Source organism: Pan troglodytes, chromosome 21 (genome assembly GCF_028858775.2).
Source record: "Pan troglodytes isolate AG18354 chromosome 21, NHGRI_mPanTro3-v2.0_pri, whole genome shotgun sequence".
NCBI lineage: Eukaryota > Metazoa > Chordata > Mammalia > Primates > Hominidae > Pan > Pan troglodytes.
The window spans coordinates 68951880-69021294 of record NC_072419.2 but is presented as its reverse complement, the minus strand read 5'-3'; the positions used below and the strand labels follow the sequence as shown (position 1 = coordinate 69021294).

Genomic DNA, 69415 nt, shown 5'->3' with positions numbered 1-69415 from the left:
GCCTCCCGTGAGGAGAGAAGTGGCCAGGACTTTCTCAGGGAAAGGAGAACCGTTTGCTGCACCATCGGTCAGTTTCTCTTCCCCTCAGTGACACTTAAGGCAAACCCCAGAAAGGGCAGGTCATGTTTGGACATTAAAGTACACGCAGGCCAGTTAAAAACTTGAGCACCACAACTGATTCCAAAAGCCTCACTGCACAGACGTAATGCACAGCTGCAGTCCACGGCCCCACTCCACACCCCAACCCACACCCCACCCCACACCCACTCCACACCCCACCCACACCCCACCCACACCCCACCCCACACCCACTCCACACCCCACCCACACCCCACCCCCCACCCCACACCCACTCCACACCCTACCCCACCCCCCACCCCACACCCACTCCACACCCCACCCACAGCCCACCCCACACCCACTCCACACCCCACCCCACCCCCCACCCCACACCCCGCACCCACTCCACACTCACTCCACATCCTCACTCCACAGCTGTACCGCACAGCCTCACTGCATGTATTCGTCTGTTTTCACACTGCCACAAACACCTGCCTGAGGCTGGATAATGGGTAAGGGAAAGTGGTTTAATAGACACGGTTCCGCGTGACTGGGGGGCCTCAGGTAATTTACAATCATGGCGGAAGGCAAATGGACGCGAGGACGCGCCTCACAAGGCCGCAGCAAGGGGACGTGCTGAATGAAGGGGGAGGAGTTCCTTATCAAACCCCCAGATCTTGTGAGAAAATCATGAGAACAGCATGGGGGTGACCGCCCCCGGGATCCAGTCACCTCCACCTGGTCTCTCACTTGGCACATGGGGATTGTGGGGATTGTAATTCAAGATAAGATTTGGGTGGGGACACAAAACCTAACCATGTCACTCCACAGCCCCACTGCACAGCCCCACTGCACGGGTGCACTCCACAGGCACACTGCACAGCCCCACTGCACGGGCACACTCCACAGCCTCACTGCACGGGCACACTCCACAGCCCCACTGCATGGGTGCACTCCACAGCCCCATTGCACAGGTGCACTCCACAGCCCCACTGCATGGGTGCACTCCACAGCCTCACTCCACAGCCCCACTGCATGAGTGCACTCCACAGCCTCACTCCACAGGCACACCACATGGGTGCACTCCACAGCCTCACTCCACAGGCACACTGCATGGGTGCACTCCACAGCCCCACTGCAGGGGTGCACTCCACAGCCTCACTCCACAGGCACACTGCATGGGTGCACTCCACAGCCCCACTGCCCGGGGGCACTCCACAGCCCCATTGCACAGCCCCACTGCACAGGCGCACTCCACAGCCCCACTGCATGGGTGCACACTCCACAGCCCCATTGCACGGCCCCACTGCACGGGTGCACTCCACAGCCCCACTGCACAGCCCCACTGCACAGGCGCACTCTACAGCCTCACCTGCACCATCCATGTAAGAGGCGCTGGAAGCCAGTGCTTCCCCTCAAACGATTGCCGGGTGAGATGCTGCAGCATCGTTAGATGACATGTTCCAATGTGTAGTCTTTTGACAGACAGGCGGGTGGAGGCCTGCCGTAAGCACAGGCCAGTGTGCGTTGCTGCAACGACATGTTGCCAAATGTTGGGGTTACCGTATTTATAAGTGTGCGTGTTGCTCCATTTGCACATTGCCTCATTTGTGTACTTGTGTGTTCCCAAGTGTTCCTGTTGTCCTCTTTGTGTTGCCCCACGTAGACGTTGCTGCATCCGCACGTGGCCCCGTTTGTGTGTGTGTGTGTTGCTGCGTGTGTGTGTCTAGAGAATGCAATGACAACTGAGAGTGGCCATCTCCCTCAGAATCGCTTTCCGAATGCTGACCTCCCAAGCCACCCTCTCCTCGCCCAGCCGCAGGATAGACTGTGGCCCTCCCGCTCTGGACAAGCCTTGATGGGAGCAAATGCTGCCCATCCGGAGCCTCCTGGGGGCCCTGGAGGACGCTGTCCCCGCCTCACAGCTGGTGCAGAGAGGTGGGGGTTTGACCCAGGGATTCAAGGCCCTTCTGACCAGGGCCTTGGGCAGGGAACGTGGCCCCTCCAAGTCTCAGTGCCTGGAATATGATATGGTGAAGACCATGCTGGCTGCCTTGCCAGGTGGACGAGGGAAGATTAACCAGGCAATAGGGTGGTCTGGTAAACGTGTGTGGGACGGACTTACAAGGTGATAGGCACATGTGTGGCTCTGGGAAAGTGAATCTGCAGCTTAACCAAAAGCTTCCAGAAATTCAGCATGGAAAACGGACATTTTCTATCAAAGGAAACGCCTTGAGAGGCCACTCCTTATTTCTCTGATTTTGCCGTTGCTCAAGGAGGCCCTGGAATGCCCGCAGCTTCACAGCAGGAAGAGAGCACGGTCCACGTTGCCCACAGGTTCCTGCTCAAATCCAGAGTGAGCCTGCAGGACAGCCGGAAAGCCCTCCCAAGGTGCCTCAGCCTGGAGCTCACCCAGGACGCAGAGCAGGTGCAGGTGCAGGTGCAGACGGCAGACGGACGCATCAGGGGCCTGGTGTGAATAACGCCCCGCTTGAGAAGCTCAGGACTGGATCCTACTGTTGATTTCTATGGGAATGCCCCATCCCTCCCGGCCCTGGGGCTTGGTGCCAGCACCACACTTCACCACTGCATCTGATGCCAGGCAGAGGTGCTTCTCTGCTGTGGAGGACTTGTGATCGAATTGGCCCACCCAGATCATCCAGGATCAGCTTCTGCCATGTTGTGATATAAGAATAAATACGCATTTAAATGGTCTCTGACATGGAGCGACGATAGCCCTTGTAGTTTCTTGACCAATAGGGGTGCTAGGAGAATCTTTTGTTCTGATACTTGGTCTTTGGCCCCAGTTCCTAACAATGAACTCCTATAGCCTTTGCGATTTCCCGAGGAATAGCTGCGTCCACCCAGGGCTTCTCAATCCCTTGGAATTTCTGGGGTGATAGGAGCATTTTTCGAGCTGATGTGGTGGCTCTGGGGGGCTCCTGGACAGCTTCAGGATGGGGGCTGGTGGCCACAGGAACCAACCACATGATTAGAAGGTTCTGCCCCAACTTCTGATCTTCGGGAAAGAAAAAGGGGTTGAAGGTTGAGTTGATCACCGATGGTCAATGACGTAGTCGATCATGCCTGTGTGTTGAAGCCTCCATGAGTCCCAAGAAGGACTCAATGCAGATGAGCTTTGGGGTTGGAGGACACGTCTGCCTGCCAGGAGGGCGGCCCCAACTGCAGAGGGACAGAGGCTCCTGCACCCGGGGCCTCCCGGACCTCCCCCAGGTATCCACCTGCTGGTCATCTGTGTCCCCTGCAATGTCCTTCATAATAAACCGGTGAGCCTGTGTCCCTACGTCCTGGGTGCTGCTGCAGCAAATCACTCCAGCCTGGGGAGGGGCTCATGGGACCTGGTTTATAGCTGTGTGGACAGAAGCCCCTGAGGCTTGCAGTTGACTTTGGAAGTGGGGGCAGCCCTCTGGGACTCAGCCCTCACTCTATGGGGTCTGACGCCATCTCTAGGTGGACAGTGTCAGAATTGAATTGAAGGACACCAGCTGGCATCTGCTGGAGAACTGCTTGATGTTGGGAAAAAATCACCACTCTCCGGGTTGGGAGTGCTGTGTCCAGTGCTGTGAGGGTAGGAAGAACAATTTGTTTTTTTCCCATATCTTCTCAGACCTTCCCACCTTGAGGTCTGTACCTTGATCAAACTTGCACTTTACAGGATCAAGGACTGGGGCAGGGACATCTTGAGCCTAGCTCCAGCCAGGACCTTCGGGGACTGTCCTGAGAGCTGCCTTGCTCAACCCAGAGCACAGTGGAGATCAGCCAGGTGCTGCAGCCCCAGGGCAGAGCGTGCTGCAGGACCACCCGGTCCCTGGAGGTGGGACAGCTTCTGAGCTGCACCTTGCTCCCTGGGGGCCTGGCTGAGGTGTGGCTGCGTCCGGCACTTAACCCTGGGACTTCATCTCGGCCTTGGGGACACTTACCCGAGGGGCTGCTTCTGGGGAACCGGAGCTGAGACGGTGGCTCCTGGGGAGCCTGCCAGGAGGCATTCACTGGCAGGAACACCCCCAGTCCTTCAGGGAACAATGAGATGAGGAGATAGAAGAGCCCACAGATTTTAAGGGACTCTTGGCCAAGGGGGGGCCAGATGCAGACACGTTCCACATATTCAGGCCGACGGGAGGGGTGTCTCGGGCAGCACAGGCTGGCATTCGGCCAGAGTGGGCATAGCAGCGGCTTCCCCTGCGACTGCTGTTGGTAGGCTGCGTGGTTTAAGACAACGGGAACTTATTCTCACTGTCACCAGCCACAGGGTATGGAGGAAGCCACTACCTTCTCCAGGGGCTCCACATGCAGCAGGTGTCAGCCCGAGCGGCTCTCGCCCCTGCTCACGGGCATCCCTGAGGGTACCTGGGGGGTGACTCCTCCAGGACTAGGGACAGTGTGGACCCCCTTTTGGTCACAGTCCTGGGAAGCCTGGGGCGGGGCCTGTGGGATTCCTGTGCCTCCGGCCATGCGCTTCTGCAGGGACCCAAAAACGTTGGCACAGGAGGGCACCGGCTGGTTGGAATCTCTTTTAGCAACCAGCATGGCTCTGCAATCTGGTTTTTAAAAATATCATTGGAGGGAAAAAAGGAGCATTAAATTAAGGAAAACGTGTTCTGGTAGAAATGAGCAGTTAGAATACAGACCCGCCCTGCAAACCCACAGGACCTGCCGAAATCACACCTTCTCTCTCATGTTCATAAATGACACATGCTCGGCCTGTGCACGCACACATGGGCATGGGGCTGGAGTCTGGTGCATGCCGCATGCCTGCATTGCTCTGAATCCTGTTACACGCATCGCCCCTGTTGATACCCACCCTGTTCCTGCCCGCCCAGCCTCCCTCCCTCCCTCTCCCTCTAAACACACACACACACACACACACACACACACACACAAGTCATACATGATATATTAAATATATGCCCATATGTAATGGGTTTGATGGCTAAGAGAGAAGACCTGTTGACCTGTTATTTTATTTTTCTTTAAAAAAGGGCTGAGGCTGCCGGATATCGCCAAATGAAGAATCTTGCTGTCCACATCCTGAGCAGCCCTCACATCCCAGAGTCTGGCTCTGTAATCCTTTCCAAATGCCACTTCTGTTTCACAAGCATGTCCTCCGGAGGGGAATCTGGTGCCTCTTTGTTGGCCGTCACAGCCGGCCAGGCAGCCCTGCTCTGCAGTGGGCAGCTGGCACCCAGGCATAGGAGGGGCCTTGTGGTGGTTTAGCTTCCCAGACTCACGGGGGCCCCGCCCCAGCCCTGCACCTTCTGCGGGGTCACAGAGAGCCCATCCCTCATGGTCTGGGGGATGGGCTGGCCCTCCCCCAGCAACCAGAAGCCCCATTCCCGAGGCCCCAGGGGTGGGTCTTGGGATGGGGGCATCAGCCAGTGTGGAACCCAGAGCCCTTTCGCTGGGCTTGCTGGGAAGGGCGGCCCCACTCACCGGTTGCCGAGTGGGTTCCTGGTGGCCGTGGGCAGAGCTGGGGATGGAAGAGGCACAGAGCTCTGGGGGTGTCGCTCTAGCCCCTGAGTCCTGCCCTGCGCCCTGCCTTTCCTCAAGCTGGTTTGACTTGGATTTTGTCACCTGCAGCTACACATCGTGAGGGTGGGCACTGGGACCCAGGTGGCCAGCGGGGCCCTCCAGACGCCCCCCGGGGGTCTCTCGCCAGTGGCTCCTGAGCCTCTTACTCCGCAAGTGAAGGCAGGAAATGGCGGGTCCAGCCCACGGTTTCATTTTCTGTAACCAGTTGGAAAATTCTAACAGTGTCATGCATGAATAGGTTCTTGTCTTCTCTGGAAATTGCAAGGCTTGATAATAAAGACATTAGTTCCTGAGATGCTTCGGTCTGAGAAGAGCTGACTGGAGATAATTTGCTGCTTCCTGTGACAGCTAATGATGAGCTTCATCACAGCAGCATGTCGCTGCCACAGACGGATTTGTCTACACAGCCCAGTCACTTCAGAAAACATGTTTGGGCCGAGGCAGGTGGCTCACGCCTGTAATCCAGCACTTTCGGAGGCCGAGCTGGTGGGATCATGAGGTCAGGAGATCGAGACCATCCTGACTAACACGGTGAAACCCTGTCTCTACTAAAAATATGAAAAATTAGCCGGGCGTGGTGGCGGGCGCCTGTAGTCCCAGCTGCTTGGGAGGTTGAGGTAGGAGAATGGCGTGAACCCGGGAGGCAGCGGTTGCAGTGAGCCGAGATTATGCCACTGCACTCCAGCCTGGGCAACAGAGTGAGACTCTGTCTCCAAAAAAAAAAAAAAAAGAAAACATGTTTGAGGAAATGTAATCCTAGGGCCTTAGTATTACTTCTTTTAAAACATTCCGGGGCTGTGGTCCAGCTGGTTTCTACTCTGAATGCTCCTGAACAGCCCTGTGTTTGGTTCCTTCCCCGGCCTGGGGTCTGCAGAGGCTGCGCTGAAGTCCTGGGGACTCTGTCATTCCCGGCGGGGTGTACTGGAGACCCCCAGGGGCCATCCCAGAGCTGGGGAGCTTCTCCTTTAACAGAAGCGCCGAGGGCAGCCCCCTGAGACCACTCCTCTCCACTGTCAATCGGCCAACGGATCACTGGGGAATTCTTGACTTTGCCACATAATATTAGAACTATAATTTGGGGAAGACTGCGCGCGGGCAGGTGGGTGAGATGTGGGGGCTGACAGTGGAAGCTGTGACGGCAGGCCCGGGAGGGCGGGTTCATGATCCAACCTCATTCTGTTTACCATGTTCGACATTTCCCACAAAGTTAACACAACAAAGTCAATAAAACAAAACAAATGAAAGCGCGTTTATTGAATTGCGGTTCTCTGCCTGGAATAGGATGAACTGTCAGGCCCCGAATTGGAAGCCAGTAGGGTGTTTCCTTTCCATTATTAAAGAATAAATCTCAGAATGCGTCCATGAAAGTATCTCGCTGCAGAGTATGGAAATGTTAATTTCCTTTCGCAGTTTCTCTCCTGGTAAAATGAATGGCAAATCTGAGATAATAGTGAGTAATAGCAGAGCCAGGGCTCTGGCCTGCAGCTGGGTGGAGGGGGGGCATGGAGTGAGAGCATGCAGCTCCCTCCTGTTCTGTGGCTGGGATTCCCGGGGCTCCTGCAGAGCCTTCCTTGGCTGCGGGGTCAGAGCCTATGGTGACCTTGTGCAGGTGACACCTTCTGTTGAGCTCCGTCCTCCCCTGGAAAACTGTCAACCCCACTCCCCTGGAGTATCAAAGGACTTGATGAGACGTCGGACACCCAGAGGTTGTCTGTCTCCCTGTGGGCCCCTGAGACAGAAGGGAGACTGGGGTCAGGGGCAGGAGGTTGACTGGGAGGACACACAGGAAGCACCGCTGGAGCAGAGAGGTGGCCGACGTGAGGGAGGGGGCCAGGACCATCGCGGGCACCCGAGGCACCGTGCAGCTGGGGAATCCACGGCAGACAGGCGCACTCGCCAGGCAAGGGGGCTGGGGTCGTTCACCTGCTGCGCAGGCGCAAAGCAGGCACAGAGGCCAGGGAAGCCCATGTGAACAGGAGTGCAGGCGCTGGCTGCAGGTGTCGACTCAGACCCTGGGGGTGAGGGTGGGGACGCGGGTCCCCCGCATCTGCTCCACCCCTTCCATGATTATTTCTGCAGGTCGGGGTTCCCTCAGGCCCACCCCCTTCCTCGGCCCCAGACATTCCTGGGTGCCCCGTCCCACACATGGAGTGGGGTGAGGATGATGTGGATCCCCCTGCCAGGAACACAAGGAATCGGGGAGCTTGGCAGGATCCCTACGGCTCTGCCTCAGCCCCCGCAAGTTATTTAAGGCACGGCGGTCGCCTTCCGGAGGGTCTGGGGGTCTAAGATGACCAGGGCGTCTTTGGAAAGGGGCGGTCCCCAGGAGGGGCTCAATGCGGGGTGGAGACGGCTGCTCAGGTGAGTGCTGTGCTGGGCACCTGGCTCGCTGGGCCCTGCTGGGGCTGGGGTCCCCTCTGCCGCGTCCCCCGTAGGGACCTGCTGCTCATCCAGCCTGGGAGGCCATGGGCCAGCACCTGAGGAGGCTGAGCATCTGTCCGTCTGTCCGTTCGGGCAGCTGGTATCCTCATTGCCTAGGGTGATGTCTGCGAGCCCCGGCTTCTGCACGAGCACCGGTGTGATGGAGGAAGGACTGATGGAGAGAGGGAGCCACTCTGCCCAAGGGACAGGCCTGCGAGGCACGGGGGCACAGCCGGGGACAGGCCTGCGAGGCACGGGGCACAGCCGGGGACAGGCCTGCGAGGCACGGGGCACAGCCGGGGACAGGCCTGCGAGGCACGGGGCACAGCCGGGGACAGGCCTGCGAGGCACGGGGCACAGCCGGGGACAGGCCTGCGAGGCACGGGGCACAGCCGGGGACAGGCCTGCGAGGCACGGGGCACAGCCGGGGACAGGCCTGCGAGGCACGGGGCACAGCCGGGGACAGGCCTGCGAGGCGCGGGGCACAGCCGGGGACAGGCCTGCGAGGCGCGGGGCACAGCCGGGGACAGGCCTGCGAGGCGCGGGGCACAGCCGGGGACAGGCCTGCGAGGCGCGGGGCACAGCCGGGGACAGGCCTGCGAGGCGCGGGGCACAGCCGGGGACAGGCCTGCGAGGCGCGGGGCACAGCCGGGGACAGGCCTGCGAGGCGCGGGGCACAGCCGGGGACAGGCCTGCGAGGCGCGGGGCACAGCCGGGGACAGGCCTGCGAGGCGCGGGGCACAGCCGGGGACAGGCCTGCGAGGCGCGGGGCACAGCTGGCCACGTGCAGGCCAGGGAAAAATGGGATGAGGGTTTGGAGATGAGGGCCTGACTTGATTCCTCAGAGACCGTCCATTTATGGGAAAGAATGGGCGCCTCCGGCCACCTGCTGGCTCCAGGACTAACCACAGGAGGAAATGTCAGAGGAAATTAACTGTGCTCGAGCTTTTGTGATGAGCCTGATTTTCCAGCTTCTAGAAAGCTGTGCTTCCATGCTGAGGCTTGTACTCGTTCGGTTTATCTGGAAGAATTAAAGGGCTTCTCGGAAAATGTTAATATCTCCTTCCCACCAGCCTGGCCACCCCCGCTTCCCCCAGGCCCTGAAAGTTAGGTCTCCCCTGTGTTTGGTGCTTCTGACATTGCAGAGGGACTCCTTCCTCCTGGCAGCTCTGCCTTCCAGCCCAGAAAGCCATTGCTGGACACAACCCAAGTCAGGGGACCGGGTTTGCTGGAGCGGGTGGCAGGGGGCATGCATCCCCCACCCCGGCCATCTGCTGGCTCTGGAGCCCTGCTCTCACCCAGTTGGTGTCTCCTGGGCCCTGCGTCCATTCCATTTTGCCTTCAAAAGCCTGAGCTGCTGCTCTTACTCACTCAAGAGAGCCTCCAGTGTCCAATGTGAGCCCCAAACCCCGAGAAAATATAGGCAGAATTGTGTTTGCTGTGTGCACACAGACTGAGCTTTTGCTTAAGAACCTGGTGGGGCTACAGGTGAGCGGGGTTGGGGTGAGCAGGGTCAGGGGTGAGTGGGGTCATTGGTGCACGGGCAGGGTTGCACAGGGCTGGGGGGGTGCATGGGTAAGTCCTAGCACTGAGTGGTGTAGGGGGCAGCCTCCCTCCCAAAGGGGCCTCGTAGGGGGCCGCGGGCAGGACCTGGGTGAGGTGTCCTCGTAGGGACCCCAGGGATCCTCCTTGCCCTCTGGGATGGGCTATCTCTGCTGCTCAGTGGACGCCCAGCTTCTGGGGCTTGCATATGGGGTGGTGTGTGAGTCAGCCCCTTCTATGTATGTGTGCACATGTGTGTGTGTGTAGGTCTCTTATGCTGCTGAGAGCCTGGAAGGCAATGAAGCTGGAGGTGCTGGGACCTGGAAAGCAATGAAACTGGTGGTGCTGGGACCTGGAAAGCAATGAAGCTGGTGGTGCTGGGACCTGGAAAGCAATGAAGCTGGTGGGGGTGGGTAAGGCCCGGGGGTGGCTGCAGCGCGGCACCAGTGCCTGGTAGGGCGTGGCCGGGAGGTAAGTGGGGATCCCCTGGGGTACCTATTCCTGCACTCCCATGTGCTCAGGGATACCCCTGAGGCTAGGAAGGCAGGTTGGGCCATGGCTGCCCTGGAGGCTGTGCTAGGCTGGCAGCCTATTGGCCACGCTGACGACATGGGACCCGCGGCCCCAGCAGAGGTACAGGGAAGCCGGTGTCGTCCTTCCGTGTCCAGGAGCGGCCCCCCACAGCCCATGCACCCCGAGGTGTGGCTTAGGCCCAGCCCTGCCCTTGGGGCGCAGAGTCTGGCTGGAGAGGCCCACCCAGAGCGGGGGATGGCAGGGGCCTCCCGAGGGACCTCCCCTTCTCTGGCTCAGAGGCTCTGCCCCGTGCGCTGCCTCCTGGTGTGGCCCTTGCCGGGCTCATTGTGTGGGTGCCAAGTGCTCCTCAGATGGTTAGTGGAAGGGCGTGTCTCTGCATCCCGCCCGGATGACGCACCTGCCCTGCCCTGGACGCCACTGCGTGGTTTCTTCCGCCTCCTTGGCCTGCTGGCTCCTCCCCGGGCCTCGGCTCAGATGGCTCTTCCTCCACATGCCCTTGGCCTTCAGTGTAGACGCCCCAGGGTGGCCACTGTGTCTCCCGTGGCTGTGTGGCGTCTGGTCTTCATGGACCTTTGGAACAACGTGGGGCCGGGATTAGGAAGCTGCTGCCACTTGCCTTCAGAGGCCCCCACTCCTGTTTGGGGGTGCCCTTTCCATCGCTCCTGTTTGGGGGTGCCCTACCCATCGTGCCTCTTTGGGGGTGCCCTTTCCCATTGCTCCTGTTTGGGGGTGCCCTTCCCATTGTGCCTGTTTGGGGGTGCCCTTCCTATTGTGCCTGTTTGGGGGTGCCGTTCCCATCGTGCCTGTTTGGGGGTGCCCTTTCCCATTGCTCCTGTTTGGGGGTGCCTTTCCCATTGCTCCTGTTTGGGGGTGCCCTTCCCATCATTCCTGTTTGGGGGTGCCCTTCCCATTGCTCCTGTTTGGGGGTGCCCTACCCATCGTGCCTGTTCGGGGGCACCCTTTTCATCTGCCTGCAATGGGCGCCCTGGCCAGCCACCCCTTCTCTGTGGCGCTGGGCACTCTGATACTCTCTTCCTCTCTCTGCACCGTCCAAACCTGCCCTTGGTAAAATAGCTGATATACTAATTCAGACTAAAGGGCCAACCACGGCTAAGGCTTAGTGTACTCTCCTTTTCTTTTCACCTTATAATAAAATATTTTTAAAAGAAAGAAAACAAAACCAAGATCTGACTCTGGAATGGTGTTCAGCTGGCAGGGAAGGTGTCTGGGGTCAGAGGGCCCTCGGGGGCTCAGAAACAGCAGCAGGGCCTGCTCTTTAGGCAGCTGCCGGCCCCTCCCCTCTTCCCCACTCCTGGCGCCAGTGTCTTCTCACTCTGTCCCCGGCCCTTGGTGGAGCGGAGTTGCATTCATCCTGAAGCTTTAGGACGTGACACTCAGTCACAACTGTGACATCAGAAGAGCTGCGAGCTCCACGCCGCTCTGCGGTTGACTGTTGTCCTCAGTAAACAGGGAAGTGCCTGTCACTTCTCAGCTGGGGGGAGGAAGGCTCGTTTCCACCCAGTGCTTGGAGATAATGTCCTTATGAATAGCTATTTAGACACCACCTGCCATCCTGTACCAGGAGCTCCGCACTGGGGCGGGAGCTACACGGAGACACTCAGCTCATTATTCTGAGCCGTCTCCATGGGCGGCTGCACTCCCCAGGTACAGAGATTGCCTTGCTCAGATGGGAAGTGGCCGCGATAAACAGGAATGGACGCCGGGGCTCTCGGAGTCCAGAAGCCCCCCAGTCCCCGGAGGGTACCTTCTCCACACTGTCTTCCTAATTCAGCGGCTCTCATCATGGTATGTTCTGTCATCAGAGATGGGAGTGGCCAGGGAGGACTTGCTCAGCCATGGATCCACACGGAGGCTGTGGGGGCGCCTGGCTACCCGTTTACCAGCCCTGGGTCTACAGCTTGGAGGAGGACGGAGGGCTTCCTGGAGGAAGAAGCCGGGAAGCAGCTCTGCAGGTTTCACACCCCTTGCAAGGGCAGAATTCTTAGGAGGGCAGAACCCTTTATTTCCTTAGAACAGGCGCATCTGCACACTTATTATAAGATCTTAATTCTAATATGAGCATGCCCTGCTGGGTTTCCCAGGTAGAGAATCCACCCCCTCCACTTCCGTTGTTTCGTCCACCTCTTTCGTGCCCTGGGCATCGGAAGCAAATGCATTCTCTCCCAGGAGAACACAGGCAGTCCACCCTCTAGAGAAAGCCTGCTCTGGAAGACGTTGTCAGAAAGCCGAGACTCCACATCCATCATGGCCTTGGTGAAAATCCAATTCAAGGAGAACTATGTGTAAGGCTCAGATGGGGCTTACAGCCTTCTAAATTCATTCTCTTCTTCCTTCAGAAAAAAACAACCAACAAAGCAAGAAAACAGCCCGCTTGGTCAGGCCACAGCAGAGTGGAAGGGAGCGGGTGCAGTTGCCCCACGAACCCACCCTTGGGCACCGACCAGCTGGGGAAGGTGTCGGGGGGCAGCCAGGGCAGCCAGGACCCAGCCCCGACCCAGCCCCCACTCCCCACCACCTCCCTCCTCCCTGCCCCCACACCCTGCTGCCACCCTCCCCTGCCCGCCTGCTTCACTGCACCCAAGGCCTGCCCGTGCCTCCCCACCACCCCCCTCCTCCCTGCCCCCATACTCTGCTCCCACCCTCCCCTGCCTGCCTGCTTCACTGCACCCAAGGCCTGCCCATGCCTCCCCATAGCCCCCCTCCTCCTGCCCCCACACCCTGCTGCCACCCTCCCCTGCCTGCCTGCTTCACTGCACCCAAGGCCTGCCCATGCCTCCCCATAGCCCCCCTCCTCCTGCCCCCACACTCTGCTCCCACCCTCCCCTGCCCGCCTGCTTCACTGCACCCAAGGCCTGCCCGTGCCTCCCCACCACCCCCCTCCTCGGCAGCTGAGTGCCCTGCTCTGACCGTGTGTGTTTTATGACCCTGGCTGGTCACACGTGCCCCAACCTCCATGCACTCCATGCACTGTGGCCTCACCCCAGACCCTTGGCCCCTGCTAATCCGCCCCATTACTGGTCTCTCTGAGGTGCTGCAGGAGCCCCTGGCGCGGCTGCCTGTGCATGCTTTGGCCGGGCCTTTCTGGGGAAAGTGGAGAGTAGACAGTGCTGCCATTCTCGCGGCTCTCGTTGCCCAGCTGGTGTGGTCGGGTCGTTGCTGCAGACTAAACTCACCACGGCCATGGGGTGGGAGGTGGAGCACGGGCTAATGAGGTCTTAATGAGCGACTTCCAGGTGTGGGGATTGCTGGGGTGAGGGCTGCCCTGATGAGTTATGGGGACCCCTGATCGCCCTGGCGGGAATGAGTGTGTCCAGGGCAGTGGGGGGGTTTGCTTGCACACTCAGGAAACTTGAGGGAGGGAGTGGGGGGATGAATGAGCAGGTGTCAGTGGCCTAAACTTAAATGACAGCCCAGTCCCTGGGATGCCAGGGAAAGACCCTCCCTAGGGACTGAACTGGTGCCAGGGTGGCCGGCCCTGTGCTGACAAGCAGTCTCCCCTGTGATTGTGGTGGGGGCATTGGACAAATCTAACCCCAGTGGATAGATGTTCTGGGGAGACCGGAGGCTCCCAGAAGAGGCAGCGTAGCCTGGTGGGGGTTGGCTGACGAGCTCTGAGGCCATCACAGGCCAATCAGCTCCTTGTGCCTCGGTTTCCTCACCTGTCAGGCAAAGGTGCTGATGGTTTTAGTGATTTAACAAACACATGTACTGCACTTCCTATAATCCAGGCACCCCAGCTCATCACCCCAGTGAAACTGAGACTGTGGTATCAGCCCCATTTCAGAGGGGAGAAACTGAGGCACAGAAAGGTTAAGTAGAACACCCAGGACCCCTGGGGCTGCCACACGCCCCTGGACTTCCCACTGCTGTTGGGGGATGAGTGTGTGTGGGAAGCGCGTGGTCACGTGAGATCTTTGCGTGAGCGTGTGTGGGAAGCGCGTGGTCACGTGAGATCTTTGCGTGAGCGTGTGTGGGAAGCGCGTGGTCACGTGAGATCTTTGCGTGAACGTGTGTGGGAAGTGCGTGGTCACGTGAGATCTTTGTGTGTGTGGGAAGCGTGTGGTCACATGAGATCTTTGTGTGAGCGTGTGTGGGAAGCGTGTGGTCACGTGAGATCTTTGCGTGTGTGGGAAGCGTGTGGTCACGTGAGATCTTTGCGTGTGTGGGAAGCGTGTGGTCACGTGAGATCTTTGTGTGAGCGTGTGTGGGAAGCGTGTGGTCATGTGAGACCTTTGCATGTGTGGGAAGCGCGTGGCCACGTGATCTTGCTTCCGGTGCAGCGTTGCATCACTTACTGATGGAGAGAGTTTTGAGAAAGTCGGTGTCTGGTTGCGAACACCGCAGAGTGCACTCACACAAACCCAGACGGTGCTGCCCACGACACCCCGAGGCCACATGGTGTCGCCCGTTGCTCCGAGGCTACAAACCCACACTGTGTGTTGCCGTGCTGAATACAAGAGGCAACTGTAACGCAACAGTGAGCATTTGTGTCTCTAAACACACCTGAACCTAGAAAAGGTGCAGCAACAATAGGTCTCATATTGTACGGGACCCTGTGGTATTACAGGTTCATCACTGGCCTGAACATTGTTCCAGGGTACGTGACTGTATTCTTGCAGTCCTCACTGTCGCCGTCAACCTCAACATCAACTATTCCCGCAGCTTCCGTCCCGCCAAGCGCCCATGGAGCTGCCCCTGGAGCAGGTGCCCCCACCGAGAGTGATGGAAAAGCCCGTCCTCGCCACCTCCAGGCATGGCCAGCAGCGAGCGGCCGGCTCTGCAGGAGAAGTGCTGGGTCTGAGCTCCGTCACGGCCGCTCCCGAGAGCCCGAGGTCCAAGCCCAACACGACTTGGAATAAATGATCAAGTTATGAATTAAACACAAGAGAAATGTAATTACCACAGGAGCCAGCTGAGAATAAAATGGATTACGCACATCACAGTCATTAAATGGTGATCACATGCGCCTTTCTAATGTGCTGCCGATTAAAATCAATCTAAGTGCAAATTATGGTTCTGAGTAATCGCTCCCTACGGTTCATCTTCTGTGTTCCCCAAAGAGCTGACACTGAGAGGAAGCACCAGGGCGCCCTCACAGCCTGCGCAGCTTCAGGGTCCATCCACGGCCTCGAGCCTCCAGCTCAGCACAGAAAGAGACCACTGTGTGGCCCCGGACTGGCGAGGATGCTGGCCGTCCTCGTGCTGTGGCCAGCTGTATCCCCAGAGCTCTGCACAGGTGCAGCGGTTAACCCTCGCCATGCCCTATGATGGGGGTCCCTGTATGGGCCCCATGCACAGATGGGGACACTAAGTCGGGGGTGACATGATCCACACAAGTTCAGACGACTTGGAAGGTGCACAGCCAGGATTCGACCCCCACTTCAGGATGGGCTAGGAGCCCCCATTCACCGGGACACTGCATGACAACTCTGTGTGTGTGTGTGTGTGTGTGTGTGTGTGTGAGGTCACATGGTCACATGCACACACATGCTGCTATCTGATAGGATGATGCCTGGACTTTGGCAGGTGCCCCAGATTTCTGCAGACTCATGGAATGTCCCACCATCCCCCTGAGTGGAGAGACTCAGTCCCCTCCGTGGTCTCCATGCTCATCTGTCCCCTCAGCGGTCACCATGCTCATCTGTCCCCTCTGTGGTCTCCACACTCATGTGTCCAAATGCATGGGCATTTGGGGAAAGTGCCATCTGCCATAGTCGACTCTGTGGCCCCGGCAATTCACAATTCTCCCTCATGCAAAATAAATTCACCTTCTGCCCTGGCTGCCCTATGGTCTCTTTCCGTGGTGACATCAAACTCTGACTCAAGCCCAGAGTCTTGTCCCGCAAGCCAGGTCCAGGTGTGGACAAGGTGCTACAGGCGTACGGCTCCCAGGTGCACCCCCTTCTCCATCTGAAGAGCTGTGAACTGAAGAGTTATCTGCCCCTGACAAGCTAACACCAGTAGTGGGACAGACAGACCACACCGTCGGCTCCCCTTTCAAAGAGCAGGGAGGGAGAGGCACGCAGCAGTCTCCCGGGCATGCGGTCCTGAAATCTGGGTGAGTGAAGTTACGGGGCCAGGCTGAGGGCTCAGTCCTAGCTCAGGGGATGGCTCTCCAGGGCCGCACTGCCGTCTGAGCTCTCAGTTCCATCCTCTGGGTCAACCTCCCTTTTCCATAAAATTAGTTCATCCTTGTAGCTGAAAAGTTTTTGCAAACTACCAAAACTCACCCAAGAAGCAACAGATAAAGTGAATAGTCCTGTATTTATTAAAGAAATGGATTTTTTTTTCAATGAGACCTTCTGAAAAAGAAATCTCCGGGCCTAGATGTCTTCATTGGTGAATTCTAAGTAACATCGATTTATGCAATCTCTTCTAACAAATACACAAAGGGATGGGGGCACTGCAACTACCACACAACCTGGTGATTTTACCCAGAGAGATAAGCTCTTGTTCACACAAAGCCCGTACATGGATATTCGAGCACAGTCAATACAAGAACCTGCACAGAAGATAAAACAGCACACGGATTAACACACACACACACGAGTGTGTACACACGGCTTAACACACACACACGAGTGTGTACACACGGCTTAATAAACACGCACACACACGAGTGTGTACACACAGCTTAACACACACACACGAGTGTGTACACACGGCTTAACACACACACGAGTGTGTACACACGGCTTAATACACACACGAGTGTGTACACATGGCTTAATAAACACTCACACAAGTGACACGGCTTAATACACACGCACACGAGTGAGTATAAGCAGAACCATGGAATCAGAATAAGGTTGATGGGCTGGCTGTTTGTGATATCAAAGTACAGTTTTGTAGAATGTTACCATTGGGGGAGACTGGGCAAAGTGTGCAAGGGATCTCTTTGTATTGTTTATTTCTCACAGGTGCATAGAAGTCTAACATTATTTCAGCTTAAAGAAAAGAAGGCCAGGAAGGGTGGCTCATGCCTGTAATCCCAGCACTTTGGGAGGCCAAGGGATCAGTTGAGCCCAGGAGTTACAGACCAGCCTGGGCAACAAAATTTACACAAATTATCTGGGCGTGGTGACTTGTGCCTATAGTCCCAGCTACTCAGGATGCTGAAATGGGAGGATCAGCTGAGCCCTGAGCCTGGGGAGGTTGAGCCTACAGTGAGGCGTGTTCATGCCACCGTGATCCAGCCCAGGTGACAGAGTGAGACCCTGTCTGGAAAAACACAAAGAGGATGAGACATTTCCCAAGTTATTTTATGAAGCCAGCATTACCCATATACCAGAACCAGATAAAGACAGTACAAGAAAATAAAACGAGAGACCAATATCTTTCATGAACGTAGACACAAAAACCCTTAACAGAACACCAGCAAATTGAATCCAGCAACATTTGAAAGCATAGCCCATGATCAAGTGTATCCCAGGGGGTGGGGGGCAGGCTTAACATTCTGAAAGCGACCAGTGCAATCTACCACATCAACACTGAAGAAGATCTACTGTAGGATTGTGTCAACAGACTCAGAAACGGCCATCAAAGCTCAACACCCATTATGGTTAAAAAAAACAAAAACAAACCGTCAGCAAACTAGAAATAGAAGGGGAACCACTTTAACAGATAAAGGGCTTCTATTAAAAAAATACATGCAGCTAACGTCACACTTCACATTGAGAGGCATTGAGAGGTGGACTGTTTTCTCCTAAGGCGAGGAACAGGTAAAGGATGCCTTCTCTCACCGTTCCCATTTGACATTGTACTGGAGGTTCCAGCCAGTGCAATAAGGCAAGAAAAAGAAATGAAAGGAATATAGGTCGGAGAGGGAGAAGAAATAAAAACTCTCCCTCTTCACAGATGACATGGTTGTTTATGTAGAAATCCCATGGCATCTGCACAAAAGTGGGCCTAGCAGGTTTCATGACACAGCGTCAGCACACGGGACCCAACCGTCATCTCTATACACCAGCAGAGGGCACTGGGAAATGAAATTTCAAATACAGCAGCAGTTTCTACGAACGTTAAACTCGATCATTATAAAAACACTGTGGGTCCTATGGCTTTTCCTCGGGTTCACCCCATCAGCCCAAATCTCGATCTACAAATCTTGTCAAGACGAGCTCTCCTCTCCTGGGGGATTCCTGGGGGTAGCCCTGGAACAACTCCCCAAAGATTCTTAGAAACTCTGTGTTTCGTGTAGAGGGTCTTTAAGGTATACCCTCAAGATCCACTGCAGACCTTTCCTTTATTCGAGAGAGTCTATGAATAATCACCTGAAACTTTTCTGACGTTTTAACAGAGGAGTTTTGAGCCACACTCTTGACTCCCTCCTTAGACCCTCTGCTGCTGCTGTGGCCTGGGCCTGACGTCCTTTCATTAATTTAAGAATCCTTTACCACCTGGAGAATCTTGGAATGAGAAACAGTGTTTTTGATTTTATTTTTTAAGCTATTGTGCAGTAAAACTGGCTTGTAAAAAGTGATTCCATAAACTAGGCATGGTGGCTCACATCTGTAATCCCAGCAATTTGGGAGGCCAATGCAGGAGGATCGCTTGAACTCAGGAGTTCGAAACCAGCCTGGGCAACATAGCAAGATACCCTATCTACAAAAAATACAAAAATTAGCTGGGCGTGGTGGTATGTGCCTGTACTTCCAGCTACCTGGGAGGCTGAGGTGGGAGGATCACTTGAGACCAGGAGGTCAAGGCTGCAGTCAGCCATGATTGTACCACTGCACTCCAAGCTGGGTGGCTGAGCGAGAACGTGTATCAGAAAAAAAAAAAGGAATTTGATGAGTTTTGACACATGTATGGATTTGTGGAACCACGTCCACCATCAGGACACAGATAGCTTCGTGACCCAGAACCACGTCCACCGTCAGGACACAGATAGCTTCGTGACCCAGAGCAGCTCTGCCATGCTACTTTTTTGTTGTTTGTTTGTCTGAGACAGAGTCTTGCTCTGTCGCCCAGGCTGGAGTGCAGTGGTGTGATCTCGGCTTGCTGCAGCCTTTGCCTCCCAGCTTCAAGCGATTCTCCTGCCTCAGCCTCTGCAGTAGCTGGGATTACAGGCATGCCCCACCACGCCCTGCTAATTTTTGTATTTTCAGTACAGATAGGGTTTCATCATGAGGCCATCCTGACCTCAAGTGATCTGCCTGCCTCGGCCTCCCAAAGTGCTGGCATTATAGGCGCGAGCCACCTTGCCCAGCCCCATGCTACTTTTAAAAGCCACAGTTTCCTCTCCACCCCATCCCCTGGCAACGGCTTGTCTCCTCTCCATCCCTGCAGCTTTGCCTTTTGGAAGCTGTTGTGTAAGTGAAACCACACACTACTAACCTCTGGGGTCTGGTTCTTTTGCTCAGCGTGGTGCCTCCCAGGTTCGTCCCTGTTGCATATTAACAGTGCCCCCCTCTCACGGCTGAGTCTATTGTGTGGCTGTACGGCTACTTATCCTTTCACTTCCTAGAGGACATTTGGGTGGTTTCCAATTTTGTTGATGATTGTGAAAATTCGCTTGAACCCGGGAGTAAAGAGGCTGCAGTGAGCTGAGGTTGCACCACTGCACTCCAGCCTGGGTGACAGAGCAAGACCCAGTCTCAAAAAAAAAAAAAAAAAAAAAAAAGAATAGCGCTATAAGAAACATTTGTGTACAAGATTTTGTGTAAACATAATTTTGCCTTTCTCTAGGAGTGGAATTTCTGTGTTATAAGAAGGTTCAGGTCTAACTTTATAGTAACTGTCGAGCTGGGTTCCCGAGCGGCCGTATTGTTCTCCACATCTACCGGCGACGGGTGAGTGTTCCAGCTACCAGAGTCCTCATCAGCACTTGGCATTGTCAACAGCTTTCTTTTAAATTCTGTTAAGTCCTGACTTCTTCAATTTTATCTAAATTTTGCTTGAAAACTAAAGTTAAACAAAACCCTCTCTTCTCCTTCTTATGCACAGCTGCAATAAAGCCTGCTGGCGTTTCTGCCTGGAGTCGCCGCTCGCCCAGGGCATCGGCACGTTTTCTGCCTCTGTGTCCCTGCAGGCCACAGCGCTGCATAACCTACTGTTCCTGTCTTCTGAGGTTTTCCCTTCCTCCAGCTTCCATCAACCTTTGCCTCACTTTCTTTCAAGCCTTTACTGACAGCAGAGGCCCTCAGGCTGAAAACAGCATCGTTACTTCTTTCCTTCCCAAATCTGCAGGTGTGGCTAGGTGGGAAGGGCTGATTCCCTCCCCTACAGGTGAAGTGGGGACAGAGAGCCCAGCTGGGGACTGGAGCACCCAAGACGGCACCCCCATCACGGCGGACTTGGCCTGGCTGACAGCTGGTGCCAGAGCGGGGGCTCCCGTGGCCTGGGCTTCCTCACAGCGTGGCGCTGGGTTCCCAAGTTGAGCGTGCCCAGAAGGCACTGCCAGTAGAAGCTGTGTCACCTCTGCCACGAGGCACTCCCAATCGCCTGCCAGGCTCAAAGAGAGGGTGCACAGACCCCACCTCCAGCAGAGGAAATGGGACATATTGTGGCCGTTGTGGGAAAATATCTGCCTCAGTGGGTTGGAGTGCAGGTCTCTACGTCCCCTTCCTGCCTCCTGCCATCCTCTGCTCAGTGGGTTGGAGTGTAGGTCTCAAGCCCCCTTCCTGCCTCCTGCCACCCTAAGGAAGTGAGCAGGGAGGGAGATTGTGGTACATCTGAACATGGGGCCCACACATGCTCTCCTGGCAGAGCTGCAGTTATGGAACAGACACCAGAAAGTTATGGAACAGACACAGATCCCCCAACAGATCTCCATGGTCTACAGGAGTGAAAGCACAGGGCAGGCAGTCAGCGATGAATGCATGGATGGATGTATTTAATAATAGCTTTACTGAGATATAAGTCACATCCCCAAATATTCACCCTTTAAAGTGTACAATTCGGTTTTTTAAGCATGTTCACAGAGTTGTGCAACCATCACCGTTATCTAACTCCAGAACATTTCATCACTGCACCAAAACGCCCTGCACCCATGACAGTCGCTCCCGCCTCACCTTCCCCCAGCCCCTGGCACCACTAGTCCATTTTCTGTCTCTACAGATTTGTCCATTCTGGACATTTCTTATAAAAGAATCACAAAACACGTGGCCTTTTGTGTCTGGCTTGTTTCACTGAGCATGTTTCAAGGTCCATGCGCACCTGCACACCATAGCGCAGGGCTTCATTCTTTCTGACTGACGGCCAAGCAAGACCCACTGTGTGGACAGCCCATGTTGATTTACCTACTCATCAGCCAGTTGACATTCGGGCTGGTGCACTTTTTGACTATTATGAGCAATGTTGCCGTGAACATTTGTATGCATGTCTTTATGTGGACATATGTCTTCATTTCTCTTGGGTAGATACTAGGTGTGGAATTGCTGGGTCATCTGCTAATTCCATGGTTAACGTTTTGATGAACCGCAAAACTGTTTTCCAAAGCGGCTGTGCCATTTTACCGTTTTACATTCCCACCCATAGTGTGTGAGGATTCCAAGTTCTCCACGACGTGTCGTTTTCTGGTTTTGTTTGTTTGTCGCTTTTGTTTTTGATACGGTCAGCGCTGTGGCTTTGGTGTGCACTTCCCTGAGTGGGAAAATCTTGAGCATCTTCTCCTGGGCTCGTTGGCCTTTTCTATGTCTTTTGTGATGAAATAAAAGTCAAATCCTTTGCCCATTTTTAAATTGGATCATCCTTTCATTGTTGGGTTGTAGGAATTCTTCTTATTATTATTTTGAGAAAGAGTCTCACTCTGCCACCCAGGCCAGAGTGCAGTGGCACATTCATGGCTCACGACAGCCTTGACCTCCCAGGCTCAGGTCATCCTCCCACCTCAGCCTCCCAAGTAGCTGGGACTACAGGTGCACGCCACCATGCCCGGCTAATGTTTTGTATTTTTTTTTACAGAGACAGGGTTTCGCTATGTTGCCCAGTTTGGTCTCAAGCTCCTGGGCTCAAGGGATCTGCTTGCCTCAGCCTCCCGAAGTGCTGGGATTATAGGCGTGCGCTGGCGTGCCGGCCGAATTCAGTGATAATTTTTAAAGGCACAGAGGAATAAGAGGAACTGGTCCAACAACCAGAACATTTGACGTTTCCAGCTGCTCCTGGCGTCTGACTCTTGAAGAACATTTAGTGCACAGCACACAGGAGGCCCCCGCAGCCCTCATCCCGGCAGCCGTGGAAAATCTCTCGAGGGAAAACCAAGTGGGCTTGGAGGACTCCTGCCTGCCTCTCCCTCTCCCAGGATGCATGTCTTTCTCCTCCCCACAGGCAGCCGGGCCCTGTGGCCGGCACCTTCCCGGCTAATCCCAGGGGCTCCTCCCAGGACGTGGGAGGACAGGGGCTGGCTTTGGGAGGCATCCAGGACCCAGGCCAGCATGCAGCCGAGGGCGTATCCAGGGCCCATGTGCCCGCCAGGCTGGGTGCGCCCGTGATCCTGGAGAAGGGGGGGCCTGTGTGGGCATCTGCAGATGCCTTCTGGCCTCTGTGGCAGGGCCAGGAGCCACACGCTCCCTGCACTGAGTCACACAGAGGCTGGGTCATCAGGCCTGGGGGGCTGGGGCCGGGACCAGGCTGCAACCAGACTCCTTCCTCTCTGCCCCTGTGTCCCAACTGTCCCTGTCAGCCATCTGCTCCTGTCTCCTCCCTGGGCCTGAGTCAGAGCCAGGCGGATTGTCAATGGGGAAGGCAAGGGGAGCTTAGATCGAGGCGAGGGCAGCAGAGCTCAAGAGCTGCAGAGACCCCGCAGCTCTTGGGAGCTGCCTGAGGGGTGGCAGAGCCCGAGTGGGTGGCCAGCAGCCCGGGCTGCCCACCGGAGGGGCCCTCCTGGACCTGGGAAGGGAATCTGGGCTTGGGGGCCTCATCCATCACGCACCGCGAAGTCTCACTGCCGGCAGGGAGATGGATGCCTTGCAATGCCGATGAGCAGCCCAGCATACACCCAGTCGCTTTGGGGGCCACTCCCTGGAATACCTGCCCTCCATCCTGGGCGGGAGCCTCCACTGTGTGCCCTGTGCGAACATGCTGGTCCTCTTCCTTCCCTCTCTCTGTCCTCGCTGCAGCTCGGGGCGTTTCTCTTCCTTCCTGGCATCCAGGGTGGGGGCAGGGCATGGAGCGGGACAGCCCTTGGAGCCCCCAGACCGGAGTCGAAACTCTACGGCCTCCATCAGCTCGGCGGCCATCACAGAACCATAGCTTGGCGGCTCAAACAACAGACTTGCCTTACCCACATTCTGGAGTCCCGAAGCCCACGAGCAAGGCTGGGCTCCCAGGGAGGTTCCTTTCCTTGGTCTGCAGACAGCTGTCTTCTAGTCGTGTCAGCACATAGAGGAGAGAGGAGCTTGGTCTCTTCCTCTCTTACAGGGCTACGAATCCCATCGGGGGGCCACCCTCACCCCCTCATCTCACCCTAGTCACCTCCCGGAGGTCCCAGCTCTTAACACCATCACACTGGGTGCTGGGGCTTCGACCTACGAACTGGGGGATGCTGTCAGTCCACAGCCCCTGCCTCTGCCCATTTGTCACTGTGAGACATCGGGGAACACACAGGGCCGCTCAGACCCTTGGAATCATCATCTGTGAGTCAGAGACCATCCCGACCACTGGCAGCGAAGAGGGTGCACCACCCTTGGTGGCCAGACCGCGTGTGCCGCCTCCCTCCCATCCCTTCTCCACCCAGTGTCCCTGGGCTCTTCCCCCCTTTCCCTGATGTGAGGACGCAGCCTCTTCCACCTGCTCAGTCCTGAGGTCCCCGGGTTCCATCTGGATCTGCCCGGCCTTCCCGGATGAGCTCCCCTGACCAATCTCAGCTCAGCCCGCAGGCTGACAGCTCCCATGAGTCTCCCCGAGGGCCCTGGGGACACCTCCACACGGATGCTCAGTGCCACACGCCTCTGACAGGTGCGGCCAGCTGTGCCCCAACACCCACACTCCGGCACCAGAACGCCTCCTTCAGCTGGGAGCACGGCTGGTTCCTGCCTCGCCCACCACTCACTGGGACCACGGGACGTAGCTCTGAGCAGAGGGCTTGAGGGCAGGCGTCCGCTGAAATGGTCTCGTGGGACTCTAGGAGGAGATGGCTGGCGCCTTCCACCCTGATTCCCTCCTGCCCCAGCCCAGTGGCCAGGTGCCAGCCACTGCCATAGACGAGCCTGGGGGGTGAGGTCCATGCCCATGGAGAACAGGTGAGCGGCAAAGGACTGGCCCTTGTTTTGTGCTGTTGCCCAATGTGTTGGTTAGCTATGGCTGCAGAACAAACTGCCCCAGAATTTAGTGACTTTTCGCAGCACACATTGACTATGTCAAAGCCTTTGTAGGTCCAGAATTCAGGCACCACGGAGCTGGGTCTCTGACGTGTCTGCAGTCCAGGTGCTACAGGGTGTCGTCCCCTCTTGGCTGGCTCACGTGGCCCTTGGCAGGATTCCAGTCCTCAAAGGCCGGGGCTGAGCATCCGGTTTCTTGCCGACCGTAGGCAGGGGCCAGTTCCTGGCCATGTGGGGTTCCCGCCAGGGCAGCCCTTGAGAAGAGTGGCGAGAAGATGGGCTGGGCAGTGTCGTGGTCTCTAATAACCCGGTCAGGGATGTGGCATCTGCCCTGTTCTAAGTCCTGCTTGTTGGAAGTGTGTCCCAGTGACACCCGGAGGAGGCAGGTCACTGGAAGCCGGCACTGCCCAGCATGCCCGAGCCTCATCCTGACCCCAGCTCCACCCACCTCTGATGACTCCTGATGAACATGGCAAAGGTGGGACCTGGTGAGGCTCCTCGTCCTCCCCACTCCCTTCTGAGTGGCGATCCACTTCCCTGGCTCCCCAGAGCCCCTGTACTCCCTCTAGGGTCTGTTCCTGCACTCCCTTCTGTCACCTCCCTCGGGAAGTTTCTCCCTGCACCCCCTGCTCCCCATCATTTCCCAACTTGGCCCTCTGTGCCCCCCCCATGCCTCTCCCTGGCTCAGCAGTCACAGCAGTGAGCTCCACACAAGCGTCCTGGTGAGCCCAGGTCCCCTCTCCTTATGGCTGTGTTTTATCTCCTTACTTAGCAAATCAAAATGTCACCAGCACCGGATTGCACCCTAATTTGGGGGGGGATCTTGACCGACGCATTGGGTTTTGAGAACTCCTGGCAGCCGCTGCAGACTGTGAGCACCGGAGGGCGAGGGTGGCGTCCATCCTCAGTGCTGGGGACCACCCGTGGGTTCTGATCTGACCCACCTGAAACTAAGTCCTCAGAGAGGCCCTGGGGCTGCAGGGCTCAGCGAGTGGGAAGGGTTTGGCCATAAGGAGCTCCGGATGGCAGGGGTCTGTGGGACCTGCACCCACCCTTATGACCCCGTGCATAATCATCTCCTAAAGGCCCTGCCTCCAAACACAGCCATCCTGGGGCCGGGGCTTCAACATATGGCTCTGGGGGACGCAAGGCAGTTGATACCAGCTGTTCACCCCATGAATAACGAGGGAAATGTAATGCAAGATGAGGAACAATTTTACTGTGACACGTTTATATAAGAACATATGTACACTCATGTATGTATATTTGTATGTGCAGTCAGCCCTCCGTACCCTCCAGTTCCATCTCCCACAAAAACTGCATTTTCCATCCAAGGTGGGATGAATCCTCAGGTGGGGAGCCTGTGGATAAGGAGGGCCGACTTTTCATATCCGCGGATTCCACAGGGCTGACTACAGGACTTGGGCCAAGGATGGCGAGACCACCAAACTCTGCAAACTCATAGAAATAAAGCACGCGGTATGGGGACGCAGGCTTAAATAACAAAATATATTTCGATATGCACAGTTTTAACTGAGGACACACAAGCCTTCCTCGGGCTGCAGGCCCGCTCCCTCCCAGTGGGATTCACAGCCCCTGCAGAGTTTGTCCTCACGCACACCACACACAATCGGGTATAAAACGCATTCTATAAACACGTTCTGATGCAAACTGTGTGTCCATAAATATATATTTATGCAAGTTCCTCCCACCCACTGCAGGGCCGTACAGCTCTGGGGACAGGAGGTCACAGCGGACTTTAAACCACAGGTTAAGTAGAAGGTTGCAGGTCAAATAGAAGTTCCCATGTGATTGCATCACCCAACGGCACTGTTCTGTCATCAGGAAATGCTGAGTGCCCGCCGTGGCCGGGTGGGCGTGGGCGGTGGTCAGACGCTGCTCTGGAGCTGGCTATCTGTGGCACTGTCAGGGGCCGAGGACTGGCTGGGCAGACAAGTTTCCAGGCCATCTGAAGACTCCGACAGGGGCTTGTATAAGAAGCAGGCTATGGCAAAGAAGAGGACGCCCAGCACCTGGGGAGAGAGGAGCCCGCTGGACCTCGTGGGGAGCTCGGCCAGAGCCTTTGGATACTGGTGGGCCTGTCCCAGTCCTGTCCCTGCCCCAGCCTGCAGCACCCTCACCAGGTCCACGGAAACCCATCCTGCTCTGAGAGGGTATCTTTCCCATATAACCGGTTTGTAGAGCAGACGCCAATATTGTTAAAGAGGGAATGAAACACACCCTTTGACTAAAAACAGAGGCACAGGACTGGGGGGCTTGTCATGGGTTGAACAGTGCCAGACACCAGTGAATGGGACCTTTTTTGGAAATAGGGTCTTTGCAGATGTAATTAAGGATTTGAGATGAGATCATCCTGGATCTAAGGTGGGCCCCAAATCCAATGACTGGTGTCCTCATGAGAGAAAGGAGAGGAAGACTTGAGGCAGGGACAGAGGGAAAGGCCACATGCAGCCGCAGAGAGCCGGAGCGGCGGAAGGAGCCCGCCCTGCCCCCACCTTGATTCTGACTTCTGGCGTCAGATCTGTAAGCGAATCTGGTTCTGCTATGTTAGGCCACCCCGCTTGCGGTCCTTTGTCGTGGCGGCCACAGGAACCTCACACAGAGCCAGTCGCCGGTCACCACCACAGCCGGGGTTCAAGCCCCGGTGCCACCATCATGGGCAGTTCTTAACCTTCAGGGTCTTGGTTTCTTTGTCAACAATGAGGGGCTGCACCGACTTTGTAGGGCAAGAGGACGATGTGGCAGGAATCCCACGTGGGCCCCAAAGGCGGTGAGGTCCAAGCACGGATGCTGCCGCAACGCCCACGCAGAGTACATGTGCACCACTATGATTTCCACGCTGGGCGTGGGCCAGAAACACCCACTGTGCCTCCTGGAGTGTCAGCCTGGCTGATGGCCCTGAGCCTGCATTCAGGGAGTGAGGCTGTTTTGACTCGGTGCAGGACAAAGTGGAATGCGAGGGTGTTTATAAGGAGACACTGTGTGCTCCCCTGCTACAATTAACATGGACGCATGCGCTGCTGAGGCCAACTCTGACCCTCTGGATACGGCTCCCGCTGGCTGTGCTGAGCCCAGGGGATGGCTGCGTGTGGAGGGCTCTCAGCCTGCTGCTCCCAGCTAAGGGATGCATCCAACACAGCAAGGAGAGAGTCGGGGGACGGCTCCCTGGGAACGTACAGCAGCCCCCTCATCCGCAGACACTGAGACCCCTGTGGACGCGTGAGTCTAAGGGTGGTACTGAGCCCAGCCAAGGAACTACACCTTCTCGCTGAAGGAGGCGCCTCCGGCTTCCCATTGGCAGAGCTGAACGGTGGCGTGAGTGCTCCGGTGCTTTGGGGCCATGATTAGGTAAATAAGAGTGGCTTGAACATGGCACTGTGATACGGTGATGGGGGATGTGGGAACCACACCGGCTGCTAAGTGATTAACAGGTGGTGGCATGGATAGCCTGGACACGCTGGACAAAGGTTATGTCTTATGAAGTCAAATGGTCAATTTCCTGATGCTCATGTGCCTTTGGGCCTCCCCAAACACCACCACTCCCTGAGCAGAGACGCGCCTAACAGAGAGTCAACCGTTATTTTATGCCAAAGCGAAAGGCGTATCACAGAGGGCTTGGGCCTTAGTATCCAATATCTCCAAAGCTCCCTGCAGAATAATTTCTGACCTTGCCTTCTTCCAAAGTTGGACAAAGGGAGAATCCGAGTCCTGGGCAGGACAGATCAAGATCTCACCAGACTGTGCAGAACGGCGCGTGCTTTAAAAGTTATGAACTGTTTGCTTCTGGAATTTCCTATTTAATACATTCAGACTGTGGTTGACCTCGGGTAACTGAAACTGTGGAAAGTGAAACCTCAGATGAGGGGGAAACCGAGGTATATGTCTCCTTAAACCACTGCTTCTCTCCAGAGCCACACAAGGCCCTGCTCAGACTCGCCTCTTTTCTGCTAATCCGAGGGGAGGTGAACCAGCTGGGCTCCTTCCCTTTCTCTAACCTCCCTCCTGGAAAGCCTGAGGCCACGGGTTCCTGCAGGATGAACTTTCCTGGGTCCGTCACCCAAGGAAGAGCAACAAGATCCTCTGAACAGCTGGCCCTGGGACCGCATTTTATTTAGAAGGCTTTGTGCTTTATCGTCTAATGGGGGCAAATTCCAAACACAAATACTGCGTTTCCTCCCAGGTAGCATACGCCAAGAGTCACAACAGAAAGTTTCTGTTAGCTTGAAAAATGAGGGCCAGACTAAGAGATCCAATGGAATCCAAGGCGCACTGGTCACAGAGAGGCTGCAACCTGCCCGCCGGCCCCCCAGACTGAGGCCCGGAGTGGACCAGCTAGTCAAGCCGCTCTAACAGGAGCAGCCGCTTCTTATTTCTGCAAAGCTTTTAGTTAACGGGCACCCCGGGTACGTGCAAGACCACACTGTGGAAGGGCAGCCCCAGGAGGTGGGAGAGGGAGCAGGGCCCGGGCCTGGGCTTTGCTGGAGCTGTTGGGGGCCTGGACAGTGAACCCCAGGAGGAGGCCCTGCAGCCCGCCTGCCTCTCCCCACAACCAACTCATGAGGAATGTGGGAAGGGCCTTCTAGAAACCGGCTGCAGGAACATCTGTGATGTACTAGGCTGTGGTCCAAGCTGCTGGAAGATCGCAGCGTATCCAGAGCCCCCAGCCACCCTCAGAGCAGACCCTCTGTCCCCTCCCTGGGCCTGCTTACCTTGTACAGGAGCCCCATGATGAGTATGTAGCGGCTCATGGCCGAATTCTGGTACACCAAGCAGGAGCCCTGCTGGCCACACTGGTCCTGCCACAGCAGACAGGCCTTGTCGATCACCCAGCCGAAGGCGATGGGCCCCGGGATGCCCCCTGCGGAGAGAAGCCCACTCAGCACCCACACTCCTGGTGGGCAGGGGCTAGGCAGGGGGCAGGCAGCCAAGAGGCCTGGAATGATGGGCTCTGGGAAGGTGATACTGGCCGTTGGAGTTCTCAGGGGGTGCAAAGAGGGCTTAAACGTTCCTTTCTTTGGGCATTCGGCATTGGGGCTGCCAGTTTCCCATGATCTCCCAGGGAAAGCCTTTGGGCAAATAAATGACGATGGGCCCCTCTAGTGGACAGTTAGGGAATGGACCCCTTCCCAGGCGGGAACAGCCTCCAGCTGGGAAGCACATCCCTTGGTGGTTAGACACTTGCCCATGCCCTTGTGCAGTGAGCACACTGTGCAACTGACCATGGCTTCCTCACACTGCACAGTACCTAGTATTCTAACTACAATCCACTGGATTCCCAGGGCAAAGGACCTCTGAGGGTCACGGACACATCTGCAATAGAAAACCACAGCGTCAGCACCCACAGAAGTGGGGTTGCATGCCAAGTCACCCCCCAGGCCAGTGGCCTCCTGGACCAGCCCCCAGCCACATCATCACCCCCCCCCTAAGTGGGAAGCCCCTCGTCAGAGATCAGAGACAGTGAGGTCTCTCCTGCCACCAGTGACAGACAGGCCCGCTTAGACCTGGGTGTTTCCTGGAGTGCTCCTGTCTCAGGATCTGCAGAGCTCCGCCTCAGGGTGCTGCAAGGAAAGCTCTGGACAAGCGCACACCCGACCCCGGCTTACCGTAGAGTTGCCGTTAGTGCAGGAATGCTGCTGAGGAATGTAAAGAAAATTACAACGAATATGAAAACCAGAAGGAGGGGCTTTCTCTGACAAGTTGAAGTGCATTTCCCTGCAGTGGCATGGCCAAAACCAGAGGAAAGATTCTGAGGGACACAGCTACAGTCTCGGTACACCTGGGAAGCCCAACAATAGCTCCGATTACAAGGGGAAGGCACGGGGGCCCCTTCCCAGGGTCCAGGGAAGGACAGGGGTGGTAGGCAGCGGCCCCACTCACCTTCTGGCCGTCCACATTCGTCTCCGTGGCTGCAGGGCACCCTGCATGGCACAGTGAGAAGTACATGAGGCCGTCCGAGCCGCACACAGGGCTGTAGTGTTCTGGCTGGCAGCTGCAGGCAGCGTTGCAGGGAGCCGTTAGGTTCAGGTGGCCTTCGGGCAGGAGGCTGCAGAGGGGGGACAAGCGAGTGGTAGGGTCCAGGCCAGAGCCATGCTGGCACCCAGCAGGCACAGGGTCAGCCATGGGGCTCGTCCCCATGCAGCCTACATTTCGGGTCCACAAACTTGCCAAGCTTGCACCGCCCCCAGCACGCTGGGCACTCACGCTGGGCACTGCCTTCTGGTGATAGAATGGTTTTTCCTTTTCACGCAAGGAAGGCACACCCATGCCCCCCAGCACCGTCCGCCTGATGCACAGCCCCTTTCCCTAGTTCGTTTGTTTTTGGACAGGCAACACATTCATATGGATCAAATGCAAACATTAGGAAAGAAAGAGCGCCAAGTACACAAAGGCAGCCTCGTGGCCCCGGCCCCACCCCAGTCCTCGGTTCTCCAGCCACAGGCCGGCTGTGCGTTTGCAGGGGTCGTCTGCACGTACACACCCCTCGGCAGTCACAAACATCTGCACTTCTCACTTGAATCAGAGCACACTGCACCCATTGTCCAACTCCTTCCTTTTTCCCACTTCACAGCATGTCTTGGCAGTAGCCCAGGATGAGCTTCCTCCATTCCTTCGTGGGCAGGGCCTCTGTTGTGAGGACAGCGTAGTGACCCCGTCCACCCTGATGACTCTTAGGTTGTTTCCGATAATGCCACAACGGCCGCCTTGTGCTTCTCTGCCTTGCACGGCACCTGCAGGTGCACTCCCGGGGCCTGCAGGGCAGGGCCGAGGTGCAGGCTACCTGTGTGTATTTTGGATATTCCCTAATTGCCACCTGACCAGCAGGTCCCCCTCCCACTCCCAGCACATGGCAACGCCAGGAGCACATCCTGGGACACTTTTTATGTCACCAAGAGACCAGCCTCAAGGACCCCGAACACTAGGGCTGTTGTTCCATTTGACACAGCTACAGAGCACAAGGCTGAGGCCCAGAGAGGCATATGACTGCCCGGGGGCACAGCCGGGACCCAAGCGCAGGCACTGCTGGGGGCTGGCATGGTGCCCTTTTACGTGGATGCTGCCAGGTGCCCCGCTGAGCGAGTGTTGCCCTTGCCGCTGTCCTGTGACGTAGCCCTTTTCAAAACCGCCTCTCCCAAGCGCTGCGCCACTCCTCCTCCATGCCCAGGGACCATGGGTGCTCGGGGCCCCGACGCGTACCCAGGTGCCATCTGGCCCTCACCTCCCGCCGTAGCTGGCTGTGACGCCCGCCATGGGCACACTGGGGCAGTGCAGGGAGAAGACGAGGATGCCCAGCAGGCTGACAACGGTGCAGAACAGGCAGAACTTGATGACCGCGGAGCCCCGGAGCCTGAGCTTGTTCACAAAGAAGCCGCCCAGGAAGGTGCCGCCACCACCCGCTGGCACCACCAGGTACCCTGGGGAGAGGGAGGGATTAAGCCAGGGACTCAGGCAGGGGGCCGTGGTGGGAGAGGGTGGCGGATCAGCCGGGTCCACTTTACAGGTGGGGAAACTGAGGCATAGAGGGATCAATTCCTGCCTGCATGGCAGCACTCAACACCACACCTGAGCGCTTAGCTGCTGCGCTGATACAGCCCTAGGAGGGACCTCTGTCCAGAGCCTGCAGCCGGGATGCCTCAGAGGCCGGGCGGGGGCGGGGGCGGGGCAGGGCAGGGGGCAGGTGGCAGGTGGCAGGGGGCAGGGCAGGGGGCAGGGGGCAGGGCAGGGGGAGGAGGAGAGCCCAGAGTGCTCCAAGGTCAGCAGCCCCTGCCCCAGTGGGAAGCCAATGACTCCTCCAGTAACCCCCCTCCAGGGCAGCCACACCCCTCCTCCCCCAGGGGCCTCTGCCAAGTCCCTGCAGGCTGTGACAAGGACATTTGTCGAAGCCTGAGTGGCCACCATCAGTACAAAATTGGGATCAGCTGGCATCTGGCTTCTAGGCTGACAAGTGAGGAGGGCACAGGTGAGGGGACAGGTGGAGAGGGGACAGGTTTGTGGGGACAGGTGGGGAGGGGACAGGTTTGTGGGGACAGGTGGAGAGGGGACAGGTTTGTGGGGACAGGTGGGGAGGGAACAGGTTTGGGGGGACAGGTGGGGAGGGGACAGGTTTGTGGGGACAGGTGGAGAGGGGACAGGTTTGGGGGGACAAGTGGGGAGGGGACAGGTTTGTGGGGACAGGTGGAGAGGCTCTCCAAGGGGCAGTAGAGCTGACCTCTGGGGGGCTGAGTGTGGGCGTGTGGGCGTGTGGGCGTGTGGGAGTGTGGGCGTGTGGGCGTGTGGGAGTGTGGGAGTGTGAGAGTGTGGGCTTGTGGGAGTGTGGGCGTATGGGAGTGTGGGCGTGTGGGCGTGTGGGCGTGTGGGCATGTGGGCTTGTGGGAGTGTGGGAGTGTGAGAGTGTGAGTGTGGGCTTGTGGGAGTGTGGGCGTGTGGGCGTGTGGGCGTGTGGGAGTGTGGGCTTGTGAGTTCAGCCCAGAGGGGCCAGGCCTGGATGGGCCTGTGGGGGAGGGAGGGGAGCCCTCATCTGACGCCCTCTTCCTGTCCAGATAGTGGACCCTGGAAGGGTAGAGCACGGTAGATTGGCGGTGGTGGCCCACATGCCTGGCACCTCTGCCATGGCCCAGGGTACCCTGTGAACGCTGGCAGGAGGAGGAGCTCTGAGGAGGAGTCCCCACTTTCTGCAGACCTGCCCAGCCTGGGAAGGCCAGCCTGCCTCTGGCACCGAGAAACCCCCAGCTGCACTGTTCCAGGAGGTCCTGAGGCACCAGTGCCTGGCTCATGGAACAGCCAGGTCCAAACCCTTCCTGCACCAAGTCACAGAAGCCAAGACTAGGTGGCTAAGGGGTGGAGCCCACCGTGGACCCTTCCACCTACGGAGCATGTCCCACAAAGAGGGCGGGACCACCACTCTTCCGGCCTGTGGACAGTCGCTCAGCTCCCGTGGTGCTCTCCACACCTGCTCTGGCAGCGGGGGTGGGAGGGCACTCACTGCCATGTGCCCTGTCTGGGTCTTTCTAGAAGATGCCCTTGAAGACTCTGTTTCTGAGAACTGACATAAAAGCAGAGGACCCCCAAGATTCAGAGTTTTCTCACCAAACAAGGTGGCAGCTTCTGAGGCACTCAGGCTGAACTGGGACTCCAAGAACTTGGGGCTGAACGTGGACATGCCGGTGATGAGTGTGGCCTCGGTGGCCCCAGCCAGGCAGAGCAGGATGAACGTGGGGTTCTTCAGCAGGAGCCAGATGGAGCTGGGCAGAGGTCAGGGTGTGGAGAAGAGACTGAGGGTCAGAGTGGTGGGCAGAGGTCGGGGTGTGGAGAAGAGACTGAGGGTCAGAGTGGGCCAGACCCAGGGTGCGAGGAACCTGCTGTTCCTGAGGCTGTCACCTCCCTGCTCTGAGCACAAAGGCCCCTGTTCTGACAGGGAGTAGAGTGGGGTGCAGAGAGGTGGGGGACACCCACACTTATTCCAGAGAAACCCAGGTGGCGCCAGGCTGAGCCTATGCCTGTGGCCCACTTGTCCTGAAAGCTGCAGTCCCTGATTAGGGAAAAACCTTATCAGTGCCTTGGCCAGAGCTTCAGCTCAGGTGGGGAGAGACCCCAAGTGACCCAGGACCCTGTTGCATCACTGGCCAGCAGCAGGGCCTGAAAAAGGGAACTGGCTGGGGCAGGCAGAGGCCACCAAGTCCAGGACCGGACAGGCCCCTGGATAGGGGAATGGAATCACGGGAATGGGGACTGTGGCCAGTCCCCAACCGCCAGCCCCTGGGAGAAGTGGGGCAGGAAGCCGCTGGGATTCGAACCCTCCGTCCAAGAAGCCCCTGGGTAGATGGACCTGGCTGGCTTGGTTTGCACTTGGGGGGCCAGTGGCCCTGGGGGTGGTGAGGCCTCAACTGGGGCGAGTCCTTGGTGCATGGGCCTGGAGCCCTGGGGGGAACTGTGGGAACTCTGAGCCCTGTCTGGCCCTGAGGGCTCAGCCTCAGCCTCAGCCTCCACATCTGCCTGTTGCGGTCCTGGCTGTGGGGTCTCAGGATAAGGACATAGCCCCCTGGAAGCTGGGAAGGCCCCACATCAGGCCTTGCAGTTTCTAACCCGGGAGGTGGCCGACAGCAGTGCGTCAGGGCTGCCTGTCCCTGCACACGAGGCCCTGGGGGGTGAATGGAGGCTCTCCCTGTTTTTGTTAGCATTGGAGGCCTGAGCAGGGCTAACGCCCAACCGCTGCTTAAGTGCATGAGATGCTGAGATGGAAAACGTGTCGCATGGCGTAAACCACACGAAGCCCTCCCAGCCAGTGCAGTGAGCGAGGCAGACAGAAGGGGAACCGCCTCTGCGAAGAGAGGCTCGGCTCTCTCTGGGGTACACAGATCACCCAGACTGGGCAAAGCTCACATTCATCCCAGCTCACAGCTACCTGCATCCTGTTCACAGCACGCTCCTGTGCGTGACCCTTCTCCCCCACTGAGTGGGGGGCTCTCGGCCTCAGGTGGGGGTGTTTGCAGACGCAGCTATTGTCCTGTCCCTGGAACTCATAACATAGACCAGGGGCAGAGAATGTTCCTGAAGCCCTAGGTCATGGCGCAATAGCCTCTCACATCAGCCCACAGTAATGCAAATTTTCGCAATAAATGACATGTCCATGTCGCCTCTGCTCACACCGCAGTGTCGCTGACTTGAACCCCTGCGTCTGCAGCTTAGTGACATCCTGTAAACCTACACTTTCCAGCCTCTCGCCAGAGCAGAGTGTCGGCCTCACATCACCCCCACCTGCAGGAGGGCGGCTCTTTCCTCTCGGCCACACCTAGAGCCTGGTTCCGATGAACGCAACTCTGAACGCCTGGAACATTCAAATGCTCTTGTTTGAGGTGGCGGCCAAATGTAAATGGATTCTGAAGAATTAGGAACAGACAGTGCAGCCCTAGTTAGCCTCTGAGCCCCAACAGGCCCATAGGTGCCTTGCAGAGCTGATGTTGGCGTCAGAAACTCCACTCCAGCCTCACAGGCACTCTGCCTGCTTGGAGGTGTTCGCTGGTTCGCTCAGACTGACCTCAGCAGCCATGAACATGGGTTCTTTCTGTTCCCTTCCCTGATTAAAATGGGAGAGCCCAGTTCTTTCAAAATTTATTTCCTGACTTGAGGATTGAAAAGCCTCTTCTTTCTGGTTAACTACTTGGGTCCCACGTCTTGAAAAAGGCAAGACGATGGAGGACAAAGGAGACCCCAGCCCATGCCCTCCCTTCCCCAGCCAGTTCTGGTGTGTGGGGGGACAGACCTGGGGTGGGCACCCTGGGGGGGTCCTGGCGTGTGGGGGGATGGGGCTGGGGTGGGCACCCTGGGGGGGTCCTGGCGTGTGGGGGGATGGGGCTGGGGTGGGCACCCTGGGGGGGTTCTGGCGTGTGGGGGGACGGGGCTGGGGTGGGCACCCTGGGGGGGTTCTGGCGTGTGGGGGGACGGGGCTGGGGTGGGCACCCTGGGGGGGTTCTGGCGTGTGGGGGGATGGGGCTGGGGTGGGCACCCTGGGGGAGTCCCTCCCTGGGGCTTTTCCCAGACCTGCCCAGGCTCTGGGGTGTGTGGCTGCGTTAGGAGGCCATGACTCTCTGAAATGCTATGCAAACTTCATTTCTTAATCACTGATTGCTCGGCTGAAATTCTCGTGTTGAATTTGCCCAGAGAATTAGTCATGACTTTAATAAAGGGAACATGTCCCACGATTTATTTCTTCCCAGCAACTGGTTTAGGGAACTAACCTTGGACATAAACCTCCTTATCACCTGATGAACTGAAAGAGCCCCAGGGTTCCTAGGTCCACACTGGGGGCTCACAGCCACGCTGGGAACAGGGCGCCTGACCCTCAGCTCTAAGCCGCTCTGCTGCTGGGTGGAGGAGAGAGGGTGAGCCAGTGCCTACACGATGTTCCCAACTCCTGGTGAACGTGGCCCCGGGTCAGCTCGGCCCATGGGGTCACCCTCCTTAGCAGGCAGCTCCCAGCTCCTTTGTGGGGGCGTCTATCAGGGCCCTAATGAGGCCTCTCTTTCCCATCTTCATCCAGCCTTGCTCCTCTCTGCCGTGGACAGCTCGGGGCTTTCTGAGGGGCCACCTTTGGCCCTGATGCCTTCCCTCCTGTCCTGGTTGAGGGCAGGCAGCAGGGACTCACCCATTGCCCACACCCTCCACCCACTATGGCCAGTGAGACACGGCCATTTGTGAGCTCAGGGACCTGCTGCTACAAGGGCACACGAGTTTCCCCGTGCTGGGGCCTCAGAGGCTGAGGACTTGGGTGGTGGCCACCCTGAGGGCCACCTGTGCCCAGCCCTGGGGAGAGCCCCCCAGGGAAGGCATGATCCCCAGGAGACCCCACTGGCTCAGGGCCCCAGGTTCACCCTAGCAGTGCAGCAAGACAGCAAAGCAAGGCCGGACCACACTCAGCAGAAAGGGAAGGCAGCCAAGGCAGACGGCAAAGCAAGCAACCTCCCCGGAGGGTGAGCGGGACACGCCGGGTAGAAGGGGGAGGTCCTCAGAGACTCTGAGGGAGGGAGGGAGACGGGGGGGCAGCATCCCAGGGCCCGGGGGTTACGGCACAGGTGACGCCTGATGAAAGGGAATTAGAGTGTGGGGGGTCATGGTGAGGGAAGGGTCTCAAGTCAAATGCAGCTTCCCTGGGGACCCCGGGACACACAGGCCACGGGGAGACTTGCTGGTGTGGAAGGGATTTGCTCCGTGGCCACTGGGAGCCAGGCGCAGCCCACAGGAGTCTCCACACTGTATGAGTGAAGTGATGGCTCCCTGGGTGCGGGCCGAGGCCCCGGCCCCACTCTGGGACTCTCCCACGGCTCTGCAGCCCCTGGCCCAGGAGGCTCTATCTGTTGCTCCTTAATCTCTTGGCCCAGGGTCACGACAGAGGTTAGGGGCTGCGTCCCCATCATGATCCCGGAGGGGTCTCACCGACTCCCCCAAGATGGGGGCCATTAAAGGGTCTGAGGACACTAGGAACCCTCCCGACCCCGGTCCTTACAGAGGCAGGTCTCTGATGGTTTTCCCAAAGTCCGGGTTGCTCGCCTCCCCACGGCTGCTGTCCTTCAACTGGTGCATTTCCGCCGCTCTCATGACCGCGTAGCGCTGGGAGCCTGGAAGGGCACAGAGTGAGCTGGGGCTGGGGGCTCCCGGAGGTGGACTTCTCCGAGAGAGGCTCTGCCCCCACTCCTCTGCCCCTCCCCGGTCTGGGAACGTCATTGTCTGACATCCCTGCAGCCCTCACAGCCCCGGGGAGGCGGCACTGGAACAGAAACCACGTGAGAATGCAGCACAAGCCGGGTTTGGAGGTGTGGGAGAGCTGGGGCCCGAAGTGGGGCTGGGGGAAGGAGGGGATGGAGGCCCTGCCCTGATTGGGACAAGCCTGTTCCGTGGCCTGAGGGGGAGAAGCCGCTGGGGCAGAGGGGAGGCCTCAGGACAGGATGGACACACAACCTGCCTTGTGCCACAGCCAGGAGGCGTCTCTCCACCCAGATGGGAAGAACACTGAGAATGAGGGTGTGCCACAGACTTGATCATGGTGGGGAAAAAGACAGCAGAGGAAACGGGGTGCCCCCTTCGCGAAGACTAAGGGACAGTCTTCCAATGTGAAGGCTGGGCTGGGGAAGGGAAACCCACCTGGCAGCTGCCGAGGGTAACCAAGGATGGGAACGGCGGTGAAGATGGCAGCGGCCCCAGAGCCCAGGAAGCCGACCCACCAGGCGCCGACCCACAGTGGGCTCTCGGTGGTCAGCTCCGTCCTGTGGAAGAGGCAGTGGCACCTGAGTCAGCGTGCAGCCCACCTGTGCCCTCCATGGCACACACACTGTGGGCTGCTGGCCCCTCCTCCGGGCAGACCTCCAGGGTCTGTCTGCACGCTGGTCAACACAGGCCCCTGGTGCTGCTGGCCACAGGTCCTGTCCCTTCCTTGCAGACTAAAGCAAACACCACCTTGGCTTAGCTGTCCCCCAAGACAGATGGCTCCATGCCTTGGCCCACACTCCAGGGCTGGAGATGCCACCTGTGGCCTGGTCCTGAGACCACGGTGGGGTTGGGCGCTAAGAGGAGCAGCCTCTCCAGGCAACAGCAGGAGGAGGCATCCCTCCCCACAGTGCAGAGGGTGACAGACGGGGTTCCCAGGGACGCCAGAGGGCTCAGCTGGAGCTCACTGAGAGCTCCCCACGAAGGGACTGTTGTGCACGTGGCAATTTGCACATAAGTGCTTTCAAACGAAAAGGCGAGTGGAAAAGAACCATGGGCTGAGGCAGCCGTGGAGTGGTAGAAGCCCATCCAAGCTCTGGGCATCCAGGGACGCGTCTTCACAGTGAGGACAAGCTCTGGGCTTTCGGGGATGCGTCTTCACAGTGAGGCGGTGGCGGGAGGGCAAAAGGCCAGCAAAGGCCGGGAGCAGAGCCGCAGAGACAGACAGAGGACACAGGGAGCGCCAACATCCTGCAAGGCTGCAGCCAGGGGGCACCTGCTTGCTCCAGCGCAGAAATGCTGCGGCCACCTCCGGGGGCTAGACCCCGCTCTGCCTCCCCACTTTGTGCAAAGTGGGCCCAGATCCCGGAGCCAGAAGGGGCACAGAGACTGAGAGAAGCATCCAGACCCGGGACACGAGCTCCAGCCTACCTCCAGGCTCTGCCCAGAACGCACACACTTGACCCCACATTATCAATCCGAGGCCAGAGGGGCTTTTGTAAGAGGTCAGAGTGCTAGAGACCTCCAGGAGAGGCGCCATCTGCAGAAAGAGTCCCAAGGTGCAGCGGTGCCCAGGCCGAGTAACAGAGGACCTTGGAAACTTCACAAGTGCAGGATGGGCAAGGGATGAATGGGGGGCCCAAACCCACAGAGCACTGGCAGTCAGCAAGGACATGTCTCCTCTGCCTCCCCATCTCCATCTGTCTCTGTCTCTCTCTGCCTGTCGCTGTCTTCTGTCCCTCTGTATCTCTATCTCCATCTGTCTCTGTGTCTTGGTCTGTCTCTACGTGTCTTTCCCTCTGTCTCTCTCTGCCTCTCCCTCCACCCCTCCTTGCTTTCTCCTGCTTACATTTACAGAAACTAGGGTCACACACACAAGATACAAAGAAAGGAAAAGAAACAGAAGAATCTCAGTTTCATTAGGGAACTAGTGGCCAGGGCTCGCTGGGCTTTGCAAGCGCTTAGGCCTCGGGCACTGCCTGCCTGCCCTGCCCCCTGCGCTGGGGCCGACTCCCAAGGCCCCTACAGATCCTCCGAGTCCTCCAGAGCCAAGCCCAGCCTTGACTCCCTCCAGCCCGGGGGGTGCCCAGCACCTGCGCCGCGCCCGGCCTGACTCAGAGTGGGCCCTGCTGACTCTGAACCCCCTTCCAGAGACACGTGGGCCTCTCCAGCGCAGGCAGCTGGGTGCGCGGCCACTCACCGTCGGCCCATTTCCGTGTAGATGTTCAGCAGGGCACCTCCGATCAGGTAGCCGGCAGCGGGGCCCAGGATGGCCGCGGTGTAGAAGATGGCTGCGAGAGAGGCAGAGGCGTCAGGGCCGCTGTGCACCACCGAGGGGCTGCGGAGGGCCACGTGGGGCCCCGTGCCTGAGAGAAGCCCCGCACCCGCCGTTCTGCATCTCCAGCCCACTCCCCTCATGGGCCTCTTTAAGTTAGACGAGTCTGTGCAGTTGCCACTGGGCCTGATATGGGTCAGCATCAACCTTTAAAAATCCCCCTCAAAGCCAAGCGCACTGTCTTTCCCTTACGAAAGGGCAAAGGCCCTCGAAGCCCCGTTTGCAGGGCGTCTAAGTAGCCGCACAGACGGACACTGGCAGGAATTAGGGGCCCAGGGTGGGGAAAGGGACCAGAGAGGCCTGAGCCCCTCCGCCCAGCCACGCTCACTCTCCCACAGGCCGGGATTTGGAAGGCTCAGTGTGGTGGGATGTCCCCTCGCTGGAGTGAGGTGATCTCAACGCCCGCCTGGGTTCTTGGGACGAGCACTGCCAGGTGACTGGGATGAGCAGAGCTCAAGGAGGACATGAGGAGGCTGAGGTCACTGCAGAGTCCAGCTGGGGCCAGCTGCTCCCCGTGACCATCCTACGATGCCCTTCCCAGGAGAGCCAAGCCAGGCAGGGGGACGCCGAGAAGTGGGGTCAGGCGGGTCGTGCACTGGGTCAACTCGGCCATGTCGTACGGGCCATGGGGCTTCCCTACATCTCAACAAACAGGAGCAGGAAGCCAGTGAGGGGCCCAGGGCTGCCCCAGGGCAGTGAGCTCAGCTGCCTGGCATGGAGTTATAACATAGATCTTTACTCTTAGGTAGCTGTGAAGCAGCCATGAGCTGCTTCATGTTATTTTTCCCCTTAAAGTTCTGACTCTCCAGATTTGCTCGGTCTTTTCCGCACCCCTATGTGGCTGCCGGAGCAGACACAGTGCTTACGGGCAGACATGGGTGTGGTCTCAGGGCTCTGTCCCTCCACCTCTATGTGGCTGATGGAGCCAACATGGTGCTTTCAGGGAAACATGGGTGTGGCCTTGGGGCTCTGTCCCTCGTCACTTATCCCACATCAAACTCCTTCCCAGGCAAGTGCCAGGTTCCCAGCCGGAGCATGAGGTCTGCCGCCATTGGACCTGGTGCCACCCAGCGCCTAGTGACTCTGTGCCCCTTGGTCCTGGCAAGGTGGGCTGGACACCATGCAGGGGTTGCACTGAGGCTCCCGGGCACAGCGGCCTGGAGCCCTGAGCAGGGTCCACATGAGAAAGCCGGAGTCCCTTACGTCAGCTTTGGGCCTCAGGCCGGACCCCCCTCCCCTGCCACCTCTTGCAGCAGCCCCAGGGCCATGCAGACAAGGGGTACACGAAGGCAGGGGGCGGGGCTGGCTCCGGCCAGTTACCCTCACTCCTGCAACACTGCCCTCAGCCACCCCTGCTAGTGCTTACCCCGCCAGCCCCACTCACCAATGTAGACGGGCGAGCAGCTGGACTTGACGTTCTCATCCAGGTAGGTGACGCCCAGCGTGTAGAGGGGTGTGGCACCCACGCCATGCAGGAACTGGCCCAGCATGAAGACCAGCTGGTAGCGGGACAGGCCCGAGGTGCTGTCCGCACACGCCGCGCTGGGGTTGGCAGGGCACGTCCTGACACCCGCGTCCAACTCCACCTCATAGCGGCCAGCCGTGAAGTGGGGCAGTGCGAACACCAGCGACCCCATGCCCATGAGCAGCACGCCCCAGCCCAGCCAGCGCGGCTTGTGCCCTGAGCCCCCGAAGTAGCTGACGAAGGTGAGGCAGAGGCAGGCGGCGATGTCGTAGGAGCTGGCGATGAGCCCGCTCTGGTAGCTGTGCAGGTCATAGCGGCGCTCCAGGGAGGTGATGACTGTGTTGATGAAGCCATTCACAGTCATCCCCTGCAGGAATGCGGCCGCACACAGGAAGAACAGGATGCCCTTGGGCGTGTTGAGGACCTGCAGGCACGGGGGTGCGAAGGCCCACCAGCCGCACGCCACGCTCTGCCCGGCCGAGACGTACCGCACCTCATGGGTCCCCCGGGCGCCACTCTTCTCGGCCCAGAGCTGGCAGAGGGGCTGTTTGCTGGTGTCCAGGGGGCTATGGGCAGCGGAGCGGAGGGAGCCGGGGCTCAGGGGTGTGCCCGGGGATGCCCTCCTGCTGGGCGGGGTGTGATCAAGCCCGTTTTCCATGGCTGAGTTGGGGCTGGGGAAGGTGAGCGGCTTGTCCCCCAGCTGATGCAGGGGCATCTCCGTGCCTCCGCCTGGTGACCTCGAGGCTTCAGCCACGCAGTGGGAGTGGCCTCAGCGGGAGTGGCCAAGTGGTATCCGAGGGGCTGGTGTGTCCTGTGAGAAGAATGTCTGGTTAGCAAGCTCACGTCTCTCCACGGGTACAGCACATCCAGGAGGGAACATTCCAGCACACCCATCATGGGGGTGGCTCAAAGCTCTGCCTGCCTTGTCTCAAGAGCCTCCCAAATCCAGGGTGGCGTCTGGCCAGGCCCACACTCAGGCACTGTGTCTCCCAGCCACAGCTCCGCTGCGGAAAGGTCGGGGGCTGTGCCCAGCTTGCTCACAGGGACTCAATTCCTGCCCTTTTTAGAACTGTTGGAAGGAGAAGCTGCCGCTTCAGCGGTGTGACGTCAGGGCTGTGACGAGGGCAAGGCCTACTGAGATGGGGCCACGCGGTGGAGAGTGGAGCTGAGACGCAGAGGCCGAGTCAGACACTGGGGTCCCAGGTCACCCCGCCCTGTACCCCGCCCTGCCCCCGCTCGCTGTGTCAGCCATGTCCCCTGCCATTTGCAGCCAAGTGGCCCTGATGGACTCCACAGGGGTCTACCACATTGGTCCTGGAGCCTGACCTTGTTCTTCCTTAAATTCACACTCTGGCAGCTTTCTGTACCCTTTGGCGTGAGAAAGGAGCTCCTCTCCGTGCAGAGTTTGGGAGGTGCAGGAATGAGCTGGAAGCAGCCTCCTGGGCCACGTGAGCCCCCAGCACTGGAGACACCCCTGGCCGCCAAGCTCTGGCTGCTGCTGGGTCAGCCTGTGGCTAACAGGAGTTGCAGTCGGCAGCCATGTGGACCAGTTACCAGGAAGACGTGCCCACGTGCCATCTTCCTTCTGAACCCTGCGCTGCCCCTACCCCACTGCCCTCACCAGCCCTGTTCCCCACCATCCCGAGGCTCCACAGGGCACCTCCTCACTCCCCACACCAATTCCTGGAGCAACAGCTCCCCCCTACTGCCCAAGGCCTTCTGGGGAACCCAGGTGGCTGTAGCCTCTCTGCATCATAAGGGCTTTCCCCGTCAGAAATAAACCGGCGAATAAACAGGGCTGCCATGATGTGGAACACCTGTGCTGCTCCCGCCCTGAGAGGGTCCTTCCCCGGGCTGCTGCAATACAGAACACCTGTGCTGCCCCCACCCTGGGAGGGTCTTTCCAGGGGCTGCTGCGATACAGAACACCTGTGCTGCCCCCACACTGAGAGGGTCCTTCCCGGGGCTGCTGTGATACAGAACACCTGTGCTGCCCCCACACTGAGAGGGTCCTTCCCGGGGCTGCCGTGATACAGAACACCTGTGCTGCCCCCACCCTGGGAGGGTCCTTCCCGGGGCTGCTGTGATACAGAACACCTGTGCTGCCCCCACCCTGGGAGGGTCCTTCCCGGGGCTGCTGTGATACAGAACACCTGTGCTGCCCCCACCCTGAAAGGGTCCTTCTCGGGGCTGCTGTGATACAGAACACCTGTGCTGCCCCCACCCTGAGAGGGTCCTTCCCGGGGCTGCTGTGATACAGAACACCTGTGCTGCCCCCACCCTGGGAGGGTCCTTCCCGGGGCTGCTGTGATACAGAACACCTGTGCTGCCCCCACCCTGGGAGGGTCCTTCCCGGGGCTGCTGTGATACAGAACACCTGTGCTGCCCCCGCCCTGAGAGGGTCTTTCCAGGGGCTGCTGTGATACAGAACACCTGTGCTGCCCCCACCCTGGGAGGGTCCTTCTCGGGGCTGCAGTGATACAGAACACCTGTGCTGCCCCCACCCTGGGAGGGTCTTTTCAGGGGCTGCTGTGATACAGAACACCTGTGCTGCCCCCACCCTGGGAGGGTCTTTCCAGGGGCTGCTGTAATACAGAACACCTGTGCTGCCCCCACCCTGGGAGGGTCCTTCTCGGGGCTGCTGTGATACAGAACACCTGTGCTGCCCCCACCCTGGGAGGGTCTTTCCAGGGGCTGCTGTAATACAGAACACCTGTGCTGCCCCCCTTCCCGGGGCTGCTGTGATACAGAACACCTGTGCTGCCCCCACCTTGGAGGGTCTTTTCAGGGGCTGCTGCAATACAGAACACCTGTGCTGCCCCCACCCTGAGAGGGTCCTTCTCGGGGCTGCTGTGATACAGAACACCTGTGCTGCCCCCACCCTGGGAGGGTCCTTCTCGGGGCTGCTGTGATACAGAACACCTGTGCTGCCCCCACCCTGGGAGGGTCCTTCTCGGGGCTGCTGTGATACAGAACACCTGTGCTGCCCCCACACTGAGAGGGTCCTTCTCGGGGCTGCTGTGATACAGAACACCTGTGCTGCCCCCACCCTGGGAGGGTCTTTTCAGGGGCTGCTGCAATACAGAACACCTGTGCTGCCCCAACCCTGAGAGGGTCCTTCCCGGGGCTGCTGTGATACAGAACACCTGTGCTGCCCCCACCCTGGGAGGGTCTTTCTCGCAGACCTCAAGGTGCTTGCCATCTGGGGCACCTCCTGTTATGGCTGAATTGTGACCCCTAAAAGAAGCTGTCTTGGAGCCTTGACCCCAATACCTCCGAATATGACAGTTTTTGAAACTCAGGCCTTTAAAGAGGTGACTAAGGTTAAACAGGGACATTGGGTGGGCCCTGATCCAATCTGACCGGTGTCCATATTATAAACAGGGAATGTGGATGTGCAGACCATTCCCCTGCCCGGGAGGGAGGCCGGAAGTAGCTCCTTCCCTCACAGCCTCCGAGGGGGGCCGGCCTTGCAGACACCATGATCCCTGATTTCTGGTCCTCAGCAGTAAGAAAGGGCCCGTTTCTGTTGTCTAAGTCCACAGTCTGGGGTCTTTTGTCTTCACTGTGGAGCTGGGGTGGGGTGGGCGGTGGCATGTCCATATTGGGCCACATTGTACATTCAACAGGGACCCCGGCGCTTCTGGAAGCTTATTCAGCCCATGAAACATCACACCCTGGGAGGCTCCAAAACACAAAGCGTGAGAAATGCTGCCCACTGACATCAGGCTGAGGCCGGGGCCACATCAGCCGTGCTCAGGGCTCTGCAGAGTCCGAAGCCCTAAGTATCCGGCCTTGGGGTCTCCTTCCAGCCACAGCCGGCGATGCGCAGAGATGCACGGAGACGCAGGGACAGCAGGCAGTCCCGTGGGGACCTGGGCTGGGTGATGCCCCAGGATCCTCCTGGCAGCTCCTTACAGAGTCTGCTCGCTGGGGCTGGGGTGGGTGGACCGGTGCCCCCCGTGTTCCCCGGGCAGTCACGTTCACCTGGGACCTGAGCGCGTGACCTTATTTGGAAAAAGCGTCTTTGCAGATGTGACGAGTGATCTGAGAAGAGATCACCCTGGATTACGGTGGGCCCTAAACCCGGTGACAGGTGCATTTTTAGAGGAGAAGATGACACAGAGAAGGCCACCTGCAGACAGAGACAGAGACAGGCGTGGCGCTCCCAGGACCACCTGGAGCCCCGGGAGCCACTGGGGGCAGGAAGGACCCTCCTCAGAGCCCCAGGGGGAGCACAGCCCGTGTGGACTTTGGGTTCCTGGCCTCCGGAGCTGGGGGGAATAAACTATTTTTTTTATTATTATACTTTAAGTTCTAGGGTACATGTGCACAACGTGCAGGTTTGTTACATATGTATACATGTGCCATGTTGGTGTGCTGCACCCATTAACTCGTCAATTACATTAGGTTTATCTCCTAATGCTATCCCTCCCCCCTCCCCCCACCCCACGGCAGGCCCCGGTGTGTGACGTTCCCTGCCCTGTGTCCAAGCGTTCTCATTGTTCAATTTCCACCTATGAGTGAGAACATGCAGTGTTTGGTTGGGAATAAGCTATTTTTTAAGCCCTTTGGTGTGTGGTCATTTCTTACAGCAGCCCCCACGGAGGCGAACAGGTGTCACATGTGCCCCCGAATTTGGGAGATGACAGAGGCCTGAGGAGGGCCCAGAGAGATGACCTTGGGGTTGAGGCAGAGTTAGAGCTTAACATACACACAAACTCTAAGGTCAGCGTGGCGGGTGGGAGCGGAGGCGCAGCCGGTGATCCGACATGGGGCTGCAAGGGGACACAGGGGCCTCAGTGAGAACCAGCCCTGGGACAGGCCTATGCTGACGGACACTACAGCATTTGGGGATGACAAATTGCTGGCTTTTTTTGTTTTGTTTTGTTTTTTAATAAAGGGGCAACTTCATCTGTGAAGGCAGATAAACCGGGCCCAGCATGGTCAGGCCGGGAGCAGGCCATGGGATCTCCCCCAGGTCCAGGCAAGGCTTGTTTTACGTCTGGAGAGATCTGGCGGTACCAGCACCCCTTCCCCAAGGCCACACGGATCTCAGGATTGAGCCCCCAAAGCTGGGCTCTGGGTCCTCCCGCCACGTCCTCCGCCGAAGCGCGGTCCCCACAGGGCTCCTCTGTGGAATCGGAGGTCTCGCCCTCTCAGCGAATGGATGCCTCAGCCCCAGGCTCCCTGGGACGAAGGCGGGCAGCTGCTGTGAAGAATCCCGCTGGGTGGCAGGGTGCTAACACCCGCTGTGCACACTGAGCACCAGCTGTGTACCAGGCACCATCCCAGGCCTCACAGTAGGGGAAGAAGGCCCAGGGGGGGTCAGTCATTTGCTCGAGGCCACACAGCCCGCCGGTGGCAGTGAGGATGCAGCCCCCGCAGTCTGGCCCCAGAGCCGAGCGTCTGCGTCACAGCTGCCTTCTGACACCTATTGAAAGAGCCGTGCACACTCGTGTGACACTCACGTGCAGCCGCTGTTGACCTTGGACACTGCCGGGAGGCTGTTTGAGGCCGTATTTGGAGGCCTCGGACAGCAGAGATTCCACAGCAGTCATGCCTGGGGCCTGCTCCCTGGGTGCCCGCGGCCACACCCGGGGGTTTATTTACAATGCCAACACCTATCCACGAGCTGGCAGGCCAGGCTGGTTTGGGACCTGCTGTGTCAGAAAGGGAGTGTGCGTGGAAGGAGAGACTTTCGTATTGTAAGAGCAATGCTCCACGCCTCCCCGAGGGGCAGAGAGCCACCCACGGCCACCCACGAGCCACAGGCTTTCTACTGAAGCGAGCTGTCACAAGGATGACGTCCCAGGAGCATGTGTAACACAAGAACTCGAATGCCAGGAGTCAGTGGAAAAGACGGAGGAGCAAGAGCCCCAGGGCGGGACTGACGGGAGGCGCAAGGGCTCTGCCGCTCAGCAGCCCGGAGGATCTCCACCGGCTGCCGAAACAGAAAGCAACCTCAGAGGCCTGGAGGAGGACAGGCCAGGCTCAGAGCCACGCAGACTCCCCAGGCAGCCTTTGGGTGTGTTTCCCTCGCATTGTTTTTCTTAGTGCAGGAACACAGAACCAAGAAGTACCCTGAGGACTGCCTGGAGGTCAAGGTCCACCCACACACACAAACACGTGCACACGCACACACATAAATAGCAGAAACTTGACCTCATTTCCGGGCTGGGCCGGAACATGAAGGGAAGGAGCCTCAACAGGGCCAAGGAACAGCCTGACGCAGGAGGGAGAGTGCTCAGAGGTTCCGCCTAGCTGCACGTGCTGGCACGGGGAGGGGGGCCGAGCGGGGGTGGGGGGTGCGGGGCGGGGCAGGGTGGGGGAGGCGGGGGCAGGGGGAGTGGGTCGGATTCGGCAGCACTTCTGCAAAGGATCTGATGGGGTCCCTGGGATGCTCAGTGGTGGGCAAGCCCACGTAAACCATTGCGAACCAAGACGCTGGCTGCCGTGAAACACCCACTCAATGCCCGGGCACTGGGCTTGCCTCATACAGGCAGTTTGTTCAGCCCTGGCCTCAGGACCAGACGCTGGGGCCAAAGCAGGTAAGGGGGAAGGGGGAGGATCCCGTCTGCATAGCTTTGAGAGGAAGCCAGATTGCTAAGTTTCGTGACCAGCAATGGCCACAGAGAAACAGAAGGACTTCCTTCTTGAAAATGAAAGCCACAACTGAGAAAGAACAGGTAGTTGTAGGTGTCCAAACAGCTCCAAGCTGAAGGCTGTTTTACCTGAATTAAAAGCTCTGACATAAATATGTAAAGCTCAGCCGAAAGTTACCTATTATGCACATTTAAATCAGCAAATTTAAAATCCTCTTTTAAATATTAGCCATGTGGCTTCCGACAGATGCCCATCAGACGGCCGCAGACGATGAGAATTACGTGGCACCACTCAGCTCACCAGCTGTGCACCTCCACGGGCTTCCGTTGGGGCCTGGTTCTGACGTCTTTCTGAGATCCAGCAGCGACCTGGCTTCGGGCCAGCCTCCCTTATCTGAATCTCACGCAAGCAGCATGTGTGTGACAGTACCCATTCCATCTTCATCATGCCCAAGAGTTTCAGCTCCGGGTTCTCTTCTGAAGCTGGAAATCTTCTCTGGGAGGCCGTTTCCCCACTAAACAGTGGTGTCTAGATTGGAAAGGGGAGGGTGGGCCTTCCATGACTCAGGGGCTAAAGGACAACAGGAGCAAATACAAAAGCTGGCTATGATGGGGCATCTGGCCTGGCTCCTGCCATCCAGGGGACAGACGGGTTGTTGAGTGACGCTGGGCAGGCAACACTCTGGACTCTCAGGGCGATGAGGAGGGTCCCACATTCATGCATTTTCCAAAGGAAGTTTCCAGGATTGTACCAAGACCTCACATGGATACGTCCTAAGCACTGGCATTTACTGAGCGTGCCGTTCTGAGCTGGTGAGCCAGAGGGATGAGAACTCTGCCTGGAGAAGTGGGTGCCCAGCATGTATGTCAAGGCTTGGCCCGGACCTGAGAGAGTCCTTGCTGAACGTGCGGTGCAGGACTTACATTTCAGGGCTAACGTTTGCCACGAAAACCAGCCCAACGTGGGACATGAAAGCATCTTAGCCGCAGCGGCCGAGTCCAGCAATGTGGACAGCCAGACGCATGCTTGGTGGAGGCAGCCAGCGCCCCCGTCCTGGTCTCGGTCATCAGTTCCATCAATGACAAATGCTGCTGGGGCCCATGAGGACCACCTGCGCCACTCACATGTTGCTTTCCTTCTGCGATCTGCTAGCTTCCGAGATGGCCAAGGCAGATGCACTCATGGCTCAGTGAGAAGGTGAACGTCGCCTCTGCGTTCACTGCTAATGGAGACTGGAGTAACGATGTCTGGTCCGCGTTAAGGCGGGCAGCTCGGCGGCCCACACCTTTGGTTTTTTGGTCTCAGGCCCATTATGGATAAGCTGGTGTGGGGTGGGGCAGGGGAGTTTCAGGGGCTGGAATGGCCTCATGGCAGCCCCACGTAGAGGCTGCCTGGCCCCTGGACTGGCCCCACCAAGGGGAACAGGACATTGCAGCTGGGCTTGGGGAAGAAGGGAGGCCTGTCCTTTTGATTCTTCTTTCTGGCATCCTGTGTGTGCACGTCTGTGTAAGTGTGTGTACACATGTACACCTGCCTATAGTTTCTTTCCACTTGGAATTGGTTTTGACAAAAAGGTGCGTCAGCTTCCCAAGCTGGTCCCTGCAACAGTGAGGGATGGAGCCTCATCCTCATCCCAGAGCCACACCCTCAGCTTCCCCCGGAAAAGGCAGCGGCTTCTTCTGACGCATGGATACAGCCCCCACTACGGAGCTGGGGAGGGAGCTGCAGGCAGCCTTGACCCCAGACCAAATTCAAAGGACCTGCCTCTTCCAAAGGCCTCCCTCCAAGGGCCACGGGGACCCCATGACCGTCCTCTCATCCCAAGCTGGCTGCATGGGGTGGGCTGGTTTATCGCAGATAAGACTGCACCCGCTGATGAGGCCAGATGCAGGTGAACCCCAGTGCTGCCAATGAGGAGTCTGCAGATGGGGTGAGGCTGAAAGGCAGTTGTGGAAGGCCGGGCAGTGGCAGCCACATGGCAGAGGAGGGGGTGGGAGACCCGGGGCAGGGATGGAACAGCCATGGGGTGCAGGAGACTGCACCCCCTGTGAAGGACAGGCCAGCGGCCAGCCCCCAGGCCACCCTGGCTCCTGTCAGCATCCCAGGTCGAGTCCACTGTCATCCTCATCTGAACACCCTGACTGCATCTAACACCAGGGCATCTGCTTCCTGGCCTCTGCAGGGCCCACTCTACAGCCTCTGACGCTATGTGCAATGGTCTCAGGGTCAGGGCCAAGAGCACTGTGATAGCGAATTTCATGTGTCAACCTGAGTGGGCCTTGGGTGCCTAGACATTTGGCCAAGCATCGTTCTGGGTGTGCTGTGGGTGTTTCCAGGTGAGATTAGCATGTGAAGGGTGGCCCTCCCCAGGGTGGTGGGCCTCGTCCAATCAGTTGGGGGCCTACATAGAGCCAAAGGCTGAGTGACAGGGCCTCCTCCTGTGACGGCTGCAGCTGGGACCTCAGTCTTTTCCTGCCTTTGGGCTTGGACTGCAATACCAGCTCTTCTTGGGTCTTCAGCCTTCAGGCTGGAACCTGCAGCAGCATTTCTCTGGTTCTTGGGCCTTCAGACTCAGACTGGACCGAAACCATCAGCTCTCCTGGGCCTCCAGCTTGCCAGCGACAGGTCTCGGGATTTGCCCCTTCCATAAGTGCTTGAGCCAGGTCTTCAGGATAAATCTCTTTCCACCTATCCTGTTGGTTGTGTTTCTCTGGATAACTCAGACTAATACAAGCCAGTCCTTCCATGCTTTGGTACCGACTTCCTAACGCCTGCTATGTGGGAAACCTGGGCTTCAGGGACTCCCAGGACACAGTCGCACCCACGAGGAGCCCAGGGGCGGTCACTCGAGAGCTGGGTGCAAAAGCTGCCCATGGCTGCGAATCAGAACCGCCTGGCCGGTGGGGACAAGAGGCCCGGAGCCTGGAGTGAATTCCAGTCATCAGCCAAGGCCCTGGGAGCCAGGCTCCGGGAGAAGGCTCTGACAGCACACCACCACCATCGCCGCCCGGGAACCTTCTGGAGGCCTGAACCAGCTGAGCTCTCCTGTGCACACACAGTTACTGAAATCTGCCCCATCACGGGAGGAGGGTCCATCACCTCCATGGAGTAGGGCCCTCTCCCATGGCCTTGTACTCCTGACGGCTGCTCCAGAATGAGGGACAAGGTCTCCCCTGGGGCTCCGGCCACACGGCTCCCATGCAGCCGGCAGGTGGGAAGGAGCCCCTGGAAGCAGAGCCTGCCCATGTGCCCAGGCCCGGAGCCCTGACTGGTGGCCCCGCCTGTGAGCCACTTCAGGCCCCCTGTGGCTGCCCTGCCCCAGGGCACCCACTCACCTCTCGGCCCATCCTTTCCCCACTGCCCTGATGCCTCTGTCCACGGGAGAACATCTGAGGCGGAGCCTTAGGTGGCTCTCAGCCCGAGAGAAACACAAACCACACTGCCCCTCCGGTGCATCGAGAGAGCCAGCTGCCCTTTCCCTGGGAGCTTAGCCCCCTCAGGCCCTGTCCCTGCTCTAACCCACAACAACCCCGCAGGGGAGGAAGGGGGGATGTTGCCGCCAGAGGCCTTGGCAGCCAGGGTGTGAATTAGGCCAAGGCGATCAGCCGGGGGATAATGTGTCCCTGGAGCCTCCGGCTGGGGGCAGGCCTGGGGAGGGTGTACGTGTGCGTGTGCACCTGTGTATGGGTCAGTGCTCGCTATTTTAGGAGGAGGCCACGGGGGCCAGAGTTCTCTTCCGATTTCCTCATGCTGGCCTGGTCAGTCAGCTGCATCTCCGGGATAGGAGGCCCTGACTCCTCTGCTGGGTCCTTCAGAGACGAATCCGGCTGACCTCTCCCTCCCCCTCCTCTCAAGCCAGGACAGTGGCCTGGGAGGAGCTAGTGGCCACGTGCGGGTGGCTGACACAGCCCGGCCTGTGGGAACTGGGGTGCCAGCCTGTATCCCCGTGTGTGGGCAGCTGACACAGCCCGGCCTGTGGGAACTGGGGTGCCAGCCTGTATCCCCGTGTGTGGGCAGCTGACACAGCCCGGCCTGTGGGAACTGGGGTGCCAGCCTGTATCCCCGTGTGTGGGCAGCTGACACAGCCCGGCCTGTGCCACTTCTAGAAGCCCACCTACTTCCCTAGGCCCCATGCACTTACTTCCCAGCCTGGCTCCCTGCAAAGCGCTCTCAGCGCAGTGCGTGGAAAGGATGCAGGATCTCTGAGAAACGTATTTTAAGCTTGCCAGCCCCTGGGCCTGGCCTGGCTGACCTACTGTGGCCCAGCAAATGTCCCCAGGGAGGCCTGGAGCTGGGCTGGGTGGGTAGCACCCCTCCACATTAGGGGATGTCCCAGTCCCAGCTTCCAGGCCCCACTCAGAATTTGGAGGCCAGGCAGGACCATAGGGTCTCGGTTCTCCTTTCTCTTCAGATTCCAGCCCAGGCACCGCCTGGCAAAGCCGAGTCCCTCCTCCTGGCACCTGATGGCTCTGAGGCTGCCAGCCACAGCCACATGCCTGGCCTGCACCCAGCCCCGCCCTGAGCACCTGCCTGCTCCCCACACCATCCTCGGCTGCCTCCCCTGCCACACCAGCCCCCCAAGACACCTGGGACTCTCTCCTCTATCTCCACATTCACCCCAGGGTCTCTTCCTCAAGCTGGATGAATAAATGAAAGGAGCTTTCACTTCTTTAGCTTGAGGCACAGACTCTGGGATCAGCATATGGGGGCCTCAGCTGTGCCTGGTACACCCCAATTTGCATACCTGGTGACCTCGCACAGGCGAGCAGGCAGGAAGCCATTGCTTTGTATGGGGCCGACAATGAAGGATTGTCTGAGCAAGAGGGAGCCAGGGTGCGGCAGCAGGGCCAGCCCAGAAGGACCTGTCCCTCAACCGGCTTGCACCCAGTCTCCACCCACTGAACCTGGGAGCGTGGGGAGGACGGGTGAAGCCACGGGTGTGTGCAGGTTTACTCTTCCTTCCGACTCATCATCCCATCCATGGAACTGAAAACTCTCCTGCCATTCAAGGGCATGTTTGAGAAGAAGACGGAGGCTGGCTCCAAGCCACGCAGGTCACGGGCCTCTCTCTGCCTCAGTTTCCACCCATAACAGAGACATCATGAGAATGAGAATGAGCCACTGAGCGTCCTACTCAAAGTGGGCCCAGTCAGCACTGGAGTTCATGGGAAACAGACTCAGAATGGAAACCCACCCTGTCCGGCCCCGGAGCCCTGCAGGCCCTGCCTGCCGCAGGTCCCCACTGCTGCCCTGGCCTCCTCAGCCTCCTTCCACGGCTGGGGTGGAAGTGGCTTGCCCTGCCCATGCTCAGGACCCCCACTGTGCCTCGGCTACTGGTGAGTGAAGGCGTAAGTGATGCCACAACTCATGTTTTCCTGCATGTGGGGGGGCCCTTACAGACCCGTGGTGTTCACGGCTCTCCTTGTCCTCTGGGGAAGGGGAAAGGACCTCCCCAGTTCTCAGGCTAGTCCTTGGGCACAGGGCCTGCTTCCCAGCCTGCTGTGCAGAGCAGCCAGGGCTCTGGGACTCCTGAGGGTGAAGGTGAGGAGGCGGGGGATGCCCAGGACCTCCCTCCTCCAGGAGAGCCCTGTGCACCACAGGAGGCAGGGCGGGTGGTGGGAGGGAAGGGCGGGCAGCTCAGAGGTCCGCCAGCAAAGGGGCTCAAACCTGACCCCCAACGTGTGGGAGAGACAAGACCCAGAAGGGCCCTCGGGGGGCTTGAGAGGCTGCAGGGAGCGGGTTCTGTCCAGATGAGGAACCTGCCTGGCACAGCTGGGCCACTCTCCTCCCAGGTGGCCTCCTAGGCCCATGGGTCCACATCTCAGGTCCACAGCGCCTCCCGAAAGGCAGAGTCCAGTGGCAAATGCAAGGGCCCCAAGTGAGCCTGGGGCAGACTGGACGACACACGCCACCCAAAGCATCGCAAGCTCTCCCTGCGGCTTGGGCCAGAGGGGCGATGCCTCAGGTGCCCCCCAAGGCTTGCCAGATTAGAAAAACCACCAAGAAAAGGCAAGGTCCGTGGGCAGGAAGGGCCTGGCTGCGCGTGGGAGGGAGAGGAATCTGGGCTCTCTGGCACCCAAAAGCGACCCCAGCCACTGGTGCCAAGTCTCACCCTACGCTTGGGCTACGTGGGGAGCGGCTTCGGCAGAAGGCACGTGGTTTGAAAAAGCAGTCACCTTCCGCCAGGAATGTAGTCCCAGGGTCTAATTCTGTGTGATGCTGGTGGGAAGGAGGCTACTGAAAAGAACTGAAGGGTTGGAGACAGCCGGAGACCCCAGTGTCTGAGGACTGAGGGTGAGGGTGCGGGTGAGGATGAGGATGAGGGTGCGGGTGTGGGTGGGTCCTCACCCGCACTGGCACCCTCATCCTCACCCGCACCCTCACCCTCACCGTAGCCTGAAGGGCCAGCAGGGGCCAGAGAAGGCAGCAGGGTCCGCAGGACCAGATTGTTCTTTGTAGTCCCAGTCTGCTTCCTCTGCAGAGGCCCACAGGAGGACACGCCCAGAGTCTGTTGTCCCAGCAGCAAGGCCAGTTTCCTCCCCACACCCCTGGCAGGGCCAAGGCTCAGAGTCACCCAGAACCTGTTAACCTAGCATGTGAGTTACTGGCACCTCCCTCCCTGTTCAAGGGGTACAATCCCCACGTGCCCATTCCAACAAGTGGGCAAGACCCAGATCCTGCCTGAAGTCAGCTAACACTTAGCAAGCTCGCTGGGGGGCCAGACAGTGGTCCATGTCCCAGAACGAAGGTAACAGCAAGGCCTGAGGACTGTCCCATGTCCTTGTCCAAAAGCCAACAGTGTGCACCTTGCCACTTGCGAATGAGGCAGTCATGTGGCTCGTGAGGGAACGTTTTGTGGCCTCTGTCCACAGCCCGCTTGAGGAAGCAGGAGGGCTGGCCTGGCGTGGCTCTCTCCTGGAGCTCCGAGGGCCCCGCTCCCTCCTGCCCCCAGCACCAGGCTGCACGTTGGCTTTTCTGTGGCTCATCTCTGACCACCTACAACCATCCACCGGGGAAAGCGCCAGGACCCAACACGTTCCAGTGGACGAGTCCAGGAATCCAGGAATGTATATTGGCTCAGCAGTACCCACCCCAGAAATGGATTAACACTCATGGAGACATCCGGATCGAAGACCTTGTAGGCACAATACTAAGCTCGATGAGTTAACTTTTCATTCTACAATGGGCTGAGAAAAACTTTGCCATTTGGAAGTCAGACCGACCTGGAGCCAAAACTGCAATGGGGCTTGGTCAAGCCAAGGGGCCCATCAGAGCCCCGAGGAGAGCCGGCCTCTCTGGGCTTAGTCTAGCAAGGAGAGCATGTCCATCCACCTGGCCACCCTTCACCTGGCCCAGCCTGCCCTGCCTGCCACATGCCCAGCCAGCTCTCCACCATGGGAGGGACTTGCCCAGCACCTGCTTTAGGGGCCACACCCAGTGAGCTACAGATTAGGTCACGGCCACTCGGGAGGGAAGCTCCCTCATGAAGAATTTTCCAGGCACCACCTGCTGACCTTGCCCAGCAGGAAGGCAGGACACAGCCTGCCGAGGGCGGTCAGGGCAGCCTGGCTGTGGTCAGCGTCCAGGTCTCACCGAGTGGCCGGCCTCTGCCCTGGCTCCCTCCAGCAGCACAGAGCAAGGTCGGGCTGTGTGGTCTCGGCCCGAGCGACATCCTACTGGTGTCCTGCGATCACTGACAACCCAGAACAGACACTCTGGCCCAGTAACCGCAGGCCCAGCTCTTGGGACGCTGCTCTGGGTCTCCGGCCTGACCCCGCAGTCGCCTTTTGCCTCTTTAAGAACAGAGTCGTAAAACAGGAGCCCAAGCCTGGATCAGACAAACCTGGAGTCAGACCTCTTCAGCACTTACAAGCTGTGTGGCCTAGAGTCAATCACTTAACCTCTTGGTGCCTCAGTTTACTCATCTATAAAGTGGGAGTGATAATGGCCACCTCGTGGGGTTGCTAGGGACTGAATGAGACGATGCTCAAAGCAGGGGTACCATGCCCGGCACATTCCAGCACTCAACACCTAGCCCCTGCTGTCACTGTCCTCGTCATTATTACCAGATTCACAAGCGGAGCCGGCTAAGACCAAGGAGCTGTCCTCTGAGATCCATTTGCTCCCGCTGCTGGGAATGAAAACGTCGCTGACACCGGGCTCCGCAGAGCCAGTTTCTGATTAGATGGAGGTAACCCAAGTTCCAAAAACCACAGCTGAGGAGCAGCAGCTGACAAGCTGGTTGCATCGATGTGGAAAACTACCGCGTTCCAGCCGCCTCCAGACAGAAACAGGACGCATAGCCAGGTCCCACGGCAGCTCCAAAGAGGGCCTTGCACGCCAAGCGGGGCACCCCCCAGCCTGAGGGTTCACCAACCACGCAGACCACGCGGAAACCTAGCTGGGCTTCTCTCTCCCCTCGGGGCGCCAATGCGGGAGGCGGTTTCTCCCTTGGAAGTGGAAGTCAGATCTGCTTCCAGGTTCCCGGTCTAGGGCCGGTCTAGGGCAGCTAAGCCTGCCTGCTCCTTCCTTTCCATCCTCCCTGGTCAGGGGAGCCCATCAGCAACGCGAGGGCACCCGAACCTCTGCCTGCACCTGGAGGGCGCCCGGGTCCCCCCAAGCCACGGCCAGGACGTCGCGCGGTGGGGCAGGGAAAGGGGCGCCGCCGCTGCTGGAAACCAGCCCTGTGCTCCCCTCCCGGAGATGTCTCGAGCGCCTCTGGCGCGAACAAAGCCCGGCCGCCCCCGAGAAACTTCCGTGCATGAAGGTTTCCTCCTTGACTCGGCAGCAGCGGCCGCCGCAGGTGGGTGACTCCGCAACTCTGGAGCTCCGCGGAGGCGCGTTCGTCCCCAGCTGGATCTGTGGGGCCTGCGCCTGCGCGCGCTCCGGGCCACCTGCCCAGGTCACCTGCCCCGGCCACTCCGACAGTCCCTGCCAGGGCCGCAGCCCCTGCTCACCCGCTTCCCCCCGGCACCCGCTGCAGCGTGGGGCCCCTTCGCCTCGGTCCTCCTGCGGGCGACTCGGGAGCTCCTACCTGCGCAGCCGGCGGCGGGAAGCCGCGAATTTGGCCTCCGATTCCGTTCGGTCCTGCCCTCCCCCGCGGAGAGGCTCGGGGCGCTCGGCCGGTGCCCAGGCCTCCCGCCCCCGCGCGCATCCCCCCGGCGCTCCAGCCCCCGCCCACGATGGCGGCACCTGCCGCGCTCCTACGCCAGCAGGTCGGGCCCTGTGCACCCGCGCCAGCTCCCCGCTCCCCGCGCACTCACCGTCCCCGTCTCGAGGGCCCGGCCGCCGCGCAGCGCAGCGCTCCACGCTCTGGCCTCCCCGGCAGCCACGCGCCGCTTCATTCATCCGCTGGGGCCGCCCCCGCCGCAGAGGGAGGGGCGGGGTTTCCTGCGCGGGGCCCGCCTCACCCCCCACGGCCAATGGCAGCGGCGACCGCCCCCTCCTCCCCCCCAGGGCACAGAGGCGGGAACGCGCTGCGGGGGACCAGGGCGTCTCTCTCCGGAGCGCTGCCGCCTCCCGGACTCCCCGCTCCAGCTCCAGGGACCGGCATCGCTGCCGCAGCCGGGAAGCCGAGAACGCGCGGTGGCGACGCCGCCCCAGGCCACGCGGCGAGGCGGTTCCGAGCGGACTCGGGATTCGCTCCTGGGCGCTGTGGGGCCGAGTGGAGCCAAGCGGCCGTTTTTCAGCTCCGCCCTTCCGAAAGGCCGCCGCAGGGTCGGGGCCACGTGGGGCCCGCGGCAGAGGGGCTGGGGGAACGCCACGGGCGGCCCTGGTGAAGGTGCCCGCCGGTCTCGGCCTGACCCCCAGGCCCTGTTCTGGCACGCGCCCCACCTGCGCGCACGGTGAGACCGGCGCCCTAGCCTGGGAATCCGGGGAATCTCCAGCCTGTTGCCTTTTCCATAACCCCGTCTTCTTTTTCACGTTAGCTCTGAGGGTGGAAGGCAGGGAGGTGCCAGCCACGTTCCCTTCCACAGAGGGAATTCCCTGTTGGAATTCCTACCCCGGCTTCCTGCCGTCTGTCCTGGAACACATTGCTCCAGGCCTCCGAGCCTCAGTTTCCTCGTTTGCAAAATGGGGGCGATAACAGAGCGTCCTCAAAGGGGATAAGACGGAAGAAGTTGGCTCACATCAGGGCTCATAATTGTTGCCAAGTATTAACAGATAACCACAATCACACTCCACAAAGCTTCCCTTTTAGTGTCAGTGAAATTAATTTAAAAGAAGTTTCCGAAAGTCAAGTGTGTGTGTGTGAATCCTGAGATAAGTCAGGTAAGGGGGGAAATGACCACCTCACGACCCCAGGCTGGTGAGGAAGTCCTAGCCACGGAGGCGGTGCTGCAGGACCTGGCCTGGTGGCATAGCGTGGCGGGTGGGTTCACCGTGGAGAGACGAAGGAGGTGCTGCGGCTTGTGAGAAAAGGCCCACAACCCCATGCAGTTATTTATGAAATGGTTTTCCTTCCTCCAGGGCTTGGGGCTCCTGCCCACTCGTATCAGGTCCCGGGACCCCCCTGGTGGTGTCCTCAGGGCTCCCGCCGTCCCAGGCCGCCCTCCACTTCTGGAAGCAGACACGAGGCCGCGAGACCCACTGCTTTTGGGTATCTGCTTCCATTCCTGACACTGCCCTTTAAGAGAAAAAAGTACCCTCATTGTTCCCAGATGGAGAGGGTCCCTCCCAGAGGGTGAGGCACTGCCACAGGGGCTCACGGCCCTGCCAGGAGTGGAAGGTGCACACCCAGAAGTATTTCTCCTGTGAAGGAAGGGGGCTGAGCTTCGCTGCAGACCTGGCCTCAGGTGCGGAGTCTGCGGGAGCAGCATTTCCAGGCAGACCTGACAGAAGGTGCCTTTGAGAGGTGGTGAGCTCCCTGTTACAGAGGCTTGTGAGCACAGGTAGCCCATCTGGTGATGATGCTGGAGAAGCAATTCAAATGTCAGAAGCAGGACTGGACTCTGTTTCCAAAACTCACTTCTGGATTCTACCCCCTGAAAACATTATTTACACAATGTTTTTCCTTGAAACAATTCACATATTTGATTAAAAGGGTAAGTTTATTTTTTAAAAAGTCAGTGTCAATTACCACAAAGAGGTCACCATAAAAATAGATAAAAAGAAACAAAATGGTATTAAATTCTAGCCAAATATTGCTGCCTGTGGAGGGCTCCCGGCCTGAGACCCGCCTCAGACCCCACCAGGCATTCTTCGGATTCCTGCATAGGCACCATTGGAAAGGTAAATCCAGAGCAAACATTTCAGGTACATTCGTGCAAAATGCAGGCCCTCAGTCCTGTCCTCAAAGGCAAATGCTGGTGCCCAGGCTCCTCAAGAGGCCCCTAGGAGCGCCAGGAGGCCTTGACCCAGGTGAAGGGTCCTGCCGCAGGCCATCAAGGGGGTCTGCAGGTCTGGCCCAACTCCAGGCCCTGCATGGTGGGGTCCATCTGCACCAGCTTTCGGGAGCCGACTGTGTCCTTACTCTTGCCCTAGAGGACTCGGGGGTCAGCTACAGAGCACAGCAGTGTCTTGGAACAAGGGCAGCCTGATTATGTGCCCTGGAACATTCTGAACTCAATAAGTTCTATCCCAGCAGGGCTTTTTTTCTTTCTTTTCTTTTTTTTTTCTTTTTTGAGAGGAAATAATTAAAAGAAAAAGAAAGCAAGAACCCCCTGGCTCCCCCGTGGCCTTGCAGGGCCGTACTGCTGCCTGTCCGGGCGGCTTCAGGAGGCTGGGAACAGATGCTGCACATTTGTGGGCCACTTACTGTTCTCTGACATCATCTTTAGAGGCACCCCAAAGAGCTGAAATGTGACAGCCTGTATTTCCACCTCCCTCTCTCTTTATGGACATTGTCACTTGGAGGAAAATCGATCTAAAGATCAGAAGAGAAGTGTAGAGAGAGAAGAGAGAAACGCTGTCAGGTCAAGGGGCAGGTTAATGGCCAACCCAGAAACAGCGTGGGATCCCGGTGCCTCTGCCTGGAGGGTCCAGCCTGGAACACACATCATTCCCAGCTTTGACCAGGAATGGTATCCAAAAAATGACCTCACTTAGCTATTAGTACTTGATTGGGAGGATACTTAAAACCCTGCTAATATTTCTGTGGTTGCTTCCATTCTGTAGTCATAGTTCATTTCTATTTTCTATGAATTTGGCGTATGTCTTAGCCGACTCATTTGAAACTGCCTGTCCTTCCTTGACTTATAAAAAAATGGCCATTTCAGCTTCGTGATAATGGACAAGTCTCAGAAATGATGAAAACATCATTTAATTGTTTCATTATTTCAAAGTCTCAGGCTGCGGCCATGTGGTGGAGGCTCCAGAGAAAGTTTCTAAAAAATATTTAAAAAGTTACGACTGCACCGTTTTGCATGAGAAAGAGGATTTTGCTAAAGATTGAAGGCGATCGGGCTGCAGGCAAAATGTGGCTTGAAGTCCCCAGCTCCAGAGTGGCACGTTTCAGTCTGTTAAATGCTATGTTCAGGTGAGGAGTTAGGATCATGGTGCAACCCAGATGTGGGCTGGCGGCTGGCACACAGCTTAGCAAAGAAGAGACGCACAAGGCCAGAGTGGCCTTAGGAAAAACTCAGCCCGGAGTTGTCCAAATGTCCGCGATGGAGGAGTTTCATGGGGGAATTAAGATTGTCAGGTTAGGGAAGGGCACAGGTAGCTGGGAGGCTCTTTGGTAGCAAAATTCCATAGATGATAAAAAGCATATTCTCTCTTGGAAATCATCAGTCCATCCTGTCGGAGCCCCTTTGGAGCAGGGTGTGGCTGGAGGGCCTGGCTTGCTGGCCACGCCTCAGGCACAGCATTGGCTTTCCTGTACTTCTGCTTCCTGCTCTTCCCGGTGATCTGCGTCCTGCGGGGCACACAGCAAGCCCTCCGTGGGACGAAGATCTTCGTCTTCCATCCACGCTGCTTTGCTCACCTGCGACATGACCTGAGGCTCTGGCCCTGCTGAGCTGGGCCCTTGGCCAGTGCTGTACAAACGCCATCCACCATCTGGTGACAGCAGCCTAGCAATTGACCAACAGAGGCCTCCCACTGTCCTCCCTCCTGCCGCCCTCCCTCTGCATCTCCCGGAGCAGGACGACTCCAGGGAGACAGACTCAATTCAATCTTTTTCTGTTTCAGAGAATCTGTCACCATTAAAAGCAGCTACCAGGGAATCTGATTCCATTGCACCAGGTCTCAGGTCTCAGGTCTCAGGCGTTCTTCCAAAATGCTGGTGGATGGTGGGCTCTCGCCCTGGGATTATAGATGCCCAGATAAACTATATGTAAATAACACTGCATTTAACCCGCCGACAAAGGGTGGCCTTCTTGACGGTGGTGAAGGAAGTTTTGACCCAGGAGAACAGAGGCCGTCATTCACAAGCACTAGGGTCCAGTGAAAGCACAGGCTTCAGCGTCTGGACAGGCAGCTACATGACGGTATCATGTTCTCTTTAGAAGCCACCAACTAATTCCTCTGTGTTCAGAGCCTGCTGTTAGAGATTAGGTGTGGGGTGGAAAAAATTGGAATCTGGACTTCCCTGCCTGGCGAGATGGCCCTGAGCTCTGAGACATGACCTGAGGACACCTGGAGTGCCCTGAGTTCCAGGGGACACATAGCAGCCAAGTGGGGAAAAGGCCACTGAATGCCGGTGGCTCCGTGGCAAAGGCACATGGAGCTGCAGGAAGAGACATGCTGGCCCCCAGCACCTGGAGAGCACCAGCCCTGTCCACACCTGGGGCCTTGGCTGCCCACAGCCTCTCTAGAAGGGTCATTTGAATTTCACTGGTGATCTGCTTGTGAGGTCTTCTGCATACACTCTTACTTACAAAGAGGCAAACGTCTGCCAGCCCAAGGGCTTCTGGAACTGCCTCGGTCTGACTGGCTCCTGAGCCTCCCCGCGGGTCTGGGGGTGGAGGTGTTCACAGGGTTCACTTGGCTGAGACCTCACATTCTGGAAGGGCCTCGTGTTAGGTGAGTGATTATCTTAGCTTCCAATACAACTGTGCACGCAGTCCGGACCCGCAGAGGCACAGACCCATCAGGTCTTCCGCTAACTCTCATCCCGGCCCACCCAGCATGACTAGCAAGGTTATATTGCATTGAGAGTGTTTACAGTAAAAGCGTTAAATGTAATCATTTACCTTGTTGGCGATTGTTTGCAGCCCTCTTTGAGCATTCATTCCCTCATGTTTCATTTGCTGGGACTTTGGCAAATGGAAGTGGGCAGTCCCTGTCCCCATCTCCAGGGCCCTGCCTTGGCACCTTCCCCACCAAGCTGACACCTCTGTGAGCTTCAGAGAAGCTAGAAGCTTTGGAGCTTTGTCCAAGGACGTGGACACCCCATTGCAGCCTCACTCACTTGGGGGTGAAAGGAAGGTGACCTGCCCAGCCCTTTCAAAGTTCCCTGACAATGTGCAGAGCTCCCTGGCTGTGTGCAGAGCTCGCTGACCGTGTGCAGAGTTCCTGGCCGTGTGCAGAGATCCCTGACGGTGTGCAGAGTTCCTGGCTGTGTGCAGAGCTGGCTGACCATGTGCAGAGCTCCCTGGACGTGTGCAGAGATCCCTGGCCATGTGCAGAGCTCATTGTTGGGGGAAGTCAGGTGATAGAACCCAGAGGCACAAAAACAGGGATGCCCACAGGTCCCTGAGATTCCTTCTTGGGCGGTGTCTGCTGTCCCCAGGGTCCCGTGACCGTGGAAGGCACCATGACCATGTCCATCTTGTGCCGACCTGCTCTGCCCTGGAACATGTTGCCCAGGGCCTGGGTGAACTGTCAGAGCTAGTGAACGATATTTAAGCCTACACAGGGGCAAGGAATCTTCCAGAACTTTGTGTGATTAGGTGCCACGCAGTCAGCATCCTGCAAGCAAGCCGGACCCTTTCCCATGTAGGAGACTCACAGAATTTTCATTTTCCCCATCACAAGGTAGAAATGGGCTTTTCTGGCTCACTGAGAGGCCTGGATGTTCTACTTAAACCCCAGGAACGTGGAGCTCTAGAGGAGATTAGAAGAGCCAGCTCAATTTCCTGACCCCAGATGGTTTGTTCCATCTGCAGGAAGGGGGTGGCTCCTGCGTACGGGGCCCAGGGCTGAGTCGGCCGGCGCGTGCTGCACCTTCCTGGGCTCTCTCATCCCCCGGCCACTCCTCTGGCTGGCGCTGGAGCCAGGCCTGCTGGGCCCCTTTGTGCCGTCACCCGTCACAGAGCCTCGATTCCCCCAGACATGCTCCCCCCAAATCCTTCCAGACGCTCTAGCCAAGTGGCTGAGCTTGTCAGAAAACCTGGGCACTCCCAGCGTCTGTGGGGCCACCTCCCCTCCCTACCCGCACTACCCTCCCCTCCTCCGCTGCCCTCCTGAGCAGACTCCCACCCCGGCCCCTGAAGAGGCAGCCACATCCCCCTTTCCTTCCCGGGGCTTATCCTGTTCCCTGCCTTTCCATCCAAGCCCCCACCCCAGGTCCCCTGTCCTAAAATGCCGTGAATTCAGTCTGTTCGCTCCATTCGCTCTGCTCCACTGAGGCACCCCTGGGAGAGCAGCTTCCTCTGGGAACACAAGTGTCCCCTGCTTCTCAAGTCCTCACCCCACCGTCACCTACTCCGCCTCGGCAGCCTTCAGGGCAGGCCTAGCCCCGGCCACACCCTGGCTTCTGTGGCCGTCTGTGTCCTGCTCAGCCCCAGGCCATGTCTGCAGCGAGGCATTCTCCAAGTTCTGGGCTCAGAGAATCCCATGCCCCAGCCCCTCCTCAGGTCCAGCCCCATCTGCAGCCTTCCCCCTGCTGCCTGTAGGCGCCCTCCGCCTCCCCCACGGGCTGCGGGCTGCGGGCTGCGGGCTGCGGGCTGCGGGCTGCGGGTGGACTGTGGGCTCTGTCTCTCCCTCTCTCTCTCTCTGCCTCTGTCTTTCTCTCTGCCTCCTCTTTTTGTCCCAGGAATTTTATTTTCGCAAAAGCAACATTACAACAGTATTAAAGGAAATTTTTAAAGGAGAAAATTTGCTGAAGGCCCAAGGACATGAGTCTAGCCGCAATTTTCCCATTTTCCATATTTTCTTCTGGCCTCGCCCGATGATAGCCACATTGATGATGCCAGCTCCGGAGACGGCCTCGCCTCTGCACTGTGTGGTCTGCGTTTTCCACAGAGCTACAGCCTCACACTGACAGCCATGGCCACACTCCTGTGTGGGCACACGGCTCGCGGCCATCTTCCCGGTTTCATCCACGCAGGCTGACATGTTCGTGCTGTTCCTTGTCCTGGAGAAACGTCTCAGAGGTCCCCGGAGGGAACTGGCAAAGGTGACATCAGCAAGGATTGGGTGTGGGGTAACCTGCCTGGGCCTTTTGGGAGAATAACCTGACATTGCCTGTCATCAGATGGATTGCACGTGACCCTGGCTCGGCAAACTGCAAACAGCCTGGAGTCTGCCTGTGGGGAGCCGTGGAGTGAGTGACAGGTTGGGAGTGGTGGGCATTATTGAGGGAGAAATGCTCAGCCTTGCTGCCATCCCAGAGAGCAGGCTGCACCGCAGCTTGGGGCCCTGAAACCGTGGTGCTCTTTCAGGGAGGGGGGCACCAGCCGACAGCCCAGTGGGGAGGGAGGGACACAGGGCAGCGGGACAAGGTGCCACCTTCTAAACGCTCCTCACTTGGTCCACTGAGCACCTATTTCTTTGTCTTAAAAAGTCCACCAAGAGAGAAGCGCTGTTTCTTTGGATGGGCCTGTCCTAAGGCAGGGTGCATTCCTCCCGAGTGGGTGCCGGCTCCCCGGGTGGCCCCTTACACCCAGCAGGAATCCCCACAATCACAGCCCAGGGCACATCTGTCCCGAGCCAGGCCCCACCACACCAGGCATCTCCCAGGATGGTCCGTCAGGGGCTGGGAAGACGGGGCCTCCAACCCGCCGGTGCTCCCACCCTCACTATCCGTCTCTGTCTCTGTCTCCCCCACCTCCTCCACCTGACCAGAGGTGTCACCATCCAACACACAGCTCAGGCCCTCCCTCTCTGCCACCCCCCAAATCCCGCTGACCCCTGTCCAGGACTGCCCTTGGCCAGCATGCCCCTGGGTTCCCCCGCTCAGTCCAGGAGGCTCATGCCCCCAGCACCCCTACTACCACCAGCAGGAGGACGCCGCTGAACCCCAGGCCTGGAGCCCCCAGAGAAGCTGACCCACCCCTCACAACCCCGTGGCTCTGGGTAGGGCCTCTGGATGGGGGTGGGGTCCCAGGAGAGGGAGGCTCCCGGCAGGCTAGGCCAGGTGACATGGGACAATTTCCGGGAGAAAATAAGGGGGTACGCTAGGAGCCTCAGGGAGACCGTCCCGGGGCCGGGGGCTGGGGGCCTTGGCTGGGCCTGGTTGTTCTCAGCCAACTTCCCCTTCTCCTGGGCTGGTTCTGAGTGTCAGACTGGGGCACTTGGCATTTGGTGGTGCCCCAGCCTTGCCTCTGCCCCCCTCCCTTGAGGACCCCACTCCCCAAGCCTGGAAGCGCCTCCTGTGTCTGAGGAGCTGCAAGGGTCTTGGTTCGTTCTCGCCTCCTGTACTGACGGCACATCCTCTTGATCTTAGCAAATGACGCCTGAGTGGCTGCTGCCTGCGCCAGAGCTGCAGGGGAGGCTCGGTGCTGGGAAGAATGCACGTTCCAGGGCCCCCTTTCAGCCTCTCTCAAGCCTGAATTTGGGAAGACTGCGGCCAGTAAGGGCAGCCAACAGGGCCGCCCCCGCCCCCCGCCACACAGCCCCCGACTCCCTGCCTTCTGGGAACTTCGGGTTTCAAATTTTAATTAATTCATTTTTTAAAAATCCACAGGTAAAAATGCTCCATAAAATGTTCAACGTGGTTTCCGGCGTGCGTGCACTCTGTGAAATGGCTCGAGAAGCGATTAGCACGATCATCCCTCACATACTTACATTTTTTTGTGGTGAGAACATTTAAAGTCCACTCTTTCCAGTTTTTAAGTATGCATTAATAGCTGTAATCACCATGTTGTACATCAGAGCTCCAGAACTTACTCATCTTAGAGCTGATACTTTGTGCTCTCTGGCCGGCGTCTCTGCTGCCCCCTCCAGCCCCTGGTAAACACCCTACCGCTCTGGATTTCACGAGTTCAACTTGAATTTTAGCGTCCACGTGTAAGTGAGAGCATGCAGTATCTGTCTGTCTGTGCCTGGCTTATTTCACTTGGCATAATGTCCTCCACGTTCATCCAGGTTGTTGCAAATGACTGAATCTCATTCTTTTTTGTTTTTTAAGACGGAGTCTTGCTCTGTCACCCAGGCACCATCTCAGCTCACTGCAACCTCTGCCTCCCGGGTTCAAGCGATTCTCCTGACTTAGCCTCTGAGTAGCTGGGATTACAGGCATGTGCCACCATGCCCAGCTGATTTTTGTACCTTTAGTAGAGATGGGGTCTCACCATGTTGGCTGGTCTCGAACTCCTGACCTCAGGTGATCCGCCCGCCTTGGCTTCCCAGAGTGCCGGGGTTACAAGCATGAGCCACCGCGCCTGGCCTGAATCTCATTCATTTTTATGGCTGAGTAGTACTCCGCAGCGTATCTACACTACATATGTAAAATTCACTCATCTGCCATCGGACTCTTCCATATCTTGGCTGTTGTGGGCAGTGCAGCAGTGAACACGGGGGTGCTGATGTCTCCCCGAGGTGCAGAGTCCACTTCCCTTGGGTGCCTCCCCAGCAGAGGGATTGCTGGATCCTAGGACAGTTGTATTTTTAATTTTTTGACGAACTGCCATGGTGTTTTCCATAATGGCTGTACTAATTTACATGTCCACCAACACTGCACCAGGGTTCCTCTTGTCCACATCCTCCCCAACGCTGGCTGGCTTTTGTGTTTTCATAATTGCCCTCCTAACAGGTGTGAGGCAATAGCCCATTTGGTTTTGATTTGCATTTCCCTGATGAGTGCTGATGGGACACTTTTGTCATATGCCTGTTTCCCATTATCCTGTCTTCTTCGGAGAAATCTCTGTGGAGGTCTTTGACCTGCCTTAAAATTGAGTTCCTTATCTTCTTGCTGGTGCGTCCCACATGTATCTGGATGTCCATTCCTTATCAATGTATGACTGGAAACATTTTCTCCTGCCCGGAGGAAATATTTGTTTTCCTCTGCTTGTTTCCTTTGCTGTGCTGAAGCTGTTTAATCTGGTGCTGTCTCGCGTGTGTGCGTTTGTGCTGCCTTTGTTTCTCTGCTTGTTTCCCCTGCTGCGCTGAAGCTGTTTAATCTGATGCATTCTCGCATGTCTGTGTTTGCGCTGCCTTTGTTTTGATGTCATATTTCCAGGGATTTCTTAAAAGTGCACCTGCACTCACCGTTGATGGGAACGCATGACGGTGCGGCCACTGTGGAAAGCAGTAGGGCTGTTTCTCAAAAAATTAAAAATAAAATTCCACTTCTGGGTATATACCTCCCAAAATTGAAAGCAAGGGCATGAAGAGATATTCGTCCATCCCTATTTGTAGCAGCCATATTCACAATCACCGAAGGTGGACACAACGCGGTGTCTCCTGACAGATGCATGGTCCATCCACACAAGGGGATATCACTCAATCTTAAAACCAAAGGAAGCTCTGACACCTACTACAACATGGAAAGACCCTGGGGACATACTGCTCAGTGAAGTAAGCCAGTCACAAAGGGACAAGTACTGCATGATTCTACTTACAGGAGGTCCCTAGTCAAGTTCACTGAGCCAGACAGTAGGATGGGGGTTGTCAGAGGCTGGGGAGAGGAAAAAGGGGGAGTTACTGTTTACTGAGTATAGAGTTTCAGGTGTGCACGATGGAAAGTGTTCTGGAAATGGATGGCGGTGATGATTTCACGTTGTGAATGGGCTCGGTGCCACTGAACTGTACCCTTCAACATGCCAAAGGTAGTGATGGCTGCAGCATGTGGAGTGTCTGGAGTGGCCGCTGCCATCACACCAGCTGCAGCAGGAAGGTGCCGGCAGTGGTGGCAGGAGTGGCTGCAGGAGCAGCAATGGCGGTGATGAGACCCCCGTGCCCCACGTCCCTGAGGCAGCCGACTGCACCACCCCCACCCTCACACAGCCGGGCAGGACCCACTCCCAGGCCCAGGGCCTCCACCACGGCCTCAACCTCACTCCCCACTGTGTCTTGGGAACCCCTGAGCACTTGGTGGAAGGCACAGCGGGACTTGTGGGGCCGGCCCCGAGTGTGTCGGGTTCATTTGTGCAAATGTGGTTGAGACCACCTTGCCACCTGCACTTTGCCCACTGCCACTGCAGGGAAGACACGGAGAGGAGGCAGGCAGTCCCCACTCCTGGGACCCCCCACCCCACCGAGCCGGCTGCCCCTGGGAGCCACCGCAGTGGGGCTGGGCCAAGTCACCCACTGGCAGGAAAGCAGCATGGTTGGACATGGAGGGATGGGCAGAGAGGGGTCCTGAGGCAGAGCTGGCCCCCAGGGTGGTGCCACACTCCACAGAGTTGGCCAGAGCTCCCCAGGCACAACTGCAGCCACCCAAACCGCAGCTGCAACCTGGTCACCCCGTGCTCTGGGAGCTGGGAGCAGGCAAGAGTCCCACCCTCCCGGGCATAGCTACGGCCGCTCAAGCTATGGCTGTGGACCCAGGCATCCCTGCACTCTTGGGAGCCCGGGAAGGCCCCCCTGTCCCCACAGGCCCAGAAGTGCTTCCCACTGTCTGACTTCCCACTGTTGGCACCCGCCCTGATCATGGAGGAAAGCTGAGGCTCAGCCTGGGCACTGTTGCAGCCTGGCCAGTTGTGCGCACATTTGGGGCAGCGCTCACATGCCAGCCCCCTGCCACCTCAGCCCCCTCCAGATTTTGGGCGCCAATGAGCATGTGAGGGTGGTCGAGGGAGGTGCTGAGGGCAGCTTGGTGCTGAGATGCAGGTGCCCCTTGGCACGAACAGCCTGGGTGCAGTGAACAGCAGCAGACAGGCTCCCTGGTGGAAAGGGGTGAGTCCTTGGTGAAGACCCACCTTTAAGCCAGGGAGGGCCTGAAAAACCTGGGGGCTGGGCTGCTGGTTCCATGGACCAGACTGGGAACTTGTGGTGCTTTTTCCAGGCCCGTCCACGGCTGCCCATGGACCAATCAGCATGCACTTCCTCCTCTTTGAGGCCCATAAAAAGTCCCAGACTCAGCCAGACCAGAAAAGATGATTGGACAACCAGCTGCAGAGAGGAGCTGCCCACGGCAGGTCTCCTCTGAGCTGTGCTAACACTCAGTAAGGCTCCTCCTCATCTTGCTCACCCTCTACTTGTCTGCATACCTCATTCTTCCTGGTCACAGGACAAGAACTTGAGACCCACCAAATGGCGGGGCTGAAAGAGCCATAACACAAAACACCCCTGCTCAGCACATTGAGGGTGACAAGAAGGAGAGAAGAGAGAAGGAGAGAAGAGCTGTGGCCTTCCGGG

The 69415-nt window shown here is 58.2% G+C and overlaps 1 protein-coding gene and 1 long non-coding RNA gene across 9 annotated transcripts; one reads left to right on the top strand and one right to left on the bottom strand.

Annotated features, from left to right (window-relative positions):
- Positions 1 to 9463: 9463 nt before the first annotated feature.
- SLCO4A1 (solute carrier organic anion transporter family member 4A1) lies at positions 9464 to 57384 on the bottom strand. 8 transcript variants are annotated; one of them, XM_016938255.4, is made up of 12 exons: positions 57274 to 57376; positions 41324 to 42215; positions 39805 to 39895; positions 38043 to 38164; positions 37408 to 37519; positions 33495 to 33649; positions 31627 to 31822; positions 30288 to 30453; positions 30014 to 30186; positions 29656 to 29720; positions 29120 to 29268; positions 9464 to 10677 (listed from the first exon to the last, which is right to left on the bottom strand). In XM_016938255.4, exons 2-12 carry the CDS (start codon positions 42117 to 42119, stop codon positions 10462 to 10464), a joined length of 2241 nt encoding a protein of 746 aa, XP_016793744.1. In that variant the 5' UTR covers positions 42120 to 42215; positions 57274 to 57376; the 3' UTR covers positions 9464 to 10461. The 8 variants fall into 8 exon arrangements, with proteins under 8 accessions (XP_016793744.1, XP_063658798.1, XP_016793748.1 ...); XM_016938259.3 differs by lacking the exon at positions 9464 to 10677 and adding an exon at positions 12077 to 12458; XM_016938256.3 differs by lacking the exon at positions 9464 to 10677 and adding an exon at positions 25885 to 26422 and having other exon boundaries at positions 57274 to 57384.
- Positions 47754 to 50756, top strand: LOC134809154 (uncharacterized). The gene is made up of 2 exons (XR_010154159.1): positions 47754 to 47955; positions 48239 to 50756. It is a non-coding gene; the product is annotated as an uncharacterized LOC134809154 (long non-coding RNA).
- Positions 57385 to 69415: the final 12031 nt, after the last annotated feature.

Coding starts and splice junctions, on each gene's coding strand:
- SLCO4A1 (XM_016938255.4), bottom strand. CDS start 42,119: ATGCCCCTGCATCAGCTGGGGGACAAGCCGCTCACCTTCCCCAGCCCC. Junction 33,650..37,407: donor ACCATCAGAGACCTGCCTCT/GTAAGGACCGGG, acceptor ACCTCTGCCCAG/CTCCATCTGGCTCCTGCTGA. Junction 30,187..30,287: donor CGAATGTGGACGGCCAGAAG/GTGAGTGGGGCC, acceptor TGGGCTTCCCAG/GTGTACCGAGACTGTAGCTG.